Source organism: Chironomus tepperi, unplaced genomic scaffold, assembly GCF_022539635.2.
Source record: "Chironomus tepperi strain 1889 unplaced genomic scaffold, CSIRO-AGI_Ctep_v1 contig_364, whole genome shotgun sequence".
NCBI classification, from domain to species: Eukaryota; Metazoa; Arthropoda; class Insecta; order Diptera; family Chironomidae; genus Chironomus; species Chironomus tepperi.
The window spans coordinates 1326763-1398851 of NW_027226486.1; the positions used below are offsets into that span (position 1 = coordinate 1326763).

General features: G+C 33.2%; 4 protein-coding genes across 4 annotated transcripts; 2 read left to right on the forward strand and 2 right to left on the reverse strand.

The window, feature by feature from the left end:
• The first annotated feature begins 17338 nt into the window (after positions 1-17338).
• inaF-D lies at positions 17339-20050 on the forward strand. Its single transcript, XM_070646543.1, has 3 exons — positions 17339-17912; positions 18458-18857; positions 18933-20050. Exons 1-3 carry the CDS (start codon positions 17681-17683, stop codon positions 18946-18948), a joined length of 648 nt encoding a protein of 215 aa, XP_070502644.1. The 5' UTR covers positions 17339-17680; the 3' UTR covers positions 18949-20050.
• Positions 20051-20452: 402 nt separating this feature from the next.
• Positions 20453-23210, reverse strand: LOC139095331 (U3 small nucleolar RNA-associated protein 25 homolog). Its single transcript, XM_070646662.1, has 3 exons — positions 23073-23210; positions 22826-22996; positions 20453-22763 (listed from the first exon to the last, which is right to left on the reverse strand). The coding sequence occupies exons 2-3, from the start codon at positions 22992-22994 to the stop codon at positions 20464-20466; spliced, it is 2469 nt and encodes an 822-aa protein (XP_070502763.1). The 5' UTR covers positions 22995-22996; positions 23073-23210; the 3' UTR covers positions 20453-20463.
• Positions 23211-24335: 1125 nt separating this feature from the next.
• Positions 24336-39059, forward strand: LOC139095417 (uncharacterized). Its single transcript, XM_070646763.1, has 5 exons — positions 24336-24860; positions 29806-29959; positions 31113-31321; positions 35392-35784; positions 38842-39059. The coding sequence occupies exons 1-5, from the start codon at positions 24791-24793 to the stop codon at positions 38949-38951; spliced, it is 936 nt and encodes a 311-aa protein (XP_070502864.1). The 5' UTR covers positions 24336-24790; the 3' UTR covers positions 38952-39059.
• Positions 39060-47143: 8084 nt separating this feature from the next.
• On the reverse strand, positions 47144-48646 carry LOC139095337 (lactosylceramide 4-alpha-galactosyltransferase-like). Its single transcript, XM_070646671.1, has 2 exons — positions 48323-48646; positions 47144-48005 (listed from the first exon to the last, which is right to left on the reverse strand). The coding sequence occupies exons 1-2, from the start codon at positions 48621-48623 to the stop codon at positions 47227-47229; spliced, it is 1080 nt and encodes a 359-aa protein (XP_070502772.1). The 5' UTR covers positions 48624-48646; the 3' UTR covers positions 47144-47226.
• Positions 48647-72089: the final 23443 nt, after the last annotated feature.

Below are 72089 nucleotides of genomic sequence, written 5' to 3' on the forward strand. Positions count from 1 at the left end.
ACAAAAACCGAAGAAATAGGAGAAGGGGAAGGAATGGAAATAACAACAGGTCAAAGCCAAAGACCAATAACAATCATCAACAGAACTCAACGCAGGTTGTGGAAATTATGGACCTAGACTTCAATTCACTAACCTTGGAAACAAACAAGGTCGATCCTGAACCTTCATCCAGTGGTAATACAAAGGAACAAATTTCACCAGCCCAAGGCACAATCGATGAAATGAGCACAGAGACAGATTTATCAAATTGCATGTTCTTCATCAACTCATTCATCGAAATCATCACCAAAAAACCAGAGTACCTAAAAGAGGAACAGGTACAACAAGCCATCGGCCAAGAAGTTGCCAAAATCTACATGAGTCAACATGGATTGTAGTCACCAAAGAATCAACGTAATTTACTGGAATGCTAACAGCCTTGCAGATAAGATGTTAGCATTTCTCGACTACCTCAGCATGCAAAACGTTGATGTTGCGTGCATATCGGAAACATTCCTAAAACCAAACTCCAAAGTAGACTCGCATCCTGACTACGTAATTCATCGATTTGATCGCATTGATAGACCAAAAGGTGGTGTTGCGATCATTGTCAAAAGAAATCTAAAACATCAGCTTCAACCAAGTTACAACACAAAGCTAATAGAATGCATCGGAATAAAAGTCTTCATCAACGAATCAATAAGCTGCCATATCCTCTCCGTCTATCTTCCAGGAGGAAGCAAAGGAAGGAAATAGACGATCATCTAAGAGATGACATCAACAAAATAACAAACATCAGAGGAAACTACTACATCTGCGGAGACTTCAATGCAAAACATCGAGAGTGGAATTGCAACGTAGCAAACAAAGCCGGGACAATACTACAGGATATGTCCGGGGAGTTCATGATCTACTACCCCGATTCACCAACGTATTATCCAGAAGATCCGACGAAATCTGTATCAACAATCGACCTGATGCTCTCAAATTCCAGTCTGAACACTACAGAACTAAAATGCACAGAGGCAATGAGTGACCATTGCGCTGTGTATTTTCAAATCAGGACATCCAAAGTTGACAGAACAGACAACACAGTTTACAGATATGACTACAGAAATGCCAACTGGAAAAAATTCAAATCGTATATAACTCGTCGCATCGAAGACAGCACTCTGGAAAACCCATGCAACACAGTAGAGGAGATAGAACATCATATCAAAGTATTCTCAGAACTCATCATGGATTCAAGAAACAAAACTGTGAAGAAGAGAAAGATCAACTTTGAATGGACAAAGCTCACACCAGAAATCAAAGACTTAATCAGGACGAAAAGAAGTCTTCGACGAAGATGGCAACGTAGCAGAGATAATCAAATCAAAACTGAATTAAACATTCTACAGAAAGTCATCAAAGACAAAATTAAGGAACTCAAAAATACAAACTGGAATAAGCGGCTTTCAGAAATCCAAGCATCAAACCAAACAGTCTGGAGGATTGCAAAGCATTGCAAGAAAGGTTCAAAATCGATGCCACCGTTGATTGATGCAGATAGAACGTTCATCACTAATAAGGAAAAAGCCAGCGTTCTCAGTGACTATTTTCGTAAAGCACACGAAAATCCACTTGAGGACAACAACCCAGTACATACCCAGGAAGTAGACAACGCAGTGAAGGAAACATTGGAAGGAGAAAATAGTGCAACAGAACTTACAAATGTAGAGGAAATCTCATACATTGTAAGAAATCTGAAAAATCCTAAAGCACCAGGATTAGACGATGTCAACAACATACTCCTCAAAAATCTTCCACCAAAAGGCTTCGAATATTTGAAGTTCATCATCAACACGTGTCTCAAACTTAACTATTTTCCGAAAGTTTGGAAAAAAGCTAAAGTAATCCCGATCCCAAAACCTGGCAAACCAGCAAACGAAGTGAGCAGCTATAGGCCAATAAGCTTGCTTAGTTCCCTAAGCAAAATATTGGAGAGAGTATTGCTGAATAGAATAAACGAGCATCTGGAGGATAACAACATCATTCCGACTCAACAGTGTGGCTTTCGCACAGGACGATCAACATCTCACCAACTCATCAAAGTAATCAAAACAGCAAAGGAAAACATAAGCAGGAAGAAATCAACAGGAATGATCTTCCTAGATGTGGAGAAAGCATTTGACAGAGTCTGGCATAACGGACTCTTGTTTAAAATGATCAAATTAGGGTTTCCACTACCACTTATAAAAACTGTAAGATCTTTCCTAAGTGAAAGAACTTTCTCAGTTTTTATTAAAGGTCAGTTCTCAGAAACCAATGAAATCAAATTCGGAGTACCACAAAGAGCAGTGCTTTCACCAACTCTCTACAACATCTACACATATGATATTGTAAGAGAAACAACCAACAATATCGCACTCTTCGCAGATGATACTGCATTGTATCATTCTGCAGAAAACTCAGCCGATATTGTAACACATCTACAACACACTGGAAGAAAAGTACAACAATACATGAACAAATGGAAAATAAATCTCAACAAACAGAAGACTCAAGCCTTATTCATCACAAATAGGTACTCCAGGCAACTTCCAAGAGACAACATCAAATTCCTCAACGAAAACATCAAATGGGAAACCGAAGCTAAATATCTGGGAATGATAATCGACAAGAGAGTGACATTAAAGCAGCATGTAGAATATGTGACCAACAGAGCTCACACTGCACTAAGACTACTTTATCCCCTCATCAGCAGGAACTCACATCTCGACGTTCGAAACAAACTTCTCATCTACAAGCTAGCCGTGAGACCCATCTTCACATACGGCTGTCCAGCATTTGAACGGATGGCAAAAACACATCTACAAAAACTACAAGTACTACAAAACAAATTCTTGAGAATTGTTCTCAACAAAACAAGATATGAAAGGATATCAGATCTACATACTGAAGCAAAAATACCCTCTATTGAGGACTACGTCGGAAAGTTGCAAGCGAACTTCAACACTCGTCTTGCGTCGCGAAACACCGAATAAACCACAACATAAATTAAAGCAAAACAATTTCAAAATAAAATCAAAAACTAAGTGATTGAATGCGATAAGTCAGAATCCTTAAAAATTTAAATACAAATAAAATGTATCCAAACTTTGTACATAATTAAGTTAAAAATTTAATGAATAAAAAGTTTATTTTTAAAAAAAAAAAAAAAAAAAAGATGAAATTTCGATATCACGACAAATGGTATTGAAAATAAAAGAGTTGCAGCTAAGCTGAGAATCATGATTTTCTCTCGGGCACAAAAACAATCATTCTCATCCTACATGCTTTCACGGTAGCTCTTAAGTTTCTGAAAAGCAGAGAAAAAATAAAATCGTGGCGACATTTCATTCTTTACAGTTACCAGCAGTAGAAGTAACAAGTCATTTTTCAACAAGTACTTTCTCAATTTTTTTTTTATTAAGATATATGTGCGGGATATTATACGGAGGATGAACAGATTGTTTTATTCACATAAATAATATCTGCATTGCATGCAATGGACCTTTTGTCATACATTACAATAATTGTAAGTGCATCGTACGTATAAAGACAATGAGACTGGTGGATATAAAGGACGTGGGAAGACGAACACTCAGTTTTTGCAATATTGTTGCTGCGACTTTATACACACATACTGACTGGAAGTTTATTTATTGTGTGTTGATTAGATACTTAGCAAATCAGACTTGATTGATTTATTGTGCATGATTTATGAGAACTAAAAGTTATCAAAATGGAGAAATTTATTGCTACTTTTATTTTGCTTCTTATGTGGTCAATCGGGTTGGTCGTGAACAATTTTTTTAACGAGTGTTAAATTTTGCGCGGAAAGATTGATTGGAACTGATGTGAATTACAGTCTAGAGATGAGGAATTAAAGATGATTTATTGATTGAATTTGAGGTTTGTTTTTTGGGTTTTGGAATTTTTGTAGGTCAATTCAGTAGATGAACAGTGTTGCAATTAGTATTGGCAATTGGTAAAGCGTAGCCGGCGAACGAGCGAGCTTTAGATGTCAATTGAGTGAGGCTATGAATCAAAGTTAATCTGTACGGCCGGCAAAGTCAAGTCAAGGCTATACAGAGATGGGCAACTTGCGTGACATGGCACCTTAGTACATCTGGCATATCCGCGCCACACTAATACATCTGTTTTACTAGACGCCTTTGAAATGTTATGAAACTAAAATCCAACATTTCCTACTAAATCCTTTCAAATCATTACCTTAACTAGTAACAGGATACACTTAGCATATTGTCTAACCAAAATTTCACCAAAAATCAAAACATTTATATCACATTTTATGTCAAAAACCATAAAATCAGCAACACGTGTATCCAAAATCTTTCAAATTTATGTTAATAATGCGAAATTCAATCCCAAGTTCCACCAATTAAGTCAAAATTTAGTCAGCAGACTTTTTATACATCTGGTTTATATTTTCTCTCTCGTGGCTGAATAAAGTCATCAAAATATTGCTTTAATAATTCTCATAAATATGATTAGCTGCTAACATTAATTCAGCATTTCAGTCAATAAGACTGCACATTTATTTTGTCATTAGTTTTTTTTGTGAAGAAAAACTTTAAATTATGGGGGATAATGTCAATGAATGATGATTATTTAGGTGAGGTATTAATGATTATAATGCAGATGTGATGCTTGGAATGTGGATCGTCACGTAGAGATTGGGACAGAATGGAGATTCAGGGTTGGAGAAAATTTGGGAATTCTTTTGGAAAATGACAGTCACTTGAAGGGTGTCCGTAGCTAGTAAAATTGACTTTTTGATCATGTCCCCTTCCTTGCTCTGCTTAGTAGATGAGCGTAAGTGTTTAAGTCTATTAAAAGCTCACTTAACCGCTTTCCCCGCTTCCAGAGATCACTAAGAGCATTACGTAATTTTTCAACCACCCCTCCTCTTCCTGGGAGTTCTATAATGCAAGTGAACTGCCCCTAAGCCTTTCCAGCAAGCCTCAACTTTGACTAAGTTAAATCCCCATCTCTGCCCAAAACCATCATCAATAACATCCAAATAACAGTAAATATTAACCTAAAATACACCAATCATAATAAATATCTACTCTATATATGCTAATACATTATAATATGATATGATCTGATTACTGATCCGCTGTTAACTTCATTAGCAGAAAATAACATTTCCTCTCACTCTCAAGTGCCTTTTCTTGTCAACAATTTCTTATCAGTACATTAATTTTCATAGAAATGAGACTCATAAAATGCAGAAGCCTGTGAATTTAATGTTATGTGATATAAAAAGACATAAAAGCTTAAATCTCATAAAATGTATAAAATAGGATTGAAGGTATGAGCAATAAATTTTTTAACAAATTTTTCACACAATCTAGTTTCTAGCGCGTTAATGCTTTGAGACGAGATGGAATAAACGAAAAAAGTCGTAAAAATTTGTTTTTCAATATTTTGTTGAATTAATGTTGAAAATATTATTTTAAAATGTAGGAAGCTAGTTTTTATCATCATTGATAAATCATCTATAGTAGTAAACTTGGCAATCGGTGAATGGTAGCCAGCAATAGAACTATATTCATGGGAACATGTTTGTAAGATCATGAATGTCAAAACCGATCTAGCGAAGTAATCAGATAGAATATCATTTTGACAATTGCATGCAAGTGTGCGCATACTGTATGCAGGTCTTACGTAAAAGTGCTAGAATATCATGTGAAGTAGTTGCAAATAGTATGCGCATACTTGCATGCAACTGTCGAAAATTCGATGAAACAATCTTTTCACAACAATCCCTTGTCCCTTCTACCTGTTCTACCTGCTTACTCTGGATACGCTTTTGCATTGCATAATTCTAGGCCAATGTTATTCAAACCTAATTTAAGCCACGGAATACAGGAGCTTGTTCAATAGTAAATCTGAGTTTGTTCTTCGGCACACCAGAGTAACGCGGCATGCAGTTTGAACAACATTGTTCTAGGCGATCGTCAGAAACTCATTTTGAACTACTAAGTAGAGCTTGGGGTCGAATCAGACTTGATATGGACCCTAATAGGTAAAAAGCATGCTTTCATGGAACAGATATGCCTGTTCCTTATTTACTTTGCTGGCTGTACAGATCAACTATGATCCGTGGCCTTCGTCGGATGACATCTAAAGCTGGTTGTACCGCTGGCTTCCACCTGCCAATTACCAATTACCAAAGACAAAAATGCCACTACGGAACCTAAAAACGGTCTTTATGCTTGTTAGGGAGTCTACAGGATTTCTGGAGTCTAGTCGACTTACATTACAGCAAAGTGATTCTATGCCTACTCATGAATCATTCAACACCATTCAAAAAATGCAACCTGTCTTAAACTAGTCAGTTATCATCAATCAACACCAATTCACCAATGAATCAATCCCACTTTAAATTTTGTAAAACTGAGCCTAAAATGTAAAGATTTTATCGTTCACATATTTAACATAATAATTAAGCTGAACGTCACACTCCCCTTATTTTATATCCATCCACTCGTCTTTATCATCATTGACTCTCTGTGTCTCAACATTCAATTTTATTTCACATATATTAATGCATTAAAAAGTCAAATTTATCGAACACACATAATCGACACGATGGCCAATTTGTGGAGCAACAAAAAAAATAAAGTCTTTTTTATGGCTCTAGATCGTAAAAAAAAAGAAAATTGTTCCTTCATCCACAACAATACAAAAATGATTGTGGATTGATAATGCATAGCGTCTCATTCAATTCATGTAATGCATCGAAAGTTCATGGGTGCCCAACGCCCCAAGCTGTGCGATTATAACGATTCATGTGCAACATTGTAAGACACACGGAATTTGCAACAATTGCTTTATGCTCCTTGCTGTTAAAAATTGTTTTATAATTGCGCAGATGAACCGATTCCCGCCTAATAACAAAAAAGGAGAGTGAACGACTTAATGTCAGCGACATAAAGTCTGGCGTCATCAATGACTTTGTTTTCCAACCAAGACTTAAGATGCATGGATTAATATAAGAATTTCAAGAATGATTCTTGAGTGTATGAAGAGGGCATTAATATTCTCATCATGACGAAGGCGTGTGGAGATGAAAGAAGTCTTTTTTTTTTGCTGTTTTGTGTAAACTGGTTCCAATTTGCACCACATAAGCTATCGTATTTTCTGCTTATGGACTTGAGGTTCATTATAATGAGAATTAATATTAATGAACCTCTTCACGATTGTCGCTTTTAAGAAAAATTCAGAGGATGGATACTTTAATGGATTAATTCAAGAACTTCTTTTTTTTTGTGATGAGATGGTTCTTGTGATTTGCTGCCGGGAAGACAGTTGCTGAGTTATTCAAGGAGTTAGAAGGTTATTGTCATTTTTTTGAAGTATTTTGGAATAATTAGTGACTTTGGGTAGCTACAAGATCAAGATCAACTTGTATTTTGATCTTTTGGAACACATTCGATTGCTTTTGTTCCTTTTCATAGCCTAAGTACAAAAGGTCTTGTGCTTGAACATAGATTTGATATGTAGTTATATTCAGCACAGCATAGCACGTCGTCATCTCAACGGTAAGACGCGAAATTGCACTGACGACACCTGGACTGCTCATTTCGACACATTTTACGATTCACCACATTGTGCTGCTCGGGAATCTAGTAAAGTCCGTCATATGAACTCGAAGACAAAACTCATCAATTGTCATTTGCTAGTCTTTCAGTCTTGATCATTCCGATCAATTCCACATTCTTGGAATTGAATATTTATGGCTTGTATATTTAATTTGCAAGCTTCTGGAATGACAATCATAGAAATATAGCCACATTGGTCTCAATATAGCCCAAATTTGGCACCATGCCTGCATTATTTAGCCTCTTAGTAATTTATGTTCTATGGAAAGCATTGAAATCTTTCTGAAAATGAATGACATCAATTCCAAAGTTTGATTGCAATTTCAATGAGGTTCCATCCCCAGAAGCTTCTTATTCTTCGTCTATATTTTTCATCATTACAATTATTAAAATCGTATCAACATTGAAGCATTTCGCATATCATTTATTTCTTCTTTGACCATGTCGTTCTGTTTCATATTCATAATAATCGGATTTACGGTAAATCCAGGGACTAGATAGATGACTCTAGTGGACAAAAATACGTTGTAACTAGTTAATGGCAGGTCAATGTCTGATTATAATGTATTTTAGTTCACTCGGATGAATATCAATGAATATCTGAGATTAAATTGTGAAAGTCCAGGGATTGGCATTTTTTAGAGCAATGGATTGATCCTAGATCTCTAACTAGTAACTGTATGTTTCAGTTAGTTTAGCAACGCTATGAAATAACCTCAATTTCGACAAGTTAGCCACTTAGTGAAACTGAGTCGGGCAAGACTTAGGTTAACACAGTCTTAATTGGTATATCAAGCTTCTATCCTTACTTACAAGCTATCAAACCCAAAGAGAGGACAGGGAACAATCCCTAGCGACACATATTTCGAATGCTCCGTGAAGATTAATAATACTAAACTGAAGCCATCACCCTGTAGATTTCAAATGGCAGACATATGTATCCAGAGAGCAAGCAGAGACCATTTCTATAAATTACTCTAGAGCACCTGGCACTCAACATCTACATGTGAATAAGATCAAGCACTTTCTTACTACTTAACATTCTCTTTCAAGTCGATGACTGGAAATGAACACAATTCCATAAATATGAACTTAAATAAAAATAATAATAATAAGGAAAAAGATGTTAATTACGATTATGTAAAGTTTCATAATCCTCTTCGCTCGTTCAGTAAACACAAATCGCTAAAAAAGTGAAAACCTCCTGCTGTGTCCAGCAGTTCTACATGATAATGATACTCAAGAAGACAGGCGAGAATAAAAATTAAAATTATTTCTCCAACAAATGAATAAAAAAAATAGCAAAAAAAATTATGATGATTGGTATCGAGTTTCATTTGATGAGAAAATGAGGCGAAAATAAGCATCCACTGCCATGCCAATTTACATGTTGAGATTTCAACATTAAATTCCACAAAAAAATGTAGAAAGAAATTTTTGGGCCTTAATTATTTTGATCACATGTCGGGTAAGGATTACTTTGTGTTGAATGTATAACACAGCTGAAACTACGAGGAGGTAAAGTTGGATTTTTGATTGGAAAAGGGCTGGTTTGTGTGCATTTAGAAAAGTGCTGAATTGATAAAATTCAAGTGCTGAATTGAATGTTTAATTTAACTTAATAAATTGCAGAATTAAGTGCAGAATTGAGCTGAGCATTGCTGAATTTAGCTCAATCTTATATTAAATCGAGCTTAATCAAATGCTGAATTAACCTGAATCATACCGATTAAAGTGTAAAATTGAACTCTTTATAGCTGATCGAGCTGAATAAATTGCTAAATTAAGCTGAGTTGTTCTGATTAAAGTCCAGAATTGAGCTGAATAAATTGCTGAATTTAGCTAAATCTAATGCTGAACCTAGCTGAGTTTAGCGCTAAATTGAGTAAAGTGCTAGATTGAGCTGAATAAGCCTTAATAAACTACTAAATAAGTTGCTGAATTGTGCTGAATAAGCTTTTAAATTGCACTAGTTAAAGTGCTAAATTAGGCTTCATTAGGGTTAGTAAAGTGCTGAATACATTATTAAATTGTGTTGAATGAGGTGACAAATTGCTCAGAAGAAAGAATAAAACTAAGCCAAATAAACTGCTGAATTATGGCATATCAAGCTGAATTTGAGCTGAACATACAAACAATAAGACAACACATAACTAACTCAAATCCATCTTTCTACAAACAAGTCCTAAATAAAGAGAAGATTTGTTTCATGCCAATTAACATTCAAAAAAAAAGCAATTGATAAGATCAGCTTAACATCGGATGAGTTGGGACGCAGCACATGTGAAATCTGAGACATTAACAAATGAAGGTGAGTGTTGATTGAATAAAATAACAAATAATAAATTTTAAATCTCCAAAATGACTTGAATGAATTATAAATTGCTGCTAAAATCGATAATTAATTGATAATTAGTGGATATCTTATGCATGACTTTTTGGCTCAAATTCTTATTTATTCTGATCTGAGGATTGAGATAATTTATTTTTGTTTGATAAATGTTTCAAAGCTTTTTGATGGCTTTAAAAAAGGGCTTATCAGACATCAATCAGGAATATTTTAATTTTTTTTAAGAATTTTTAATATTTAAATTTTGATTTAATTTAATAAAAAACCTTTAAATGTCAATAAAAATAATATAAATTCGTATATTTATGACGTATCAATGAGACGCGATTATTATCGTCGCGACTATATGTCTAATATGTTATTCATATCTTCTATATGCGCTCGCGTATTATTTTCTCATACATATTATTTTTGATGATCATATTAAAGTGAGCTTTAAAGCTAGTATTTAAGATTAAAATCTTCAACAAGTGTTGGAGCATAAAATAAGAGACAAAACTCGCATTTCCTCAAGAATTGAGATCACTGATTCACATCAAATTTATTCCAAATTCCACACTAAAATGGAAAGAAAATGTTTAAGTTGTTATTCAACGGTAACGAAAAATTCAAATTTACTGGAATGTTTTCTTCTTGGTCTATTGATTTCCATGTTGGAAAAAGGGAATTTGAAAATGTATGAAACGTTTAGGCTTACAGATGTATTGAGATGTATGTGATATTCAATATGTGAGTTTTAACTTCTCTTTTCAGAAGCTTCTCCATGTATTCTCCATTCAACTTAGTTGATGATGATTAGTTTCTAATGATCTCCTATTAATTAACAGAATTTAATAAAGCGCTGGAATAGATTTCTCTTCTTAGCTAGAGTGTGCTCTTTTTCTTTCTCTAATATTATATACCCCAGGAAGGAGAGAGAGGACGTGGTATGGGTAGAAGTATTGGAACGAGGAAAGATTCTAATGAAGATCAGGATGGTCGAGATTCAGGATGTTACGATGGTAGGGGGTCAGGAAGACAGAATTATATTGTATTTCTTGCATAATATACAAAGTAACTAATTAAAAACCTTTTAATTAGATTCAAATCAAAACGAATACAAATGTAAGGATTCATAATTACATCAAAAATAAATAAACAAGGAACTAACTACAAATATTGATATTTAAAATTACTTGTTTACCACTTTAATTAAAGGTAATCGCTTTAGCAGGAAAAACGTAAATATGTGTGGAAAAACGATAAAAAAGCAACACTTATAGGATAATAAAACAAAACCACAACCATTAATGTCTCAATTTTCTATTTTTTACTGCTTTAAAGGGATTCATTACCAATGAGTACTTAAATATAGAACGGAAAATCGAACAATTGATCTCGATAGCTTTTTTTTCTATTTTTATATTGGATTATAGTAATTAGTCCTATCATATGACATATTTCACAGTACATTGTTATGCTTGTTTTTAAAGAGAAGGAAATAATGGAAAATTGTTATGTGAAAAATCCATTTGAGTAGAAAATATTTACTATGAAAATTTCGTAATTCTCAATGGACTACTTAACTATTACAACATCTATTGCATGATTCAATGACCATTAGCTAATTTTTTGGAAAAAAAAAGTTTTTTACTGAATTCAGCAGATGTTAAGTTCGATTCGGTGGTCTTTTGCTGAATTCTGCAAAATAATAGTGTAAATTAGCGTCTTTTCGCTGAATTTACCCAAATTAAAGCACAATTCAGCGCTTTTTTTTTTGTTGAATTCAGTAGAAATGTATTTTAATTCAGCGCGAATTTAGTAAAATTCAAAGTTCCTTAAGTCACGCTGGGTTTACAAAAAGCTTTTTAAACACTATAGTCTACAATAACATCCTCTGCTCAATAACTATGACCAAAATACCGTCAACACAAGAAGATCCCAGACATTTATCTACAAAATTGTAAGTTTCCTTCTTTTTCTCAATGAACCTCATTTAAAGCACTTGAGAATATCTTTTACAAGTCGTCTACAAATGTGGTTCATTAAAAACGGAAATTTTTGATAGCTTTATGACAATATTAGTAAAATTTAGCATCAAACAAGCAACAAACTACTCTTAAATAGTCAACGTAACTTATGAATAACTGCCCAATCCCTCTGTACTCACAAAAACATATTTTCCCTTACATTTTACTTTTAATCTCCCCTTACAAATTCAATTTGCAATTCTTTTCTATCCATTCCCTCATTTACATTTTCCTCACTCTATTCTCCCCACTAAATGTTTACGTAAAATTACAAATAAAAGTGAGAGAGAGAAACCAGAAAAGCAAAAGCTTTAATTCGATTATGTGAAAAAAGTAAACTAAAATAATTGTTTGATTCTCGGGCAAAATGTCGCAATTGCATTATCAACTTAATGATGTTATAACTCTTAAACTATAATAGATAGTATAGACATGTTATATATCGTTGGAATTGACATCCAAAATGCTATCTATTGATGCTACTTTGAACCGGTTCAATCGGTTTAAACGGTTCAAAAACCGGTTCAAAGTTGAAAAACTAGGATCTTTAATAACTTTTTCAAAACTCAATAAAAGGCTTTGCTTTTAGATTCATTTTGTAGCTATTAAAAATGCTCACAACTTGTAGGAGCTAGATTTTTGATTTTAGTCTTGTGACGTTATTTATGAACCGTTAAATGTTGTAAATTTGACAGCTAATAACTAATGAGCCGTAAGTAATACAGTATTGTTGCATATCTTAAAAAATTGCATTTTAATATTACTTTTATGATATGAAGACATATTTAGGGTATATTTGGAAGTTTTGTCACAAATTGAATACATGTGATTTATAAGCACTCATAAGTTAACACTTTTATTGAAAAATGACCGAAAACCAAGTTGTTTCTAAATTTTCTTTCTTCTAACATAGAAAGCATTGAAATTGCTTTAAATTGATGTATCAAATGATTGGGGTCCATCCATCAATGATGTCAAAAAATAGTTTTTTACATTTTTTGCTCAATTTTTTGAAAGTTTTAAGAAATTCAAAAGTAGATTCATAATTAGTATTTAAAAACCTATTCAACGATGTATCATATGCTATATTTCAATGGACTTAAAATGATTATTTTCACAAACAACTTTTTGAACAGATTTCATTGTTGTTGTTGTAAAAAATTTCGAATAAATATTTTTTAATATTTGAACATTTCAAAAGCAAGAATTATAGCATATGATACATCGTTGGATAGGTTTTTAAATACTGATTATGAATCTACTTTTGAATTTCTTAAAACTTTCAAAAAATTGAGCAAAAAATGTAAAAAACTATTTTTTGACATCATTGATGGATGGACCCCAATCATTTGATACATCAATTTAAAGCAATTTTAATGCTTTCTATGTTAGAAGAAAGAAAATTTAGAAACAACTTGGTTTTCGGTCATTTTTCAATAAAAGTGTTAACTTATGAGTGCTTATAAATCACATGTATTCAATTTGTGACAAAACTTCCAAATATACCCTAAATATGTCTTCATATCATAAAAGTAATATTAAAATGCAATTTTTTAAGATATGCAACAATACTGTATTACTTACGGCTCATTAGTTATTAGCTGTCAAATTTACAACATTTAACGGTTCATAAATAACGTCACAAGACTAAAATCAAAAATCTAGCTCCTACAAGTTGTGAGCATTTTTAATAGCTACAAAATGAATCTAAAAGCAAAACCTTTTATTGAGTTTTGAAAAAGTTATTAAAGATCCTATTTTTTCAACTTTGAACCGGTTTTTGAACCGTTTAAACCGATTGAACCGGTTCAAAGTAGCATCAATAGATAGCATTTTGGATGTCAATTCCAACGATATATAACATGTCTATACTATCTATTATAGTTTAAGAGTTATAACATCATTAAGTTGATAATGCAATTGCGACATTTTGCCCGAGAATCAAACAATTATGTGAATGTAGAATATAGAAGAAAAGAAGGAACAGAAAAAAACATATAGAGTCGACGATCAATCAATTTACTCTTCAGTTGAGTCTGAAATTTTAAACGAAACAGACGAAAAAAATAAAAAAATTTTCGTCACATTTTTAATATAAAACTTTTTAAACGAACTTAAACCTTAAAAACTATAGAAATGACTGAAATGGGTAAGACATTTGGAGGACCACCAAAGGATCAGGACATTGAGGATCCAATTAAATATGGAAATGATGAAAAACCATCGAAAGTTTTACGTGCATTTACCGTTAGCATTTATTTGTTTTCGGTATCATTTGTGGCGATTTTGTTGTCGCTGTATTATATATTCTTATGGAGTAAGTGATGAGGAAATTGATGAAATATCGGAATTGGATGTTTTGAAGTGATTTTGGTGAATTTTCTGTGGATATTTGAGATTAGTGACTATAATAGTTCTCTTGGATGATGAAATTAGTCAAATTTGATGGATATCTAATAGAAAACCGTATTGCTGTCGGTACTATGGGTCAACATCCTACAGGATGCATATTTCCAGTTAATTTAAAGGTTAACTTCTATTAACTATTCAGATTTGGCTTAAATTCTTCGAAATACATCTATTGAGCCTTTATTTGGATCATTTATCAAATTATTTCCAAAAATCAAGACATAGATGATTCCAGAACCCAAATATTTGGATATCTGACGAAATACTGGCAAATTTCCTTCCTAAATCCATCAAAAACACTTTAAATTCTACTCAAAACAAGCCTAACCATTAAAAATTCTCACAAAAATAAATCTCATTCTCATCTTCCAGATCCAAACAAAGAAAACACAGCAAGACTGACGGACGATGGTGGCGAGTATTATGTATCAGAAGCTTATCACACAAACGAACGATTATAACAAGACTCAGCGAAAAAATGCGAAGGTAAACTAAATTTATTCATTGTTTGTTGACTTTTAAAGCTTCTGTATGTTCTACGTTCCTTGTAATGCGATAATAGACAGTCAATATAGAATTACTTGATATGTGCACATCACATGTGGGTTTGGAGGGTAATGAAGCATTGAGGCCGTGAATTATTGGAAATTTAGAATAAAAGTTTAAATGGTGGAAATTGTAATAGATTTGGTACAGTGAAATATGGAAATTTATAATAATCTGAGTGGTGGAAGGGTTCAAATCCTGAATATTAAAATACTAAAAAATTTGGTCTGAAAATTTTTTTTTTTTGTCCAAAAATGAGCAAAAATTTAAATTTTTTAAACATTTTTGTTCAAGCAATAACAAAACTTTCCATCCGTTTTACGAGAATATTGAATTACAGCTCCACATGCATCATCATGAATAGATTTTTTTGCGCCAAATTCCTCATATGACTTAGAGATGAAAAAGAAAATCGCACAAAACACAAAAGAAAAGTATTTTTTAATGTGAATAATAAAATTTTGTAATTATTTCAAGTGTGAGGTGATGATGATTAATTGGGAAAAGGAATGAATGAAAAGCAAAAATCACACGCGAGAAGAAAAATCATCGGAAAAATATTTTTAAAGGTGAAATTTACGATTCTAAATTGAATTTGACTTTTTTATTTTACTGACCTGCATTAAAGTGTAAATGAAAGCAGAAATGTGTGCATCGGGGGATTTATTTGTTTACTTTAGTCAGCAATATGAGCTTATAGATTATTAATTAAATTATTGAGTATTGCAATAAATGGAATATATAAATTCAGAAGACGATGAAAAGTGATGATGGACTGATGATTTTATTAATAGTGTCGGAAATGGATGTCCAGATGCATTAATATCGAGTTGAGAGTTTATAGTGCATTTAAAATACTTGGGTGCCGTTCACTAACTATGTAACGGGAAAATTGAACTTTTGGACATGCTTTACCTTCCCCTTCTCCTCGATTCGTCACAAAACCTTTGTCCCTCAGAAATAAGCGAATGATTCCTTGCTGGGACCATATTCCTTTATGTACCTTCAGTTAGATTTGAATATTGTCTATCTGACTCTGTTGCTGGCTTTGCCACCTTGTTGCTACTCAATCTGCACATATTCTCAGTTTCACACCTTAACCTGACATTCTTTCATCACTGTTCTGCGCCATGTAGACAAGTTGACACTTCCTTTCAATGCTTTTAAGTATCATAAGTAAGTGAGACATTATTGTACTTGGAATCTGGAATTGTCAAGCAGTAGTCAGCCATAGAGTTAGTTTTAGGTGATATTTATGGGAGGTCTTTGATGACAATTGATCTGTTCGGACAGCGAATTAATTGAGTTTGTGACACAAATTTCCAGTTCTCTCAAAACTACTTGATATGTTTTTTAAACGTGACAGACATTTCCACACATGCTGATTTTTTATAATCACTTTCCTTTAATAAGTTCATAAAAATGAAGGCTGACCGTTCCCATTAAATTTCTCTTGTTTATTTATTAAATAAACATTTTTGATGTTTGTTTTCATATTTTTAAGTGGGATGGGCTGTAAAAATCTTGTTTTGAGGCTTTTGTGTAGTTTATTTGGATATAAAGTTCATAGGAAAATCGATTTTATTCAATTTGATCACAATACTGTCAATTTAATTCTAGACTGAATTTAATCAATAGTTTACGTAATTCAGTAAATAATCAAGCCTATTATATCTCTTAAATGAATTTATTTCCCACGTGAAACCCATCCTTGCTTTTTTGTATGACATCAGCTATTACATCGACTGTGTCTATGTCTAAAGTCCTTACGGAATTCATAACTTCTGTGGTAACTTCTAATGCGAACAATCGATTTAGGCTGATTTGTAAAACAATGCTAATAACTCTACATTTCCTGCCTTTTAACAAGATTTATTCAATATGAGTGAAATTGTCAGAATATAAACATTAAATTGTGCGGAAATCGATGTAATAAGTCGTGAATATTACGATTGTCAAACAAGTCTGTCATAGACTGTGAGTTATGAGAGCACATGAATGTCCTGTTTTGCAAGAAGAAGTATATAAAGGTTCTAAAGAGTGAGACTATGACTTCTTAGTCAAATATGAGAATTCGAAGAATTTACTTGAAGTTTCGATCTCGGATTCCAAAATTGGTTGAAGCCGTTATAATTTAAGACACTCAAATCTAACAATTTTCACGATTTCCCCCCAAAAACTTCCCATTCCAGCCTAAATAAGAACAACACTCAACAGGTTAATCAATTTCTAATCCTCATTTCACCAAATTCTTCCAATAATCCATCCAATCAACAACAAAACACACAACGAACGAGAAAAACATTTTCAAAAAAATTTCCACACAAGAGAAAAACGAGTAAAGATAAACAATTTCCAGCCTTCCAATTTTTCCCATCCACGAAGTGAAAGAAAAAAGAAAAAAATTTTTCTCGATATTTTCCAAAACGAAGGAAAATTTTACACGGAAAAACAGAAAATAAAGCTTTTAAAAAATTAATTAAAGTGCAATTTAAATACTCGACCAGTGAATTTTAAAAATACATTCAACAAGTTTTTAATTACACAATTCAAATAGCTTAAAGCCACAAAAGTTCAATTACCAAAGAAAGAAAAATTTTCAATTTTTTACGATTCAGAAAATCGATCAAACACAATAAAAAAATCGAAGGAAAATCTCCATGGCCCAATTTTAAAGTCTTAGCTTACTTCCGCATATAAAAGAAACTACAATTTACAGGACATCCAACATGAGTTACAAAATAAATTATACAGCTGAAGAGAAAATAAAGTTGGCAAAAGATGATTCGGTCGAGAAACTGTACGAGTCTAAGAAGAACCAGAGGACAGTTAGAGTATTGACAGTTCTTGCTTACGTTCTCACTGTTTCTATGGCTGCAATCATTTTGTCGACTTATTACGTATTCTTTTGGAATCCAAAGCATATTAATTTGATTGCTGCACAATCGAAGACTAACTGCGGTAGGGTTGAATGTTTTATTATGGATTATTGTTGTTTTAGGGATTATATAGGTCATAGTCAATGATATCTGCACTCATGACTTTTTTGTCTGTTGTTCTGACTGCAAACGATCAATGAATCGACTAAATTTCTTGCAAAATTGGATGAAGTTGTAGTCGACTTCAAGTTCTAATCAAGAGACACGACAATAGTGTTTAATTGTAATTAAGAACTCCTTACGGATTGTAAATAATGATCAATATTGTGTTTATTCTTCGAAGTTCAATAACAGACTGAACTTTTGTAAGAAAAGGGGTGTTCAACTTTGTACTATAAATATTATTCAAATCTCAAATGAAAGTTATGAGTTAGTCCGTTCCTCAACAGCCAAAAGTCATACATATCGGTGACTTCCCTTCTAATTATTGATTGACCTAATAAGAATTGCATTCATAAACACCGAAACCAGAGCTTGATCCCAAATAAATATTCCAAAAACTCACTTTCCCTTCAAAAATTCTACAATCTCTACTAATAATCCTCATTATTCTTATTCTATTTTTAGAAAAAATCATCATCCCTGAACATATTGCAGTTAGGTTAATTAATAATACGGTTATATCATTGGACACATTCTACAATAATACAATGATCCATTTACATCACATTCATTCCAATGCAATTAAAAATCATGCAAGAATGCGTGACAGAGTTGAATTTAATAGATATTTAGAGACGATGACATATGAGGAAGTGGCAACAACAATGTCAATGGATGAAAATAAGAAATTGCGTCGAAAAATGAAGCAATCAAAGAAAATTGTCGATGATGAGGATTTAAATGTTGATATGGAATCGAGTGGCGATAAAGATCAACTTATGGTCACGACATTTCCGTCACCGACATTAGAACCGTCAACAGACATGAATGACACAACGATTATATTTGATCAAGATACAGATAAGTAAGCTTTAAGGCTTAAAAACTTCACGAATTGTTTACTCAAAGAATTTCTATTAAAATTTTAACCTGTGAATAGATTCGGTGGACAGTAGATTGCTTTTGGAACTAAAAATTAATGTCCAGAAAAGAACCAATTCCAAACAAGCAATTTTCACCACCAAATCCACTTCTAAATCATCAAATTATTCGGACTGTAAACAGCTTATTTCAAAAATGAGCACCAATGAATTAGAGGAACAGATATAAGTCCATTAATCACGAACACAAAGCTTTAATTTCCAGTATTTACGTTAAATAATGAAATATGAATTTTTAATTGCTCTAAAAATTTTATTTTTTGTGAAATTTAACCTACTGACTTTATGGTAATTCGTAGAATTTAATTTGGTGTTTAATTTAGATTGGTGGGGGAAGGGGAAGGGTATGCAATGAGATAAAGCAGTAAGATGAAGCTAGTCATGGCCTATTTGAAGTTAAAATGAATAAAATTCATGCATAACCTCACTTTTTGGGAATTTAGAAAGGAAAAATATGCAGTTACAATGCTTAATGCCATAGAAATATGTCAGAACCAGCCGTCACGATGTCATCAGGGCAACTGATGTTCTGCCATCATTGCGACGACATAATGACTCCCCATGGCAACTACATTGTGCTGCTCGAGTATTTAAGGCCTAGTTTGCATTATCCAACATCATACAAGCTATAACAACGCAAATCCTTTACATTGCTCTACTTCAAACCTACCAATTCAATTACATAATAGTATTAAAGTCATACTCAAAGCTCAATCGATTCAAAGGCAGTTCCTTTATATGAATATGATGAATATTAATGGTCAATACGATGATAATTGCATTAGAACATCCACAAAGTCCCTCAACTGTCAATAATGGAATTGATTTTCTGTAATGTTTTACAGCACAAGGCAACCTTTATATAAGTCATGGAATGGGATTAAATTACATGTAAAGGTATTAGAGACAATGTGTCTATAATGTATGAAATTTAATATCCAAAATAGACATTAAATGAAGCTTTTGACTCCTAATGAAGCTTTGAGCATTGACGAAAATATAAAGTTATTGAAAAAGAAACTCAAAATTATTCTAAATTAACGAAACTTATTAACAAAATTCTCACAAAAAGAATTTAAATTCCAATAAACGATCAACAATTGAATGTTGAAATTGAATTTTATGTAACAAAAATATTGAATGTTTTCTTTTAAATTTCAATTTCAGATTTGAAGGGTTAAGTTTTTAATCCAACGTTTAATCCTAGGATTAATTTTAAATTCAATGTTTTCTCCTAAGATCAACTTCAAAATCAATGTTTTCTCTCAAGATTGTCTCTAATTTCAATGTTTTTTCCCAAAATTATCTCTAATTTCAATGTTTTCATTTAAAATTATCTTAAATTTCAATGTTTTCTCTGAAGATTAACTTTACATTCAATGTTTTCATCAAGATTCACTAAAAATCCAATGTTTTACCCCAACACCTAAGCTAGAACAGACTAAAATATCACCAAATCAAATAAAACACGCTTATCTGCAGAATATCATCAATATATTCATTTCAAAACATTCAATAACATCAACATTTCTACTCATTATTCATAAACATGTGAGTATTCTTCTTCGATGCCAACATCTTGCTAACATTGTCATGTCCAACAATTGATGACAATTGAAGAATGTCATATTTTGTATATAACACAGTCACAGTCATTGAGTTCCTCACAACATCATCATTTGGATTTTGATTGATTTCCTGCATCAAATTAATCATTTCTGGATAAAAGTTTGACCACGCTGGAGGCTGATACATAATAATGTGTCTAATTCCTTTAATTCTCATTCGTCTGAAGAAATGTGCACGTTCAGAATACAAAAGGAAGTGAGCACCGCCATGATAGAACAATGTACGTGCTCGTGACATTTTATTGTCTTTTGTGTATTCACAAATTTGTGTAAAATTCACTTCCTCCTTTTTCAAGTAATTCCTAATCCGCACATAGTCAAAATAACTCGGTACATAAATCATGCAATGCGCCATAGTCGCTGACTTAAATTGAGGTAAAATTTGATTCGTAAAATACTCAAATCTTGTGTCAAATGACGATTCCAGTGACTTAACTTCAATGCGATGAAAAACTTGTGGCAGTTCCATAACAACATGACGAATTGTTCCATTCAGGACTGGATTTGCTGTCCGTACTTTTCCATGATAATTCCTACATCGATTGTTGAATAATGATCGAAATTCTGGCAAGTCATAGGACGAGAACAGCAATGTCTGTCGATAGAACTTTGACCATCCATTAAGGCACCAAGACCTGACTCTAGAAAAGTCTGTATTCTGTCTCGATTGTGGCTGTAGATGTAAATGATCGAATAAATACAGCAAATGATCCCAATTTTGTGCTAAAAATAATTCCATTTGATCCATAATTAAAAGTTCAATTGATGCCAAAAAGTCAAATTCTCGATCCTTCTCGCCAGGAGCACCAATGATGAGTCGCAGACCTAAAGGACTAGCAATAAGGATGTCAGATGCATAAAATGGCGAATAAAGCTTCATCGACTTTTTAGTCAACGAAATTCCAATTCTGAATGTATCTTCGGTATTTCCAGCAAATGTCAATTCATAGTCTTCAGGTTTTGGATTCCTTTTTGGAAAATGTAAAGTCTGCCCAGTAAATTCGTCCTCAAATCTTTTGTAATTTAAAATTCCAGCCTTTTCTTTTGGATTAAGCAAGTCAATAAGCATATTGATGACTCGATATGCTGAATCACGGAATGGCAAGACAATAAGAACTCGCGGACGTACAAAGCCTTGATCTCTAAACTCGTCTGGAATTATTGTTGCCTTTTTTGTGGCTCTAAGCTTTGACAATTTCGCGTTGTGATGCAAAACTTTTTGTCTCGTCTTCAGGACGTGATTTAAGGCATGAATACAATATGACAAACGAATTTCCTCGCCATTCTGATGCGTTCTGTGTGGATAATATAAATCCTGATAATTTGCAGCTACAGATAATAGTTCCGTTTGCAGCGGTGACAAAATTGATTTTGAATTTTCGTATTTTTCAAGATTTTCTTGATTAACGCCGAAAATATTGACAACAAGTTGCTGCTTAATGCTTGCTTCAGTCACTAAATTGTCGGGATTGCAAATTTTTGGCACTTTTCCTTCACTTGCTAGCACTTCCTCATCATCCAGTAAAGTTTGTTTCCTCTTTTTTGCAGCTGGTTCTGAAGCTTCTTTTGGAATTTCAACCATGACATTTCCTAGTGTTGGCCATGGATGATTTGTTACTTCTGTTTTTGGTGGATTTGAGGATATCGCTTCGAGCAGTTTTGGACTTAAATCAAAACTAAAATGATTAAGGAATGGAGCAATTTCTGATGACTTTTTCGACTTTATTTCGTCTTCATCCTCAGCATCCGAATCAAATTCCTCCTCAGAATCGCTTTTCACTTCACGGTCAAGGTCATTGGCTATTGAATCATCCATAAATTCTGTATTTAATGTTTTGTCTTGTTCAACATTGTCATCTGATTGTTCTTCATCGTCTGTGCCTATTTCTGATCCAATTTCCAATTCCTCTTCATCGACTTCCTCCTCCTCTAGAACTTCCTCATCACCTTCAGGCTCTAAACCATCCTCATCACTTTCTGCTTCCGATTTTTCTTCATTTTCACTTGCTGGGTCTTCAGCATCACTAGCTGGACCTTCCTCCTCCTCACTTTCAGATGATTCTGTTTCTTCTGCAGCTTCTAACTTTTTTGCTGTACCTAATGTTGACAGAAGTTCCTGAAAATGATTCACTTCTGCTTCATTTTCATCGCCACTTGAGTCATCTTGTGCTTCTATTTGCTTTTGTCGATATTTTAGTTCCACTGGAAGTTAATAAAATGGTCATTTAAATATTCTTAAACATTACTGGATGTTCATTACTTACCTAACTGCTGTCTTTTAAGATTCTCTTCTGATTCCTTGTTTTTCTCAATTTGCTTTTTTACCATCATGTATCTGTTGGGCTTTTTGTTGTAATTCTTCTTGAAATTCTTGCGGTTATTGAAGTTTTTCTTGGGATTTTTCGAACCACGGGATTTCCCTCCTTTCGCCATAGCTAAAATTAATTAAATTGTTAGGAATAAATTTGTATTTCCAACGTGCGAATGTTTTTATGATGAATTTTGACTTACTTAATTAATTTATTATCCTTCCTTTTAGCTTGAAATGTTCCTTTTTGTGAGTTATATCAGTTTTTGTTAATTACACAATTTGTCGCTGTCTAATATCGCGTAAACTTTAATTAATAATTTTTGAGCGCAGAAACTGTGTTTATATTTCACACTTAAAAATTTAAATTTGAAACGACCGTTGAGACATTTTCGTTTTAAATGAGCAACAACTAATTGAGCAACAAATATTTGAATGAAAATTGACCGTTAGGAAAATTGTAAAACATTTGTGAGTTAGAAAGTTTGTAAGAAGTTAATTCTGATTTAATAATTAAGTAATCATTGATTAAATTAGTGAAATTAATGTTATTGGAGTTTATTATTTATATGGATAAGTTCATTGATGTATCTTGGATGTCGTAGACCCCGAATCAATCTAGAAAACCATCCAAGACGATACAAATCAAAATACACGTTCAAATAATAAAGAATCAACTAACTTGTGAGTATTTTAAGACAAATATCTTATTCATTCGGTTCACGACCATTAACAGGTTTCTTGTTGCGAAATTTGGACATAAAACTGCTAGTTCTTCTCCTCCGATTAGGCTTTCCCATCCGTTGTGTTGTCTTTTCTAGCTCTACAGTCTTTCTTTCTCTTGACAGTCGAATTCTTTCACGTCTATTTAATATACTTCTGCGAATCGTACGAGTTGATCTTGCTAGGAATCTACTAATGTGCCGAAGCATCACTTTGAGTACTTTTGGGATGTTATTCACTTCAGATTTTGAGTTTGGAATTTAAATTTTAAAGAAAAGGAAAATAAAAGAAAATTTCAAAGGTAACTAAGAGTTTAAATAGCATAATATAGTCGTCAGGTGTGCCACTACTGGCCAAGTCAGAGTTACGCCGACCAGATATCTGGTTTTGGATCGGATTTTCCGGGCTTTTCAGAGCTTGTTGCCCTGAAAGCTCAATGACATCTGTTTTTGGCCATTCGGACATCATGTTGTTTAGGCTTGCCTTAATGAACATGCATTCGAAAATCCGTTAACAGGAGTTAACATCATGTCATCAACATTTATACGACTTTTCAAAATTTCCCTGGAAACTTCCTTCTTCTCTCATGGAATTTTCCACATTTTCCAATCCTTCTCAAAGGATGTTGCATGCTGCATATTTGGACCATTGGAATACCTTCTCATCTCATCTCTCCATCACTGATAAAGGACGAATCAGTCTGTAAAAAAGTCTCAATGTGTTCGGATGGATTTTCGCCACAAATGGCACAAGTATTACTTGATCTAGTTCAGTGTTTTTTGAATTTTTTATGAGCGAGAAAACAAAAAAAAAAAGTCGAAAATTTTTGTGAAAAATTAAAAATTCAAAATTTTATTAAAATTTAATTTTGTGAAATTGAAAATTGATGAAAAAAAGAGAAAGTTTGAGTTCCTAATAATTAAAGGCACAACCCTGAAGTGAATGCAAACAAATGTTTATGTCAATAATAAAAATTTTAATCAAGAAAAATGAAATGAATTAAAAGAAAAAAAGAAAGAAAAAAAATTCCGGAAGCGATGAAAATTAAGCTGGATTAAATAGACATGAAATTGCATTAACATAAATATAAATGAGCAAGGAAAGATAAATTTTTCCATTCAGAGAATAAAGCAGCTACAAAAAAAAGAGAGAGTGAGAGAGAGCAAGCACAACGTCAACATACAAAGATAACATAATTATGGAAAATTTTAATATCAAAGGAATTTTATCGTTTAAAACATGCTGTGTGATGTGCATTTTAATTTCATGTAAGTTCATGACATCAAAGAGAAAAAGTTGGGAGTTGAGGCAATGGGAGTTTATGGTTGATGGCGCATTTTTATGGAGTAAAATTCCATTTAATGTAAATATTTGTTTATTTACTTCGCTGACCTTACAGATCAATTGCTATTCATATACTCCCTTAGATGACGAATGTAGCTGGCTCTAAAGCTTGCCTACCAAATGTCAATTGTCAATTTTCAATACTCAAAACTGTCTATAAAGTTGAATAAGTGCAAAATTAGTTCAAAAATTAGCGAATAATAATTGGAATTTAGTTGGATTTAAACCAATGTCTAGAATGTAATTTTATACTTCACAAGAGAATTTTTTTGATTTTTTGTGGATTTTTGCATCTTGCTTCTATCAGGAGCTAAGGCATATTACAGAATTTGGTACCCAATCAACTACCCAATACTCCAATGAGTATTTTTTAAATTTTGAAGACTGAGTAACTTAGTTAGTGATTAATTCGTCGAAATAGCACAAATCGGTTGACAGATTCAAAATCCTGGACCAAGTCGGCTTGTCAGACTTGATTTTGTTGAATTTTGAATTTTAGAACAAGGTGTTTATCTGTCCAGTGGCCATTTACATTTGAATACCAACAAGAATTCTCGAAACACTCCTAAATGGACACCCAGACAAACCTACTCTCCATTCAGTAACACACACTCCAAAAATGAGAACATATTTTTTTATTGCTTTTGGCACATTATGGTTTGCCTTTTTTCAACATTTTTCCTTCACTGTCTGTCTGTGTATTCATTCGAATGTGAAACGAATTATATTTTATATACAGACATCCGAAGGGCCCTCAATGCACTGCATCTACTGCATCATAAGATTCTCTCTCAGCTCTCCTGCTTGGAGAACAGCATTTAATGAAAAAGTAGCAGGAATAAAAAGGATGGGATGGAGAGGAAGAAGAGACAGCACTTGACACACAATTAATGAGATTCCCTTTCTGAATTTTTATGTATACATGTGTACATACATATTTCATTAAATGAAAGAGCAAGCAGAGTAAACAGCACACGATATAATGTTGTGCTTCTCTAGTTGCCGTTTATTCACGTGTGCTGTGGCTGAACAATTTTTCAATGAATTCTTTTGTTGTTTTTACTTGAAATTGGATCCTGAATGTTATGAGTAAGAAAATATTTTGAAAGGTTCGTGGTGGAATTAAAGGTTGAATGGGTTATTTTTATCATTTTTAAGGGATGTTTTCATGGAAATTTAAAGGGAATTTATCAAATTATTTATAAGCATGTGCCTTTATAATATCATATTTTCGATTTTTTTGGGGATATTGAAGCTTCCCAAATTATTTATTAGAACTTAGTTACTTCACTGTTCGTACTCTTGGTAATACGTGACTTCATGTGATACATGACCTCTTAGATGGTACTTGAAGCTTGCTGTATCAATGGTCAATAATTGGCAATTTCCAAATCCATTGCTTTATTTTGAATAATTCCTAAAATATCCTTTACATTCCGTACAAAAGAGGCATGTTTGAAAACTTAGTAAGCAGGACTATATTTTGGAACAGAGGTGGAGTTAGAACTTTATTGGATTCGAACTATGCTTTCTCGATACTGGGACCGGGACCAGGAAATCCCAGGACAGTCTCGTCCCGATCCCGTCGAGAAAGCATCAGAGTCCGGGATTTCGAGAAATCCAGAATTCCTGTCAACTCTGTTATTTTCTAACAAGTTAATTGATAAATTAAAGCACTGTTGTAAATTTGGGTTAATTCAGTAGATTTTGTGTTTCTAAGTGGGCAGCATCAAATTACTTAATTTGTAATCGATTCCTTAACAAAATTTGGACTTGACTCCCACTTGTGAATAAACATTCAATCATGTCAATGAGAGTGGGCGTTATATAGGATCTGTAATTAAATGTTCGTGACTAAGCACTCAAAATGGTCAAATATTGGATATTTGTCAAAATATTTCTAAATGGAAGTCCATGTTTTAAGAGATCTGATTGATCGTAAGGAGGTTGCCTGGAAGATATTTGATAAAGACGGAAGTGCATTTGTTATTGAAATTCTAAAGTGGCAGAAAAGACATAGATAGCTTTAAGTAGCTTAGTTGGGAGATCAGGTATCATAATAGCTCAATATGGAATCGAGTTGATTTGAGTCCATAAAAAGTAAGAGATTGCTTCAAGCTAGCAAAGAAATTGTTTTCAATTCCAAAACTAAAAGAGTTCAGATTTTTGCAAAAGTTATGCTATGCAGTAAGTCTTACGGAACTTACTAAAAAAGCAATAATTCATAAGCTTAGTGACATAAGAGTCTTGTTTGTAGAATATTACGTTATTTTTATTAAAGTTAAAACAAACGATGCACACATAAAGCTGTTGTTCTAAGAAGGACTCTTTTGTTCTTGCTTTACTTCCGTTTATTTTTCCAAATATTCATTAATATTATTTTTGCCCTACTCTTTTCATTTCTCTTTCGTCATTTTTAAAGAGGGAAAGAAAATGTGAAGAATTCGGATATGATGTCTAAGGCTATAGGAGCAATTGCAGACTTTATAGCCAATAAAGAGCTAGATCCAGATCCTGTAAATTTTAATGAATGTCAATCTCTGTACTAGATCTTTGAGGAATAGCGACTTATTGTTCAATTCTGGCACTCGACTAAGATTCGGAACTGAAAAATACACTGTTAGTCAATTTTGATAGTTTTTGGTCAATTTTCAATAATTTTTGATCAGTTCCTCACTCTTTATGGGTTGATTTTGTGGTATTTACATATCCTTAGATTGTCATCTAAGTCTAGCATTGAATGAAGTCAGGAAAAAGTGTGTATCGAGAAATTGCACTAAAAAATTCGAAAATTGGATGCTCAGTGAGCTGAGATGGATTGAAAATGCTTTGAATTTGTCTAGATATGTCTATTACCTTACTAACTTTGCTGACAATACAGAACAATTGTGATCCATAGCCTCCCTCAGATATCACCTAAAACAGGCCCTATCACTGGTCTTTTACCTTAAAAACATTAAAATTCAGCCTTTATAATACGCATACCCTCATGAAGCAGTTCTAAAAACTCAACCATTTCATGTCCATCATTTATGAATCAACCTTTCACCAAAAAAAGAGGAGAAAAGTGAAATATAAAAGACTGCAGAGTTTTTTTTTGTGTGCTAAAATATAAAATAGAGGAAGAGAAAAATAAGTGGAACATGGGAAAATTTATGTAGATGAGCAGTGTATGCAAGAAAAGCTTTCGATTTCAGTATGCAAATTATTCAAAGTCTTTTTCTCTCCTATTTCTGCTTGCCGATGCCGGAAAAATCGTATACTTTTTGGATGAGAGGAAAAATTTCCGCTCTAAAGACTTCTTTTTATTTTTTGTGTATACTACATATTATGCTTTCTGTCTCTATGGGTGGAATAAAAGGGAGGAAAACAGAAATGGAAATAGCAAAAAAAAAGGAAATGTCCTCAAGCTATTTAAAGTAAATATTGAAGGAAGTAATTTTTAAAGTGGAGTCTTCTTCTCAATTCTTTACCCGTTAACGACTCAAGATACAATAAAATGAATTGCTTTATATTTTTGTATACAACACAATTTTTTTTTCGGGGAACCGATTGTACTGGAGGCAATTTGGTTGTTTTGATTTGATATTTCGGAACCTCGACTTTTATGTAACTTTAATATTCAATGGATAGTTTAGGAACGTGTTTTGAAGGGATTGATACAATTTTAATATAGGAAGTGTCTGGTCTAAGGCAATGCTTAGCACTATGTTTGCCTAGACAAACCTTCAGCTATTCAGATTATGGAGATCTAGAGATGCACTAGGGCGTTTTGTGGCTTTATCGTTTAACGACTTGACGTGCGTCAGTCCATAACACTCAGTAGATCTACTAATAAAGAGATCAGAGCGACTAATTTGATTAGAGATTTTAATTTGAAGCACTGTGAGCTTCGTTTCAGCTAGTCATTTGGTGATATAACTGCATGTTGGTTTCAAATAAAGGCTTTGAGCTTCTACTGATTTCTACTAAAATGATTCGAAAAAGGGCAAGTGGATGCAACCATTACGCCACTGAGCTGCTTCAACTCACTAATTTCAACTAGACAATGTGAAAACTCATTAGTTATCATGTCCGAGTGAATAGAAACATTTTATGATTAGTTAAAGGCTATTTAATGTCTAGACGAAGACTAATTCTAACAGTTTTTTGTTTACTCGAGATGATGCCATCACTGAACCATATGAGCATGCTTATTGTCTGTTGGGAAATGTTTCTCTTTACTTAAGGGTATTTTGGGAGGAAGGAAGGGATTGAATGTAGAAGAGAATGGATAGGATAGAGGGAGGAAGGTTTGGCACTAACAGTTTTAATAAGTGGACACCCTCTTTGGTTTAAAGGTTGCTGGAGTTCTATTCGTTAGTGAAATGTGGCTTGATGACATATTATAGTCCTGAACATGTATATCCATGCAGTTTGGCATTCTCTCTGAAAAATGTTCAAATTTTGCAAATTCAAATTTTTCCTATAGAACCTAATCTTTAATTAAAAATTCACAATTTAACATAATTACATTTTCCACTTAAATATCATAATTTATGATTCTTTGGAAAGCACTTAACATGGTACTTCAACCACTGAATTGGAAATAATTTTTATCTCAAAAAAGAGAAAAAAAAAATTCAAAAAATAAAACAACAACAAAAATTCATTATAATAATTTCAAAAATAACAAGTTAAATTCGCCGAAATATTTTAATTTATTCCACAAACAAAACAGTCGTTCTGTAATAAATGAGAATTAAAATTTGTGCTCAACCCCATGCCTCATCCTCCTTAAAAATTGTGATTTTTTTCTCTATTCATGTTCATTATTCAATGAATCTCTAATTTTCCATTCCACAAACCACATAAAATATTTTTTTCTAGTTCTACCAAATACGAGAACTCTTCATATAACCAACATCATCGTGCCGCCATTTGTCGACGTGCGAGATGTGGTAACGCTTTCATGTAGTTACAACATAGGAACGCAAAAGCTCAATTCAGTAAAATGGTACAAGAACGATAAAGAATTTTACAGGTGAGAGAAGGATGTGTTTTGCATATTTTTGAATGTATGGCTGATGATGATATAGCTACAAAACTCAAGCCATGGTTTTTACAACTTTGCTATTTTTGTTATCAGTTGACAGCAAATATGCATATTGCATACATATTTCAAAGTCGAGAAAAAAAATATAACAAAATATCGTACATTGCAGTGAGACAAATTGCAGACGGATTTATGTTATTATACCAACCGGTCATCAGAATATTTTCTGAAATGTATACATACTCTTTTTGTTGAATGGTTTTGGTATAATTTACATAAAATCCATTATGCAAATGTAAAATGCATTCGAACATCCACAAAATGTGGCAAAAATTATTATTTTATAAAAAGTAATTATTGGCTATAATTAATGTGGATTAAGCGCATTTTCTAATGGACAAAGAGCATGCTTTTGTGGTACAAAAATCCTATGGTACCATAAAAGCGGTTTCGTTGTCTGTTAGAGAATTTTAGAGGCATTGTCGATTTTTTAGTTTAGAATGAGACATTTCATCAATTTCTTAGGATTTTTTTGTATAGAAAGCTATAAAAGGAACTTAAACTAAGCCTTAGCAGCACATCATAGTCACTAGGGATCCGATATGACGCCGTGTTAACGGCAGAACGTGAAAATGTCCTGAAAGCTCTGTAACAGTTCTTTTTTACGATAAGAAATGAAATCCTGCATTGTGCTGCTCATATTTTACAAATTCTAATCAATTCTTAACCTATTTTAATAAACAATGCATCCTACATGCCAAAATAATCACAATAAATTCACTAACCTGGCAAAAATGCGCTAACAAAACATTAAATTTTTAAATCCATTCACAAAGTGCAATATCAATTGCAATAGAATATAGAATAATAGAAGCATTTTCTAGTCTCACTGTATTGTGTGCCTTTTTATTCATGAATTAATTTCTACAATGCATCCATTTTTTTTGTTATTTATTCCTCCTTCGTATTTTATCTTTAACAATCAACTCAACGAAATAAAAAACGGAACAAAAACATAAATAAATTCATATGTATGAAAATATACAAAAACTTAATGGCTTCGTATTGTATTTGTGCCTTTTTTTTTTGTTTGTTGATACGATGACAACTCATAAATGGTGAAAAAATAAATGAAATTCAGATATGCACCGTTGATGCCAACAAAACAGAATATGATATTTAATTTGGAAGGTGTGCACATTACTACAGATCATGTCTGTAATGAGAAATTTTGTACAATACATCTTGATAATTTAAATAATGAGTCGACTGGTGCCTATCGATGTGAAGTTAGTGGAGATGCTCCTGAATTTCAACTGTCGCATGAGACGAGCAATATGACTGTTGCGGGTGAGTAATGAAGACTTTTTTGTATATTTTTGGGGATTGTGGTGGGGGGCTGAAGTGCTGTATTTGTATCAGACAGGAATATAGTCAAAATCGACTCTATTTGACTCGATATAGTCACTTGAGCGACACTGTGTCTCCGTCTTGACCGCAAAATGTCCATCCGCTCAAAAATGTCAAGTTTGGAGCTAGACATATGCTCAACTACTCATAACCTGCTGCACTTGCGGTCAACATGACTTAAAGGTGTTCTAATCACTCCATTAAAGCTGTTTTCCGACCATTCAACCTTCAAAAATGATATCTGCCGCATTGTTCAACTCGAGAGTTTCTAATGAGTATGCAGTAGCCAGACATGCCTTACATAAATAAACCCATGAATACGGAACATGAAAAAAGCATTTTCAAGCTACCAAAAAATGATTATTTTTCAACGACGAGAACTTTTGTATTCATTATTTGATGATATTAGCATTGTTATCAGTTGAAACACTCATGCATAAATTGTATGTAAAACAATGTTGTATATCCATTATCAACAAACTCATATCATGCAGCGGTCGAGCGATTATCACAGTTATATTCAATGTGGCCGGCTTCTATTTTTATCCATGATACATTTCCGCACAAAAAATTTAATCATTCATGCAAGAATTATTTCATGGAATTGTGTTGGTGGTTACTGTAAAGGACAGAGGTGAATGGAGGAGATTGGAATTGATGACTGGGAGATGGAGGGATTTATGACTGATATTTTGCTATTCTTTGCAAATGGCTCAAGTCGGTTAACCGATCAGCGAAGAGCAGCAATGGTGTAGTGGTTTAAACATCTGAAAACCGACCTTAACGACCAGGGTTCGATCCCAGGGAATGTCTAGTCGGATTCGGGTGCTTTTTCGGTGTTTTAAGTCATACTATCTAGATTGGATTCATCAAAAATCGATCATAAATCCGATCTGCACCAAAACTGACGTGACTCTGACTTAATGCTTTATTCGGCATGGTGCCGGCTTTTGGATCGATTACTCGACTTGTGCTATGCGGCCTTGTGATCAACAGAAGCAATCAATTCAAGTATGAGCTTCCCTAACCACCTACCTCCATCCCTGCATCATCTCAACTAAAGATTCGATGAAAAAATTCATGAACTCTGATGGAAGTATGCAATTAAATTCAGTCATGACAACACGAACAACAAGAACAAAAGAAAATCTCGGAAAATTATTCAAACTGTGAGCGATAAAATTGCAAGTGCACATTTTCAATCACAGCTCGAGATAACACAAAAAAAAAATTTCTGTCATTTTCTTTCCATTCACATTGAGTTTCGCCTTAAATACTTCAATTACGACTTTCTCACATACAAGCGGACAAATTTCTTCATTCTTACTGTCGTGCTAGGAAAATGAAAGACAAAACATAATCCATGAAATTCATCTCGTCCATAATATAGCTACAGCATTGTTTTCACTTTAACATGGGGAGTGGAGATGCTGTTCAAAAAACCACTTTGGTTTAGTAATTGCCATCCAGACATCATCATCATCATTAAACATTTCCTCACAAGTACAATTCTTTTTTCTTCCTCGTATTTAGCTGAAAAGCACTTTTAATTGGGTTTTAAGTCTCTGTACAAGCCACAGTGTACGGTACACTTATAATGCCAATTGTGTAAAGGAAAAAAAAAATGTAAATTAGCAGTTTTTAAGTCTCTTTCCTTTTTAATTTAGGGGTTTAGTCGAGTGGCTTTGAGAGAATGTTGAGGAATATTTATTAATTCAGAATAAATAATTTACAGCAATTAAAAGTAATTGTAAGTGGAAGTGAAACAGATGGATTTGATGAAAATTAATTTTGAGTTGATTTTTTTGCTTCCTTTTTTCAAAGGAAAATAGTTTAGTTGTTAGTTGTATGAGCTGAGTGACATTTTGGGTATTGAGTCATATATAAGCGCATCTGCCAACTGTGACAGTGAGGCCTCTGTGGTCCAGTGGTTAGGCAACCACCCGTAAGTCCGTGGCACTCTTTTATAAGTGCGTGGATTCGATTCCCATGAGAAACCGAGTTCCTAATAGTTATACAGAGGAGTAGAGTAGGCAACCTTTTTGTGCCACAGCATACCCTTATGGTAAGCCATACCAATAACCTCCTGGTATGCCTCTTCACACAGATTGTCTACCACAGCTATAGATTACTGTCAAAGATGCTCATAATGTTCAAGACATTACAACATAATAGACTCAAACTACATAAGAACTAACAATCTTCCTTCCATAAACTTCATCACTAATATACTATACTTCCTGACAGCCTTACAAGTCGCTCCAAGCATTACCCTAAACGTGTACATTCCTCGACAACATTTAATTACTCAAATAATTTTCACTGGAAATGTAAAACCAGAAACAGCAAATATCACATAATTAACAAGCATTTCTGTTGCCATCATAAAAGGATTATTAGCAAATGCTGTTGCTTGTGCTGTTTATTTTCATAGTAATTATTTGGTCGATTACTCTCTGGTTAAATTAAATTTCTGAAATTTTTTTTTTGTGCGACATTTTGAGGCACTCAATCATGATTGTTTATGATTTGAATTATCAGAGATTTTAAGTAATGGAATCTCTTGTCAAAGATACTATCCACAAGATTTGTTTATTATGTGCCTGGGGCTGCTGTTTTAAGAGATTATTTTTTTCTTTATTTCTGAGACAATTTCACTGATTAAAATTACTTGTGATCCGATTATTTAAATTTTGTTGAAAATGCTCAGTTGGAAAGACTTAATTAAAATTAGAATAGGAATTGATGTCAAGTGAGGCGCGTGAGTTAAATGAGAAGAATTAGGATGGGGTACAGTATCCTACAGTTTATGGATCTGAATCACTTCCTTTGATGATATTAGGGTCTGGAAGCCTACAAATGAGCCTGTAGGAACTCGAAAAAGAACAAACAGAAGGCTGTCTATGCCGAGACTCGAACCCAAGTTCGTTGAATCGTTAAGTAATACTAAAGTCTCAAACAACGAACCCACTTCGCCATCGAGCCACTTTGACTGACTTGGATAAGTTCTGCTAGAGTTATCCCTCATAGATGCGTAACTCAGAGTTGGTGTCTGATTCGGTTTAGATTTCAGACACAGGCAAAGTCACGAGGGTCTGGTGCCTTACTTTTGAGATTATTAATTGACTTAAGCTACTCGAGTATTTTCACTTAAATAAGACCAAAACCAATTTTATTCCAAATTACAAATTCTTGTTGAAGTTATCCAGTTCTATAAATTCAGCCCCAACAGACCTGACCTTCAAACACAAGCAAATAATCCAATTCAAATCAAAACCTCCTATCCTAACGTCCTTTCGATAACAATTGAAATTCTCCTTTTGATTATTGAATAATAAATACTCATTATTTACACCCAAAAACCATAACCTTCATTTGTGGATGTTCTCAAACCTCAAACAATCACAAGCTGGAATATCTCCAAATGCTCTTCGCTTCACCACACACATAATTATGTGAATAATTTATGCTTTCATTATACGAAAGCTTACTCAGATAAAAATATCCATACTTATGTAAAGTATGTATGCAATCACACAACAGCAAGCACACAAAAAATAAATATGAAATGAATGAGGAGATAAGCAGTCATTCTGTTGAAGTGTTGATGATGATGATGTTGCAATAAAAAAAAAGAAATGTTTACTGTCTGAATTAATACGCATTTCGCACCTACGAATAAAATACATCATTTTTATTAACTTTAAGGGATGGTTGGATGTTATGGAGTGTTGAAATTCAGGGGTTTAGTCCATTTTGGACGTGATCCTGAGCTGCATAATGTGGGAAACTGTATTTTAAGCTGTAAAATTGGGTTTAAATCAGCCGTCATCGTGACAACAGGGCAACTCCGCATCTAACCGTTAATATGGTGACTGAGGGGTACCTCAGTGAACACGACGTCCTACTTGGGTCAGGCAGCATTAAATAACATTCCATAACATCCAAACAATCCCTCATTTCCAAAAATATCACTAAAGAATCACTTCTATTTTAAATTTATTCCTCAGCCCTTCCACAACACAATCCAAAAATCGAAGGCATCGAGCGGAACTACTACGAAGGTGACTTTCTGTTTGGTAACTGTACATCTGACTTCTCATACCCACCGCCAATAATGAGCTGGTATATCAACGATCAAAAGGCTGATTCAAATCTTCTGCAACCTTTTCAAGAATCAACTGTCGATGCTTATGGCTTCAAATTATATCAACGTAGTTTAGAAATTCGTTTTCGTATAGATAAGAGAATTAATCCGTTCATCACCGATGGTAAAGTCCATATGAGATGTGTTGCACAAATACGACAAATGCCATCACAAATACGTGAATCAGAGCACATCTTCTATGTCTCATCGTGGGATGAACTGCGCAATCAAAAGTTAATTAATTGGAAGAGTTCAGGTGAGTTTATTTGTGACTAGAAATCTTTTGTCGTCGTTCAAAACTTCTTATCTATTCATTTTTATCAATGGGGAGGAATAAGTACTTGACATTTTATGTAAATGAGATTGTTATTGCTTAAAAAAGTTTAGAAATACATTTTAAAATGGAAAATGGTAAAGTTTATTCACTAATTTTTGTGAGTTAATTTGAGGTAATCAAATGATTTTAATGGATACTGGGAATTAAGATAAGAAGAACTTACGATGGTTAAAATATGTATAATTGGAGGTAAATTGTGGCTTGGGGGTTATTGATGGGGCGAGGATTTGAACCTGCATGTGATGCTCGAGCAACTCAAATTAAGGAGGGTCGGCTTTGGAGCTTTTAAGACTCCGTTAAAGCTCTTTTATTAACTCCAAATGGAAGCAGCCTTCTTGTGACATCCAAATGACGCTATGTGGATAGCTACCCCGATGTGGACGGCATTAGGTAACCATTTGAATTCTACATAGAGGAAACTTCCAATAAGAGAGCTTTAGTAGAGCTTTAAAAGCTTCGTGGCAGAGTCTTCTTCATTTGTTCCGCCCCTGGTGATCTTAATGGATTTTTAGGAATTTTTCAACCTTCGGGATGTGTTAGGGTCAATCATAAATTGTATCCATAAAGAACATTCGTTAATGAACCATACAGTTATGATGAGTACATTGCTATTGATCGGAATCTTACTACTTCTAAGGTTTAAGAGAATAAAGCTAGAACTTCCCTACAACATTGCTCGTTAAGGACTCGAACTCACGTCCGAGAATTTTTAGCTGCATGCTCCTACCACTGAGCTATCAGATATTGTTTGGGAGCTTGGCATAAAGCACACTTAAACCTTCTTTCTCTATCCAATGCTCATTACACTGTTCTTATCGCTGTATTAGACCACAGCACATATCCAACAGTTATAAAGTCTCAATTTTACATATGTAACTTTTAACTTTCTCACCATATAGTTCAAATAGTTCAGCTTTAAAGCCACATCTAAATAAATTTCACATTTCACTTACACGATAATTAATTACTTGTATGCTGTGAGTACATGCTAAACACAGCGAGAGAGAGAAAGAGAGAGGGAGATAGAGAGTCACATTATATTATATGATGATTGTTGTTAGATAAAAGTCAAAGGACATGAAGTGTCAGATTCCATAATGAATTACATGCACAGTCATCGTAAATTCCTCTTCAACGAACTTTACACACATTCTATGTGCCTTGATATCTTTAACATTGATTACATAAACATGCATGAATGTTCATTATATTATAATTCTATAGCTAAGGTTGTTTGCGGTTCATTAACAACACGAGTATGTGTTATGATAATAAACATGATGAGTATGTAGAAGAAGTTTCCCATTTTTTTTTTATTTATTCCTATCAATCATTATGAATTTTTTGGCTGCTGCTGATGCTGACGATGATGAAAGCTTTTCATTTTTTGTGCTATAATATTGGATACAGGAAAAAAGTTTATTCGTGATTTATGTATGTATGTGGCATGTTCGAACTTTCCCAAGTCTCATCTTATCGTGTAAGAAATGAATTAGCTGTTTCTGCCACATTATTTAGTTCGAATATACACGATAAAAATACACATGATAACAAAAACTTCTCCATCTCTTTGTTAGAAATTTATTGTACATTAGACGAAGTTTCACGTTCACTTCTTGAAGTTTCATTTAATAGGATTTATGGAATGAATGAAAAAGTTTTATATGAATTTCTATGTCAGTAAATGTTTGCAGACATAAGATTTTAACTATGTCAATATTATTGTGGTGAAATGAGAATCTTGTGCAAATGGGATGAGGCTGGATGCAGGTGGTATGGACGACCATACCCACCCACAATCCCATCATATCCCATTCTCTCATGTTTTTCCGTTTTTGGGACAAAAATCTTCAATTTTCTTGACATTTTTTGAGGCAAATCAATGATTTGTATTTGTCAGGTTGTAAATTGCCTTAACAAGGTAGATCAAGCCTAAAACTTCCATTCTGCCAACCACTCCCCCACCCCTAACCCCATCCTTCCTAAAACTTTTAAAAATTCTTCAAAAACTTCAACTTTAAACCCTTTCAAAAATCCTTTTTTAATTCACAAAAAACTCAACAGAAACTTCATTGTGTAAATCTTCGACTATTTCATGTTCTGTGCCACAATCCCCTTCCGGTAGACAATATAAATAACTGTATTATGGATTCATGATACCCCCGGAATTTTGAGCCGATTTAAAAAAGTTTCAGCTTGTATTTTTTAAAGATTTTTATTATTTTTCCTCGTTTTATATCCTTTTGTAAACATTTTTTAACACACAGCATTGAAACTTTTCTAAGCACAGAAAAAAAGGAAAAAGAAACAACATTTTTGCAGATTTTTTTTTTTCATGTCGGCAAATATTTTTGTTTGTTCTTGCAATTTTCACTTGTACACGTGTGTTTATATATATTTTAAAACAATTTTGTTGGGGAATATTTGAGGATGGAGAGGCGATTTTTGATGATTTTGGGGTGGAGGATTCTTGGAATATTCGACCATGCTTTACCAAAGAGTTGACCAAGCTCTTTTGTGTTACGGCACATTTTGGCCCCAAGTCATGGCCGGAATCCTACAAGTCATCCGGTTTATGACATTTTTAATAAATCTGGACGACATAGTAGTCCAAAGCACACAGTTTGGACTTTATTTACTTACTTTTCTGGCCGGACAGATCAATTGTGATCGATGTCCTTCCTCAGATGGCCCATAATACTGATTTTGAAGAGTACTTTTAAGAACAAGATGGAGAATTCAAGATAGTTAGGAAATACCACTAATTAGACATGACTAAAGCTGCAAAGAGCCTTTCTAGACTTCTAGAGTCCGAACCTTAAATCTATAACAACTCTAACACCAAGTACATCCTCACTATTTGCAGTATAATCCACTAAAGATAATGGAAAGATATGAAGATTACAAAAAAAAATATTTTTCAATTTAAAATTCACAATAAATTTCAATTTTTTTTTCTTTCTTTTCTCCTTCCAGCACACAATTTGAAGATTACAGCATCTAAAAGCATACTGATGTACATACTCCTTCCTATCTGTTTCTTCATAGCTGATAGCAAAATGCTTCTTCAAACAATCAAAAGCTGATAAGCAAATATTGTAAGTAATAACATAGTACATGGATATCTAAATAAATTATAATGTATTATTGATAAGGTAAAAAAATGTTATGAATATAATTAAAAATTATTATTATAAAAGCAGTTCTTTTAAAGAATGTAAGCAACTTGTAAATTATAAAAAGCTATTATTGCGATTCTATGCATGTATAAAAATTTTCAAAACAAGCCCTAATCTTTTGCACATAAAAATGATACTAAGATAAACAAGAAAAATTAAATTGTTAATTATTTTATAGACACGAAAAAGGGAAAAATTATTATAAGACATAAAAAATACTTTTTAAAAGCAATTTTATTCAAATTTTTTGTAAATGAATATTAAAGTTTTTTGAATCTCGTTTCTTCTTTGTGTTTTTTTGTTAAAATTTATGTGAAAATAATTTAAAAGTTGTTTTTTTCTTCTTGTTTGGTTTGACTTTTTTTTGTGGAAATTGGTTAATGGAATTTTAGAATATTGTGGATTTTAATGAAGCTATCGTGAATGAAATTCAATGTTAATGATTGATTCACATTTAATATAAAGAATTATGAATATAGAAGCGGATAGAGGCTTAAAGACTGTGATTTTCAAGCTTACTATAAAGTAATGAGATTATAGGTTCTCAATCTGGGATAAAGATGAAATCTAGAGCATTTCAGATGGATGGATTTGAATGCAATCCTGCATCTTTTTTTTAAAGAGGTTTCTTTCAATTCTCAAACAAAATGATGCAGGAAGTTTCATTATTCCCAGTAAAAATGGGTTGAAATCTGCTTTAATACCGTTCTTAGGCCACTTTCAAGTATTGTCCTTATAGGTGGTTACATTACGGCGTCCTGTCGACTACAATGTGCTGCTTGGAATAGTTGGAATAAGAACCGAGCGGTCAAATGCAGTAAATCGATTTATTTTGTCTGAAATGGGCCATAAATACCCTGTACGGTGCCATTAGGGTAGTTATGCAATATGCTCTTAATATGGTGACATAGCGGTGCTCTAGCGGACAGATTGTGATGTTCGTGAACTGTATTAAGATTCTTTAAACGAAGAATATCCGGTGTAATCAATTTTAATGCACAATAAATGAACGGTCCCTAATCAATCCAATGGCTGTCACTTGGTTCGTCGCCGTGATGACAACATTTCAATATGTGCCGATCGGGTAAAAATCATTCTAAGAATCTAAAGCTCCACCAAAAAAAGTCAAACCAGAACAATAAAATTCATTCTAAATCCATTTTCCTTTCAATCCTTTAAGAATCTCATGTAATATCCTCCCAAAAAAACAACACAATTTTAAACGTATCTAAATGTATTAAATGATAATTCACAAAAAGGAAACAAAAAAACTTTAAAATTTTAAATTTCACACAAAAAAAAGGTGTTGACACGTTTGAAGTGGAAATGAGCAGAATTAAAGATAATGTCTTTATTTTCATCCAAAATAGCAAAAAATTAAAAGTAATTTTTAAAGGGGGCCTCTTGGAATTTATCACAAACGTATCAAGATTCAGTCCACCCATCTTGAAAAATAATAAAATTGATGAGAAAAAAAGGCAGGAAGAAGAAGAAAGAGGAAAATTAATTTTTCACGAATGGGATAGGGACAAATGGAAAGTAACAGACAAATACAGAATAAATGGTCCTCGCTCGTCTGTTTATCGAATTTCAAATGAAACGAAATGAAGACAACGATGAGTGAGTAAGATTCATAAAGAGGCACTCATTCGTACTGAAATGTGAAATAAAAACGACATTATTTATTTTTTAATACCTTTCCATTTACCGTTTCATCATCTCAGGTTCTTATAATTCTCTCTACCTTAGTATTATTTTTGTGAAATACATAACGATTGAGAATTTAATAAAATCGCAACTTTTCCATCAACAACATAAGAAAAAATGTGAAGGAGAAAATGAGTAAAGAAATAAGAAGATGAGAAACGAAAATGAAATTAAATTGTTTTGTGATATAAAAAAAAAGTAGAAAATGTTATCGTGAGTGAGATGAAATGAACGAGAAAAAATATATATTTGAGATGAGATGAAGGTTGGGATTGCGTTTGAAGGATTTTAGCGCATTTTATTTAATCTTTTCGTAAATTCGCTGTGTTGAGATTTGGATTGAGGTTGAGCTATTTGTCAGATAAGTTATAGCAATCAGATAAGATGTATCGAGAAGTTTAGCATGTGGGTTGTTTAAAGGCTACAGCAGCTTTATGTTAGAAGTAAGTTTGATGATGTTTTGTAGATTGTTTTGATGCATTGGCTTTCAAATACGTACTTACGTACTTCCTCGGTTGGGGCACACAAGGGATCATTGCTGTACATAGGGAATGTCTAAAGACAGCTCTATACTTCGAAACCTTATGCCAGTTGGGATATTAAGGACTCTATCGTCCTTTTCAACACATCCAATTCTAAGGAATTCTTCGGTCTTCAACGTGATCTCTTGCCATCCTCGAAGTCTGCAGTTGTGTCATTTGAATTAGTGCAGTTTAGTGTTTTGTCAATAATGACAGTCTCATTTCCAACTTTGCATAATTGCATAACATAAGGTCTATCAAGTCAATTCACCAATCTACAGTTTGACTGATTTCGAAACACAAAACATTAGTTGTATGACTAAAAACTGCAAATGAACGATAATCTGACTCCTAAGCTGATTATTTGGACTAAATTCTGCTAGTCCGTCTAAATTCGATTAGTCTGACTAAACAATTAGTCTTCCGTGTCTCAAATATCTCTGTAAAGCTCGTTTTAGTAGACTTACAGCTTTATCAGTGTCAAATTTGCTACCCAACAATCATTCTTAGAAAATCTCAAGTCGTACTCAGTACTTTTGCTATTCAGAGTCTAGTAAGTCGTAAAATTCTTCAAATTCTCAGAAAAATGACGTACATAAAGTTCACTAAAATGCGCACATTCCTTCAGATTCTCAGAATATCAAAAATAAACAATAGCCAAAACAATATTTACGTCTTTATCCTAGACAAAACATCCTAAATCCCACATTTTCATCAGAAAAATGCGCTCGAAAAAAAAAAATTGTTGTATATTGTGAAGAAGGAGGTCAAGTCAAATTGAAGAGGAATGAAGGGAAGAAGAATAAGAAGTTATCAAAACAACAGAAACTGAAATTCCATTTCTCATTCGCTAGAAAGATTTTTATTTCTTCATTTGATTTCGATTTCAAGATAAAATCTTTATTGTTATTGCAGTCTTATTCATCGAGAATGAATGATAAAAGAAGAAAGTATAAAGGAATGATGGAGAAAAATTCGAGTAAGTCTGTATTTTTTTTTTGTATAGAGCAAAATAAAGTTTCATTTTTTATGAATCATGTTGAACAGTTTTGTGAGAAGACGAGGCAGATTCGAGGGGTGTGGAACTGTGCTGTCTCAATTTGATGAATTTTTGATCAATATTTGAACAGTTTTGAACATTTTTGATCAATTTTGATCAATTTTGAACAATTTTTAAACATTTTTGATCAATTTTGAACATTTTTGATTAAATTTGAACAATTTTGAGCAATTTTGAACATTTTTGATCAATTTAGATCAGTTTTGATCAATTTTGAACATTTTTTGATCATTTTTGAACAGCTTTGATCAATTTTGAACATTTTTTGCTAGGAAGTGACCTGAATCCTACTGGATCTGGAAGTGACTTATTAATTTTGAACAGCTTTGATCAATTTTGAACATTTTTGATCAATTTTGAACAATTTTTAAACATTTTTGATCAATTTTGAACATTTTTGATTAAATTTGAACAATTTTGAGCAATTTTGAACATTTTTGATCAATTTAGATCAGTTTTGATCAATTTTGAACATTTTTTGATCATTTTTGAACAGCTTTGATCAATTTTGAACATTTTTTGATCAATTTTGAACAGCTTTGATCAATTTTGAACATTTTTGATCAATTTTGAACAATTTTTAAACATTTTTGATCATTTTTTGATCAATTTTGAACATTTTTGATTAAATTTGAACAATTTTGAGCAATTTTGAGCAATTTTGAACATTTTTGATCAATTTAGATCAGTTTTGATCAATTTTGAACATTTTTTGATCAATTTTGAACAGTTTTGATCATTTTTGAACATTTTAATTTAATTCTAACAATTTTGACCAGTTCCACCCCCTCGAACCAAACAAAAAAATCATTTCCCAGCAATTTTCCCATGCTTTTCACAAAAAAACAAAAAGCATGATATAAAAAGTTATTGGAATATCATTTAGAAAGATTAACAAAAGCGCTTTTTACCTGTTTATAATCAAATAAAAAGAAAGTTTTTATTGAGAAAAATTTTTCTACTTTTTATGAATGAAAAAGTAAAGAACGAAAAAGTTTTTTTTTGTTTTGTTTTCATGCTGTAGATTTGACTTTTGTTATGAATGAAAAAAATGAAATAAAAAAAAATTTGTTTAAAAAATGTTTTTTGAAATTTGTGGCCTTGAATTAATTAAAAAAGTTTTTAATGATTAAAACAAATTAAGTGGATAGAAAATATTTTGTGAGGAATTTTGGGCTGTGAAATATTTAATAGGGCATGACAAATTTGAATTAATGGATTTGATTGGGGGTATGGATTAGATATCTGTAGTGATAATTGTTTGTTATACAATTATCCGGTATTCAGGGGCAAATCAAGGAACTTTTTGAAGAGAAGGAAGGTGCTGATCCCTCAAACAACACGTCAGTCACCCCACCACCCCCCTGCAGAGAACTAGCAGGAACAAGGGCAATGTTAAGGCCATGTAGTGACGGCAAGTGTCAAAAGGGTTATAAAATGGACAGGCAGCTGTTTTTGTCTATTTTGATGCGAAAGATGACCTTGTAACTCGAGACTGTTCAGTTTTAGCTAGAATAAGAGCTCAAATTTCATTTAAATTCCCAGAATATCCAATAAACCTGTCCTTAAACATTCTTAAACCATTAAATTACAAAAGGTTCAATTTAAACCTTTCCCAATCTTCTTTAAAGAGAGTTGCTCTCTTAAATTTCAATCAAAACAATTCTTTAAAGCTGTAACCATAACATCCATAAAAGCTATGAAGTTTCCTTCTCCAATGTGCATCTGCCTCATATCACGTATTACATTCGACAGCAGCAAAACAAAAATAATAATAATAATACAGCTGCCCCAACCAATACAAATACATAATATGTACATGAAGATTATAAATTCCTCGATTCTGACTTCCGCAGTCAGCCCATTAATCCATAAATCAAATTGAAATGCTCGATTAATTTTGCACAGTTTATGTTCCTTTATACATGAAAAGCAATGAAAAGGCTTTTTATTTTAAAGTTTATAATAGTTTCATAAAATGCAAATCTAAATCCATAAAACATTCATTTTTTTATGTAGTCATGACTAATAATTTTTCAAAATGATATATTTGTTAACAAATTTATGATGATATAAAATAATAATTTAATAATCTATACAGTTTGCTAATGGAAACCTCATCTATAATGGTTATAAAATTCAATGCGCCAAATAATCATACAGCGATATTTATTTTAATTTATATACCCCCCTAGGAGGGGGGGGGGGTCCTTCCACATCAAAATCATTTATTTACCTTAAAGCTTAATTCTTTTATTTGTGTGCATTTTTGATTTGAAATTCCCTCCCCCACAATTTGAGATGCAACAACTATAAAGCATACTCGACATAATTAGTTTTTCATTCGAAAATTTGTTATTAAAAAATGAATTTTCTTTTTTTGTTGATTTTATATCGAAAAACATATCGCATCCAAAATCAATTCTACAATTTTTTTTTTGTGTACGTATGTGTGCTGTTTGCTGATAACATAAACATCATTCAATTTATTTTGTTTGTCATCATCAAAGTTATCAATTTCACTAAATTATTTGTGTGTGTACATATGTTCAGCTATAAATGACCGAGGAAGAGATGACAAAATAAAGTTCCTTGATGATTTTGTTGTTGACCTTTTGTTGTCAACAGTTTTGAGTTTAGGCGTCATTTAGATTGTTCATTATGTCCTTTCTAGGTAAAGTATTCAAATTTTATCGGGAAGGTTACTAGAGTAACTTCTTAGAAGTCAAAACCCACATCAACTCAAGAATGTACATCAATATTTCATGAAAAATATGTCTTAGGGACCGGTCACTACGTTACAGAATAAAGAACTTTTTGGGAAATGAACAATTGGATTCTCGAAATTAATAATGAAATAAGTGAACGGACCTGTAAGGTTTTCAAAGAATTGCTGGAAGTTAGGAGCTAAGTTGACAAGAGTGATACTCGGAAACTGATGATTACTTATTAAAGGTGATATTTGGTGTGATTATTGTCACTTAATGGAAGCAGATCTGTAAATTTATTTAGAATACGGAAAATGTAACATTCTAAATGCTTGGACTCGGTCATGAACAGTTGGTCTGCATTACTGTATTTGAGTAACGCAGGACTGCAGTTTTGGGTTGTATCTTAAAGGGTACAGGACTGTAACTTCAGCCTTGTTACTATGAGAATTATTAAATGTCTCTATGAATTTCCTTGCTTTCATTGCTGGCCTTACTTCCATGACCTATTCTAGAATGAGTCTATATCAAGTGAAATGCTGTATCTATCATCAGATTCCTTCCCTATCTACCCTAGTGTCCTTAGTGAACATATGTACATACAACTTCAAAAATCTAATTCATTATCAATATCCATCATGTTAATTTTCAGAATGTTACAAATTTCAATTAATTCCGAGCAACACAAAGCTTTGGACAATCCATTCTGAATCCCCAAAATCAATGAATTCTCGATAACTTCCAAATTTGTCCAAACCTTTGTGTCACCCGGTATTTAACTATTTTTAACTCAAATATCATTGCCATCATCATATTTTACCCTTCATCTGAGTTCCTTACTTATAACCAGTAAAAAGAAAAATGAGAAAATTTTTCCTCATAATGGAAATAAATCCTGTACAGATGAAATATGTAATAATAAAGACGGAACGAACAAAACATTCAATTTAATAAACTACTGTGTAATAACTATAAAAACAAAAAAATAAAGGAACGAAAAATTTATTGAAAAACTAAAAAATTGAAATGGAAAAATGAGAGAATTTTTTTGAAAATACAATTTTCCGCTCAGTTAAGTGTAATAAGATGCGAATGAGAATAAAGAGAACAAAAAATATTTCGAAAATATTTTTTTGGAGCATTTTTTTGTGGACTTTTAATTTAGTTTTTTTTATTTCAGAATAATTCATAAATGTGTTTTGTGAGAGAAGGATGAGTCAATGATTGTTGATGGCTTTTCAACTTTTGATGAAGCATTTAAACAATTTTTAGACATTAAATTGTTTGTTTTACAACTTTCAATTTGCTTTCTTGAACTTGGATTATCTTCAGAGGAAGGAGTTCATGGAATGACAGTGTGAACAACAATTTAATAACATTGGAGCTTGTCATGGCTATAACTATCTAAAAACAGTAATATGTCAAAGTTCACTGTAGGTACCTGAGCAACATCAATCTCTGAGCAAACTCCCAAAAAATTAACTTGAATTACTTTCTATCCTACCTTCTTAGGTATAATTCTAGGTAAAACCTGATTTAACTAAGTGCTTGTTCCCCAAGAGCATACTTTTTTTGTACATAAAGACCACTACGTTGTCTAAAAGCAGTGTTGATATGGATTGCTTTTGAAAAAGGCATTGCTTTTGCAAAGATTTTGCCTTTGCAAAGGCAGAAAAAATTGCCTTTTTTTGTGAAACTTTGCCTTTTCATTGGCTTTGCAAAGTTTGCCTTTTTTAAAGTCAAAGGCAAGACATCAACACTGTCTAAAAGCGGTCTCTTGCCAAATTTAGCATGATTTTGGGAGTCTGAACTCAAAAAGTTCAAAAATTCACCTTTTTTCAGTCGGGACGTCACTTTATTTGAGAGTCCGTATTGCACAAAGTCCAGTGAAGGAGCCTCCTGCCCTCTTTTGTTTTGGTGACGTCAACTCAGACTGTGTGATTCACGATACTCAAATTGTGGTTGGGTACATTGGAATGTTATATCCTGAGTCATGCATTTGCAGAGTTGAGAATCTATAGACTACAAAAGATTGACAAAGGCAATATAAAAGGCAAAACAAACTTCCTGATGTCAATCACATCAATATCAATAAAATATAAATTTAAATTGCAATAGCCTCAAGCTTAGTCTCTTAAAGTTGCTAAAGCATGAAGTACATAACTAAAAGTTACGATTTATTAAATCTAAATCTCATGATTCATCACCTTAAATACATTTGGACACTTTTCCTTGGCAATTCTATTAAATAAATTATCCTCTCCAAAGTCAATCCTCTTACGTTTAGACAAATTATTCCACAAATGTAGAGTCATTGACTCATTTATGAGCTTCATCATTTTATCTGCACGATTCTCATTGAAAATTCCTTTCCATTTTGACCATGGAATTGGATAACAAATCTTACGCGGAAGGACATGAAATCCATCACAATTTTCCATAAGAACCATCTCCTTAATCGATTCTGTTTTACAGATGTCTCTCAAGATTTTGGTTATGACAATTGGTCCATTTGTTCCCCACTCGTCTGCATTGTAATTATCTATCATGTACTTTATAAACATTTCCGTCAAGTTCCTTCCTTTATGTCTATCAAATCGCATAATACCATTTGCTACAATATCACCTTCACCATCATCACATGCAAAATTTTGTGGCATATTTTCAGCGGTCTTTAAGGAAATCACATCTGTGTCATAATATAAACCGCCATACTTCCATAATATTAATAAGCGATAAGCATCAGACATGTGAACAATAACAAATTCTGATTTCATAATTTCATCATTATTGATGAAGAATGTGCCTAGTGGAGATCCAATCGGAAAACTGTTGTGATTGATTGACACAAACTTTAAATTTGGATATTGTATTAAAGCTTGTAGTTCCGGTGTTAATCTTAGTTTTGGTCTTTTTTCACGGGTGATGTATGCTGCGTAAATGTTTAGATGAGGATTTAGAAGTGCTAAAAAAGAAGATGGAAGTTATTAATTTTGTGGAACTGCGAAATAAAACCCGACCGACACAAAGGACTTGAATTTCACTAAGCAGTTAGTCGATCCACAATCTGGTACCAGGTAAACGTGACTCTTGCATTTAAATTGACTTTAGTATCATGTAAGGTCTATACCCAGATTCTTGATCGAATAACCGACTTGTACTGACTTTTGCCGACCTTCGAGTAGGAGGATACGTTCATAAGAAGTCCAAATAGACTCTAACCTCCGTACATTTTCCAAGTAGCTTCCAAATGAAGCCTAATGTCTACCATATCATATTTACCTGCAGATTCAATAGCACACGCCTGCCTCTTCCCAATATTCATAGCCTTCCTCTGTTTATACTTAGGTTGCATCCGGAAAGTGTCGATGAAAAATATATTTTGGTCATTTTTTGGCTCAACGGAATCATCAGTAATATCAGTCAATATTAGTAAGTTCCTTTGAATATTTCTAACTGTAACTTCAGCTTCTTTGCATTTTGAGAAGTAAAATGTCACAAAAATTGAGTATGCAAGTGCAGCGAGGAAACAAAGTAGTATAATTTGCAGTTTAATATTGCAAATATTAGTGATTAATTTCATTTTTAAAATCAATGAATGAGCTCTGATTAAATATGTATTAATTTACAAATTATCATTTTGATACTAATGAGTTTCAAAATAATGTAAAAAATTGTTGTGTGTTTTTTGTTTGATCAAGTGTGTTTTAGATGATGTTGATTATCAGATGGTGATGATGAAATAATTTTAATAATGTATTACGATTCTGTGATCGTTCTCGGGTAGTTTCGATGTCGGTATCGAGAATTTGTAGAGTCTGAGACTTTGGAACTCTAAATTTCAGACATCACATGGTCAAACTATTTAAGAGCAGATGTTATGTCCCGAAAAACACAAGTCGGTTAATCAATACAAAATCTAGCACCAGGCAGGCAGGTCTCTTTCCCCTGATTCGATAAATGACTAGATAAAATTCTCATGCCGAGTTTCGAGCTCATGTTCGCTGGATCGATGTTGCAATAATTATATACCGAAGTACTCCGCCATAGACCCACTTCGAATAACTCATTAAGCATAACGACCATTTTGTGTGAACCAAAATTCATAAAAGCTACTTTATCACGACCAAAAAGCACTTATCAAACGACCAATAAAAATTTTTAAAATAGAAAATATTTGAATATCAAACACTAAACTTTATTTCCATTTAGTCTTTAGGGGACAGTTCATATATTACGTAACGCACAAAAAATCGACTATTTGGAGCCCAACCCCTCATCCTCGCGTCCACTTCGTACCAAAATCACATTGTTTAAGGCAAGTTTGATCAATAACAAAGTCTTGCTGGCCGTACAGATCAAGTGTGATCCATGGCCTCTCTCAGTCAGCTCCTGAAGCTGGCTCTATTGCTGGCTACCGCTTGCCAATTACCAATCCCAAGTGTGACACTATCTCTATCGACAGCTTCTTTCCATGAGGTCTTAGATCGACCGCGCGACTTTACCGCTTAGATAATCCCTTCCGTAATAAGTGAACGACCCCCAAGTTATAAAAGCAAAAATAAAAAAAGTCATTTGGCAATCAGAGAAATGGTATAAATCGTATTTTTATCCGTTGGATTTCTATCATGAAAATTAAAGCTCAACGCTGCCTTTTGCTCATAAAAGGTCAGTGTAAACGAAATAAATTCAATCTGATATAAAATAAATGTGTGGGGGGTAAAAAATGATAAATTTCTTTTTTACGACTCAATTTCATTTAAAAAAAAATCAGAATTTATGAATGTGAAAAAGCAAAGCAGACATGTCACAAACCTATAAAATATAGCATTATCTGCAGATGATTTTAATGCAAAAATATAATATTAAAAATGATGTTTTTCACTTTCATATTGGGTCAATTTATTTTGTCTCTTTTGCCTTCTTTCCCGCTAATGTACATATTGAAGTTTATAGCATTGAATTTTTCTGGAACTGCATTTTTTTTTGTGTATGTACTTGCTACATCATAAATCCCTTGATTAATGGATTATGAATTATTATGATAATTGTAATCTTTATTGCCAACATTTTTTTGTGCTTATAAAGGAGATGTCGGAGATTTATGAATAAAATGGGATAGTTTTTAAATTAAATGCTGCATGGAATGGATGAAAACAATTTTTGTGGTTATGCTTTGGATGGAAATGCGCTTTAAAATGGTTTATCTCCATTAAATGATTCAAAATTCGCTGTTACGGGCATTGAAAAAAGCTACGTGGACCTGTGGATCCTCAGTCCTTGTCAATCCTCAGTCTTTGTTAGTCCTCAGTCCTTGTCAGTCATCAGGTCCTTGTCAGTCCTCAGGACCTTGTCAGTCCTCAGGTCCTTGTCAGTCCTCAGGTCCTTGTCAGTCCTCAGGTCCTTGTCAGTCCTCTGGTCCTTGTCAGTCCTCAGGTCCTTGTCAGTCCTCAGGTCCTTGTCAGTCCTCAGGTCCTTGTCAGTCCTCAGGTCCTTGTCAGTCCTCAGGTCCTTGTCAGTCCTCAGTCCTCAGTACTTGTCAGTCCTCAGTCCTTGTCAATCCTCAATCCTTGTGAATCCTTGTCGTTGTCAGTTCTTGTCGAAACCTCATACTCTTTATTTTGCTTCCTTTAACAGCCTCAAAAAGCACACAGTGTACAAATGGCAGAAAATAAGGATCCAGGTCGACTTGACTCTGTCCTGTAGCTGAACTTCAACAAATCCAGCCTAGCACCATAGACACGATGGCCTAGAATCTGATTTTTGACCATTATGATACCGTGTGCCTTCTAGAAGCACCCCTCAACTCACCTAAAGCTGAAAATATCAAATTTTCTTCAAATTCCCAAATCTCCTTTCAATTCAATATTCCAAAAACTCCCCATAACTATAATCTACATCCACTATTACTGTATTACAACCAATTTCAATTACCATTAACGCCAAACGATTGCCACATTAAAGTAAACGACAAAATGATTATTACATTCCAAATAATTTATATTTACTTTTTTTCAAAAAATCTAGAGCAGCTATTACGAGAAGAGGAACTTCAACTGAGCACAAAAGTATCTCCTCGAATGAATTCCCATTATTATATGAGCACGATTAATATAAGATACTTGAAACATATTTTTTCATTTCTATTCCATTTATTAGATTTCGAAAAATCTTCAAACCTTACTTCTCATTTTCTTCTTTCTTTGTTTCCATTTCCAGATGAAATAAGCATGTAAGTAAGTTGAGAATAGAAAAGAGAAAAAAAAATGAAAATAATATGACTTGAACTCGACAAAAAGCTAAAAATTGTTATTGGTGTACGTATGTCAAGGGGTTCATAAGCTGTGTGTCGTGATAAGCAAGTGATTGAATGTGGATGCTTATCAAAGGAACTAAACGGCGGGCTATGATGTCAGAGAGCTTTAAAGGTTCTAATTCATGTCTTGCTATAAATCTAGCTTAGATCTAGCTTTATCCGTGACTATCGCAGTTTTCCACAGAGTACCGCTGACAAGCCGCTGACTATCGCTTGCTAATTATGCGTATTAACTCCCAGGTACAACAAACTGCTTTAAAATAACGTCATTGGACCAACAATTTAAATTGGCAGACGGAATCCAGCGATAGACTCAGATTAAAACAACGTGAGGGAGGGTATGGATCTCAATTGATCTGTACGGTCAGCAAAGCAAGTAAGTAAGGATCGGCGATTGTATTATCATCTGTTATGCTTATACTCACTTTAGTGTCTTGGCTTGGGTGCACATTGACCCTCTGCTACGTCTACAGAACATATGAAGTTGATTCTATCTTTCAAAACCTTCTGGCAACTCCGGGAAATTAAGGCGCAAGATTCCATTTCTTTGTATCATATTCAGGAACCCATCAACCTTTTCCATGCGGACAGCTTGACATAATACCTAGTTAAGTTTAAGACCTTTTGCTGACTAACGGCAGTTGCGTTGGAATGTTTCGTTCATTATGTCCAAAAATGCTTTTACCTTCTGTAATACATTCCAAACTCTACATTGTACCCAAACCAAAAAAAGGTCAAGCAGCACTGCTTTATAGAAACAAATAATAAGAGAGATAAAAAAATAGTTTTTGTGTTCTACGTGATTTCGGTAAATACGAGCTGATGGGAATGGATTAAGTGAGGAGCTTTAGAGAAAATTTTCAAAAAAGGATACAGAAAATAAAATTAGAAGGAGATGCTTTGCTCTTTTGCAGTTCAGCATTTATAAATTATGCACATAAAAAGGACCATTATTATGGTGTAGTTTGAGGGACGTCCATAAAAGCCTCTATTATTGAGAAATAAAAGTATGGTACGATATTATTTTGAGATTTTATAATCATGATGTAATATTCAGCATGTATCCCAGTGGTGGACAACCTTTTATTTTTCGCGGCACACCTTGATGGTAAGCCTTGAACGAAATCGTACACGGCATGCAGTTCACATTTTGATAAACTGTATGCGACACACTATTGTGCCGCGGCACTCAGGTTGCCCACCACTGATCTATCCTAGCAAGAATCCATTTCCTTTAAATTACCAGAAAAATTTTTATTTCTTCTTTCATTATTCATATTTTGGTGCTTGCTACTTCCATCCAAATCTGTCATTCATCTATCATGTTGTTTCATCCATAAAAAGACACACACAATTCTGAATCTCATCTATCGTAGAATATCATAAACTTAATAATTCTTAAAATAGAGTCATGATCGGGGCGAGAAAGGACATAAAAATAAAATTTTTAGTGTTGAAATGTCTTTAAATTATTCATTGGAAATGAGACCCTTTTGGGATTTCGAATGATTGCACATGATTATTGCAATTTGTCAATGGTTTATACTGAGTTGTTGGGTATGGGGATAGTTGTGATAGTTTGGGAGTCTGAAATGTCGATGTGAGACACTAAAAATTAGGTTTTGATGTTCGAATCCTACGAATTGTATCAAAGCTCAGCTTGACTTAAGATGAGTCCGGTATTAGGCAGATTGAAGCTGTCTTGAGAAGATTTTGACCTACATGACATGAGCGCCTTCAGTTTGACCCAATGAAACTGAACTGGAACTCCTTGCTCAGATTCTATATTATAAACACCTAATCAGAGGTCAAAGTCGGTGTTAGTCGATTAAGAACAAGTTCTGAAATGCTTTAGTCGGCTTTAGCCAAAAATTGAGGGCTATAAGGGGGAATGGGGTTGTAATGTGATGCCACGTGAAGCTATGTGAAGCTGAAATGCTGAAGTTGGGCGCTAAGGGCGGTCCCGATACTCTTATTAATTATAGCAATGACTTCGACAGTCGTTTGTTCACTAAACATATGCTTGATTCAGCCATCTTTACTGACAGCATCTAGCACTGACAGCATGATTTGGTATGGGACGGATGCTATTTACATAACTATTTACTACAGTGTCCTTATTTACTACTTCATCCAACTTACTTTCTTCCTTTAAAAAAAGCACATCTTCTCCAAAAGTACAACAAAAAAATGCACGACTGACAATTACTTTTTGTGCAAAACTTAGTAAAATGTAAGATGAGATTATGCAATTCTCTCTTATAAATAAAGGCAGACTATTTGCTATTATTGCAAAATAAAATGTTTAACGAACCGTAAATTGTGGCAAATATTTGATGCTTTTTTATTATTTTCATTTCTATCACGTCTCTTTTTTTTGTCGGTGTACAATCTTTTTATTGCTTTTTCTGTTGTTTTTTGCTTTCTTATGCAGGACCAAAAACTAGCACTTATGTAAGAAGTTTGTGCTGAAAATGCTTTTATTTTGTTTTGGGGGATTTTGTAAGGAATTTATGATTTTTTTTGGGAAAGTTTTCATGAATTTTTAATTTTTTTAGAGCTGGATATCAGGTTCATGTAATCTTTGGATACAGGTATGATAGTAGAATAATAAAAATCATGTAATAAATCTGTGGGGTCGTTCATAAATGATGTGTAGGTAATTAATTTATCCAAATGGTTGTCAAATGCAACCAGAAGCGTTTTTTGGAGCTGGATGAGAAGTTTGAAATTTTGGGGGGTTTTTGGGATTTGGGAGGGGATGACCCTTATATCTTTCATCGCTTGGGTCAGTGGTGGACAGCCAATCTGCCGTGATATAGAGCTGTACCCCCATAAATGCTTGTAATTGCTATGGATCGATCTGTTTCGTTTCAGGCTTGTTGCTCATCACTAGCCTGAGTAGACAGCTAATCCCCAATATTAAACATCATTTAAGAATAACCCCTTCAAAATTTTAACAGCTTCAGCATCCTCATTTCCATAATGATAGGATGAAAATTATTAATTATTAATGAATATTCACAAAAATGAAATGAAATAAGATGAATACTTTCCATAATCAAACAGATTACATTTTAAAATATAAAATTTTTAAGACTTTGTTCCTTGAAAGGAGATGAAAAAGAAAATTTAATCAAATTTTAAGAGCTCATTTTATGCTTTTAATGCAAATATTTTTACAGCCTAAGCTAATAAAACAACACCAATTTCTAAGAAAATTCAACAAAATTTTTGAGTTTCGGAAGCTTTGTGCAGCTTTAACTGATTTTTTGTGATTTTTTAATTTTTTTACAAATAAATTATGCAAATTTGAAGGGGGAGAGGATAATATGCTCAAGCTTGTCAGCACGTGGCTCACCCATGAAATCTTGTCGCGACACTGTAAAGGCTTAGTCAACAATTTTTGGAACAACTTCAATCACTAAAGCTGAGCTAATCAGGTTCTAAAGCTGAGCTTCAGGTTCTAAAGCTGAACTTCAGGTACTAAAGCTGAGCTTCAATATCTAAAACTGAGCTTCAGTTGCTAAAGCTGAACTTCAGGTACTAAAGCTGAACTTCAGGTTCTAAAGCTGAGCTTCAGGTTCTAAAGCTGAACTTCAGGTACTAAAGCTGAGCTTCAATATCTAAAGCTGAGCTTCAGGTACTAAAGCTGAACTTCAGGTACTAAAGCTGAGCTTCAATATCTAAAACTGAGCTTCAGTTGCTAAAGCTGAGCTTCAGGTACTAAAGCTGAGCTTCAGGTACTAAAGCTGAGCTTCAGGTACTAAAGCTGAGCTTCAATAGCTAAAGCTGAGCTTCAGTTACTAAAGCTAAACTTCCAAATCTTGAATCCACAAATCTTAAAATACTCATTTTCAACCTTAACCTCTAGTAATCTTCCCAAATACATAACAATCATCAACGTACACCCAAAATAAATACAAAATAGGAACAAACAAACAAAATAAGGCACAGAAAAAAAGAAGTAGAATATTTTACTAGCTAATTAAACTTTAAGTTTATGTAATAAATTAAATTTTATTCTGTATTCTATCTTATCGTATCACAAACCCGTATCATGTTAACAAGAGAGCATGGAAAATAACAATAATTCATTCGAAGTTGATGAAGAAAATAGGAAAGGAAGCAAAGGAACTGTGACGCTAAGACGTGAATAAACTTTAATAATATTTTTATAGAGTAAAATTTTCTGACATCAAACTTTTACTTCTTAATACTTTATTTACTATGTAAGTGAGTAATTAATGTTGCTATAAGATCACAACAATCATGGCTGCTCCTTTTTTTGTGAGTAATTGCATATTAATAAGACTTATCTATTTACACGTCGTACTTTTCACCTCACTTTGATGCCATAAAAAAGTTTACTTTTTGTTCCTTTTAATGAGGCATCATAAATTTTGACGGGAACATTTTCGACATGACTTGCTAGACTTTTTAAGTATTCTCACGAAATTTAGCTGTGATTTAGATAAGAAATCTTAATTAATCTTGTGAAATTTGTGAATTTTCGTGTAGATTTATTGATTTTTTTGGAGTATTAAGATGAAGCAAATTAAAAATCGCGTGCGACACAAATGAAAAAGGTTCCAACAAGGAGCTTTTAGGTTTCTACAATGAAGCTCTACCCATCTCATTCCAAAAGTTGGAAACCCATTCAAGACAGCACCGATCTCGAGAAAATTCTCCAAATTTCTAAATTGTCAATTATGAGAACCAGAACATGCTCTGAGAACTTCAAACCCAGCCACAAAACCTTTAATTTCATTAAATTTCCACCAAAAATATTCCATCCATCCAAAAAAAAATCATTTCAACAAAAGTGGCGATAACAATTTCCACAGAAAATTTCTCATTCACTTTATGTAAGTAAAAAGCCATTCAGGTTGTAAATTGATGTAAAAATCAACGTACCTTGTAATTAAAATGTACTTCTTCATACTGTAAATATGCACATCAGTCCATGAAAAAATCCATTTTTGCTGTTGTCAAATAAAAAAAAAAAAATATTCACTGAAAAAATGTCAACTGATATTACAGCAAATATTACATTTGATGTTGTTTCAGATGTTTGCGACACACAAAAAAAAAGTCGTTTTTTGTCGACGTTTTTATTTGACATAAAATATCTGTTATATTGCGATATTGCCGTAAGTTAATCAGAATTGCAAATAAAATATGCACTGAATGATTTTCATTCAACTTTTATGTTGATGCTTACATGACAGTTTTCAACTCATTTTTTTATTATATACATATTGTTAGTTACAGTCGGCATGATGTTGGGTATTGTGATGTTTTAGAAGGTTTATGGAGTAGACATTTAGGCATGTGATTGTGTCTAGTTGGGATTGTTATTTGATTATTTGAAGTTTTTCGATTAATTTTGACCATTTATACAACATTCCAGCATTTATAAGGACTTAAGTCAAAGTACCTGCTCATCTACAGCCTGGGGCATGTCCAGGTGGAGAGGCTTTAGGGGCCAACCCCCATTCTACCCTTTTTTTAGAAAAAAATCTCAATTAATTCAAAAATTCCACTATTTTCCCACTCAAACTACATCTGCTTGCCTCAACAACATTGCTGCATACCATAATATCCAATACAATTCCTCAGATGGGAATTGAAAAAGAGTTGAAAGCAATTTTCAATTCAACCGCAAACGCTGAGTTAAGTCGAAAAAAATTGGTTTAATTAAAATTAAATAAAGTCAAATGTTTTTCGAAGCGAAAAGTTTCTCCAAATAATTTTTTTTTTTGGTTTGTGAGCTTATAAAAGTTGTGGTTTGGGTTTCTGTATGTTTGGATTGTCTTGGGTTGTTGGGTCTGTGAAGGAGATTGCCGTTTTTGTAATTTGCATTGAAATATCAAAACACAATGAAATCGGCCGAGCGACACAAATAAAGAAAATTTTACAGCCAAATGGGCGTGTCGTTGGAGTTTCTCGAGTCGCTAGAGTTACACGGATCGCTCGAGTCACTCGGATCGCTCGAGTCACTCGGATCGCTCGAGTCGCTTGGATAGCTCGATTCACTCCGATCGCTCGAGTCTTTTAGATTGCTCAAATCACTGGGATCAGTTGAGTCATTCGGATCGCTCAAGTCAATCAGATCGCTCGAGTCACTCAGATCGCTCGAGTAACTCGGATCGCTCGACTCGGCTACCTGAGATAAAGCGCTTTAACAGCCACTCATACTTGTTCCATACAACATTGTTGCTGCCACAATTGTTGTTATTTTTAAACATTATTTCATGCTGAAAAACAAGGCACAAAGGAGCAAAGTGAAAAAGGGAGAGAAAGTTGCAACGTGTTGACAAAAATAAAAAGTGGAAACTAATCGCAGATAAAGTTTTTAATGAAAAGTTCATGAACAAGCACAATTAAAGAACGAAATAAAAGTGAACGGAAAGCAAATTAAATGCATCATTGGGATTGTTCATTTTGTATATCGTCAACAAGGAGACATGAAAAGTTTTTTCTGAAATGAAGAAATCAAGTGAAAAGAAATTGCAATTAAGCAATGCCATGCAAAAATGTCCGTCATTAACAGGAACAATTTTGTTAACATCACATCAACCGTTGTGTATTTTTGGCTTTATGGTCCACTGAAAAATTCATATCAAAAGCCATAAAGATACGAATGTGAAAATTGTCACACGATTTCACAATAATTCCATGATTAATTGCCCTATGGTGACTCCCAATTTTTCATTTTTCAATCTCCTCCTGACTTTTTTTTTTTATCATATTAATATTTAATATTATATGAATTGTTGTACTGGCCACTGGTGACCCCCGGATGTTATTTATCATTTACATTCGTCTCACCTCACATATCTCACTCTATCTACCATACTGATAACTGAGCCTCAACTCATTAATTTAATGTATACCAATTATCGTCATTTATTAAAGCACACGTATGTGTGAAAATTATTTCAATTTACTAAATTTATAATTAGACACAGCGTAATATTGGTGATAATAGCTAATAAGTACAATTGTCATACTTTATTCCCATAATTACTGATGAATTTGAGTGAAAATTAAATCGTGCATTCAATTATGATTGTTTACTAATTGCAATAATACTATTGTAGTGTTTAATAAGGGCTTTGTGGAATTCCTTTGATGAATATTTAATAATTTTGATGGTGATTTTGGATGGAAATGGGTTCATATTTTGGATGGAAATATTTTTAAAAACTTGAACAAATTTATGGATTATTTTATGTTCAGGAAGGATTCTCTGTCCGGAACCATACTAATTCTAAGGTTCTGGAGAAGAAATCGCATTTCTCGACAAAATAAACCCGATTAAGTCTCGAAACCACTAAAAACGAGCTTAATAAGTGACCAACACCACAAATTCCTACACTATCGACTCCAGAACCGTCTTCTGGTTTTCACTGTTGATCCAACCGAAATACTAGAATTTCGAATAATGGATACCAAGTGGGATTCGAACCCACGTCTTACGATCGCATCCTCCTATCGATTTCCGATCACATGTTCTTACCACTGAGCTAGCGGAGATTACTCGACTATATCACAAAGTGCCATACATAAACTATACATTTCCTCTATCCCCCATTACAACTGCACTTCCTCCAATCATATCCTCTTGATAACTACGCATTTCCTTACAAATCCACTTCAAAAGATTTTCATTTAAATTGAAAAAACCTTTTAAATTTTTCTTTAAAATCATCTCTCAAATGTAACATTGCATAATACAGAATAAAAAGATATTCAAGTTCCGCTTTTATCATAATGAAAAACAAGCGGAAAACGCTTTCAATCATGAAATCTTCAACTCAACAATATTTCCATTGTTCCATAACAATTACTTATGGTAAAATGTACTTCAGTTTTTTTTTCGTGGAAATGTTCGGGATGTAAGTAACGTTTAGAATAGATTCTTAAGACATTTTGAATTCTAGCTAACTGTAAAACTTTGAAACAAGATCATGAACCAAAATTGGAACTCTGTAACAAAATTTTAAGCCAGGGCCCTAATAAGCGTTACATAAATTCCGAATGTTCCCTTATAGAAAAATGAGATTTATGCAGGTACATGTAGGATTGATGCACAATGATTAATCATTCGTTTAGTGATGCATTTATATACTTTATAGAGTTTTTCAAATAAGGAGATTTGTAAAATTGATTTTAAAATTACAAACAGTAAGTCAGACTCTTGGTGATTGTGCAGACAGAAGCTAGCAATAGAGCCAGCTTTAGGAGCCATCTGAGGGAGGCCATGAATAGCATTTGATCTGTATGAACAGGGAAGTAAGTAAGTTAAACTATTACTTGATGTAAAACAGATTGGAGATCGTAGTGCTTTCCCGTGATCGACGGACGCTACTGTTTATTCTCTGACTTGATGCTGAATTCGATTTAAATCTGGTACCATGCATGAGTCACGTCAGCCTGGAACACTATTTTGGATCATTTAATTGACTTGTGCTGTCGAGCTTGAATATCAGTTTACTGGTATGAAACAGGATACAGGATAGTGATCAAGATAAGTCGGAATAGTCTTATTTTCAAGACATTGTTGAAGTCAAGCCATTCGCAAGTGTGCAAAACTGAATAGTCTCAATTTTATTAATTTTGATCATTCTTGGGATGATTTTTGGTCCTATTTGATCATTTTTGGACAATTTGTGAGCACTTTGATCAATTATGTACCCTATACCATCAGAAATTCGTCCTGAACATCGCATCTTATGTTTGTTATCAGCACCACATCCAGCTCTTAAATATGCGCTCCATAATCCCACCCCTAAGTCCTTCCATACTTGATATACCTCTTGTTATCTATCAAGAAATACAGCGGCATGTGAGCCCTCAAGTATTTTATTCTATCGTAATAGCAAATAAATTATATTGTTATGAAAGCAGCTTTACGAAAAGCTTACATCAACATAAAGAGAAAGAAAGCAACTCCATATTGAAAGGAATGCCCTGAAGGATGCAAATTTAATTGATTCCATAAAGTAAGTACTTGTTTTCATTTTTTTATTTATTTCTCCTTAACTTTTATTCAGTTATGCAAAGTAGAACATATTTTTGCATCATTTTTATTAACGTAAGTAGCATGATGATGATGAAAAATGTTGAATGTGAGATTCTGAATGGGAGGATGAATGTAGGTGCAGCCTTGCAGATCGTTTGATGTTAAAAGATTAGCTCTTTGAAATTGACATTTAAGTTATTAAATGGAATTGCTTATTTTTTGTAATTTTATGATTTGTTGAATATTTTGTGGTTTTGATTTTTTGGTTTTTTTGTTAACATTTTTAAATTTATTGTTTTAAATTTTGAATTTTTTAAAAATCTCAATTTTTATTTTTTTTTTGATTTTTGAATTTTTTTAATTTAAAGTTTTATCAATTTTGAACTTTTTGAATTTTTGAATTTCTGCATTTTTAAATTAATAATTTCTAAAAAAATATTAAATTTTTACGTTTCAAATTTATGAATTTAAAAATGTAATTTATATATTTTCAAATTTTTTTTAAATTTTTCAATTTTATTTAACTTTCTAATATGTAAAATTTTAAATTTTTGAATTTTTTCGAAATTTTTTTAATTAAACTTTTGAAGTTTCAAAATTTTAAATTTTTGCTTTAAAATTTCTGAATCTTTGAATTTGAAATTTTATCAAATTCTTTAACTTAAAATTTGAATTTTTGAATTTTTGAACTTTTAAATTTTTAAATTTTTCTTAAATGAAATTAGGAAATTAATAATTTTAACTAATCCTTTCTATTTAATTTTTTATTGAAATTTTTACATTATTTATATTCATATTTTTTTAATTTTTTTTATCATTTATAAAAGCTTTAAATTTTTAAAACAAATTGTTTGAAATTTCAAATTTTAAATTTTTTTAAATTGTTAATAATTTGAAAAGTGTCCAAAATGATCGACTTTATCTCACAAAATCAGGCTTCAAACACAACAAAATAATTTCTTAACTTACCATTATCATCATCATCATCATCATCATAGTCGAGAGTAATATAATGAACGCACTTAAAAGGCATGTACAAGCACTTTAGCTCTCGAGCCACATGATGGAAAAAAATATATAAAATATTTGTTATCATTCAATATTAAACATCCCCGGTATCCTCCGCATCAAGTTGTACATCGATATGTATATTACCTGTGTACAATCAAGAGTAGCTTGTTGACATTCATAAGTATGTATAATATACATTTAATATGATGATGATGAAAATGCGGAATTTTCTTATAAATTTTCCGCTCATAATTTTCGTGATTTACATTCAGCTACTCTCATTTTTAATGATGTTTATATGCTTATGAAATTTATTGAATTTTTAATTTGGATCTTACAAATATTTTAACATTTATTTAGCATTTTATTAAAAATTAAACAATTTTAAATATATTCAAATTTAAATTGCACACAATAAACACGATTAATCCATAAAATATCTAAAAATTCCCACCAATAAACTACACAAAATATTTAATTTGACCCGAAAAATATTAGCATAAAATACTCAGAACTTAATAAGCCATAAAATAGTGCATTATTATATCGGAAACAATTCGTGTCGGTTATTCGACTTATTTAAATTGCCTAAATACTTTATTTACGCATGTAGCAATAAATTCCTGTTTTTTTTTGAGAGAACCGCAAACATATAATACGCAAAGTCACTATTTTTGTGGATTTTCTTGAGCATGGGGGTGAAGTTGTTATAAATTGATTGGAAAATATGAAAATCTGTGCTTAAATTCATTTGTAATGGGTTAAAGGAGGAGTATTTTGGGATATTAAGTTATGTATGGATCAATCAGAAAAGCCAGGACAATTTTGCTGAATTTTGAATGAGTTTGTGAGGAAAAGTGGTCCTTAATTGCCCTTAACAGCCCTTTTCGTGCAATTTCGAGCCTTTTTCCTCACAAATTATTTCAAAATTTGTCCTAAATTGCCGCAAGGACAATGTCATGCTCCATGTGTCAAGAATTGGACATCAGAACACTCTGATGCACTCACTCACTTAGTTCACTGACCATACAGACCAATTGTGATTCAAGTGCTACTCCAAGTATACCAAGTGCAATACTGTTTCTATCAACAGCTTAGATGTAGGCTACATCATGTAGCACTTTGCACTCAACTAACAAAGCATAGACAATATACTACTTCAAAGGACAATGTATGTATTGCAATTGCAGTATATTGATGAACAATTGCTTTTGATGCTGCAATTTGTTACACATTTTATAGTTCTTTACACGATGGTGGACTTCATTAAGGGTTTTTTAAGATGGGATTGAGATCGAGATTGAGATTGAGATCGGGATTGACTTGAGTAATATTGATCTTGATTTCTTCTTGATCTCAGGACTTAGTAGGAGTCGAGACATCGGATACCATTAAATTTGGTTCAGATACTCGGAATTTGACAGAATTTAACTGCTTTTTATTAAAGTTTAATGCACAATTTTGAGTATCCCTTTTATTTATCGAGCCAGTAGAATTAAAGGGTTGATGGATTTGATCTTGCACTTTTTAGGCTTCTACGCATATCTTTACTATGCATATCATAATGATCTAGTCTGACTTAATTGTATTTTCAAATCACGTGACATATTGATGCTCAGTGATGTATTAATGCTAAACCGTCAAGTGTACATACGAGGGTATTGTGGATTGTGTAACGAAATAATCCGACACAATGAAATACCCCAAATAGAACTAGACATTCACTTATCGAAAGATAGAGCTGTCTCCTGACGTTCTTTAAACGTGGCAAAGGGTCCCCGTGCGCCTCAGCCAATGAAGTAAGTAAGTCTATATTGCGAGCATACTCATGAGCAGCATACCTGGTAAATCTACACTTTAGGGTGGGCCAATAAATTAATTTTAATATGTACAAAAATCACTCAATACCCCACAAGGATTAGAAAGTCCTCACCAAGAGTTTGGATACTTTAAGTGAACAACCAACAAATTAAGGCTCCCAATTATTTAAGCAAGTATCCTGAAGATCACTATAAATTCTCCAACAATATTCAATACTTTTCCCCACCCAAAGCTCATTCAAAAATTCAGTATAAAATCTTTATTGATTAACAATTAAATGGAAAAACTTCCATTAGTTTATTTCTTTTTCATTGAGCAAATGACTTGTATAATCATAAGATAAATGTTCATAAGCTTATTGAAGTTTGAAAAATGAACACACATTCGATGTACATATACGGTATGGTATATCGGATCTGGCATGTGAGATTGCCAGGAAAGAACTAAACGAAAATTGCTCCTCAAAAACTATAAAATGGAATTATGAAATTATCCGATGAACTGTAAAAGTTATTAATATGATGACTTATTTATCAAGCCAAAAAAATTTTATATTCTCTTGTGCCTCAATGTTATTATGCCAATATGGAATAGTTATGTTCATTTTCTACCCAAAAAACTATCCTTTCTAGACGATTCCAACAGATATATTTTAAAAAACACAGAATGAATTTTGCACTAATAAATATCATCCTTATGAACGGCATCGACAGCAAACTACATTTTCATATTTTTCATTCCAGCAAATGGCATTGTGCCAAATCACGTATGTTTTCATATTTTCCCCTTTACATACATTTCTCGGCCTTATTTTCTTTACTATTCAGATTCATTTCGATATTCCTTTTTTATTGCATTATTCGCATTTGGTCCCTTTTTTTGGTAGACTCATTCTACTTACCATGGAACTTACACACAATTCTGGAAAGGGGGTTGTTCACTCATTATGGTACGGGAATGAATGGATTTTTAGAACAGCTTCTCTTTCCTCCCCTTTTCTTCACATCCTCCCTCTTCCTCCACATCCTCCGCATCCCCCACACTCTTACATCCCGCACATCCTTACACCCGTCACACCTTCTCTCTTTCTCAGCATCCCCCACACCCACCACACCCCCACAACCCCCACAACTCCCACAACCCCTACAGCACTCACAACCCTCAAACTCCGTACAGTCCTTAAACCCCGCACAATTCTCAAACCCAGCACAGCCCTCACATTTCCTTCACTCCACACTCCCCCTTCCCCATACCCTCCATTCCCCAAAACACCGAACGTAACTTGTGTACAACCCCTTCTTCATGTAGTGTGTACTATCCTATGATTTACAGCAATTGCCGAGACAAAATAAAGTCTATAAAAATTGTGAAAAGGCTCAATTTTCTAATAATTGAGATGTGTGTAGCATACATGACCTCCTTTAGTTGCTTGTCGGAAGGCCAATTATCAGCTATTTTTTCTGTTGTTTTTTGTGCTGATATTGCTTCGGAGAAATTTTATTATTTATTTTATTGACACTAGTTTTCGATGGAAATGGAAATGTTGTTATTTTTGAGATTGTGTCTGTTCAGGGGTGAAGAATGTGATAATATCGTGAATAATTTATCAAATTGTGATGCGGAACTACGCACTAGGATGTATCGCGGCTGATGTGTTGCCGGCTATTTAGGGCTTGCCAACTAGACATTACCAAGCTATCTTACTTCCTTTTATGACACAATTGCATCTTGGACATTTAATTATATGCTAGATTTACGCCGACCTGGTGAAGGATTTTTTGGGGTGTTCGGACACTTGTTTATCCAATCTGAAACAAGTCGAATATGATTGATTTAGAGAGCTGTAATTTCAGTGACTCAAACTATGACGGACCGACTTTAGACGGAACTCTTCTTATTTATGACAACTAAGTCAATGATGTCAGAATCTGAATAGTCTGTAAAAGTCTGAAAATTACAACTTAATCCAGCTAATAAACTTGTCATTTGAAGCAATTTCTGACAATTTATATAAAGTAACCCTGATTTATAGTCACAAAATCATAAATTTCCTCACTTTTGTTTTCTTCCTTTATTCTTTTCTAATGCTTAACTTTTTGGACAGAAAGAAAATTTATTACATAATTTTTACTGCCACTACTTGTTTTTCTTTCCATTTTTTCGCATAAAAATCGAGCAGCACAAAAAAAAATAAGCCAAAAGTTTTTCCTTTTTACTGTAAATATTCAACAAGTTTTTTGCTCCTTCCCTTTTTTTCCACTCATGCTGGTGTGTATGTGTGTAGATATGACGAAAAAAAAATATAAGTTTATAACTATAGTCGAAAGTTGCTTTTTGATGATGGACCATAAATGGCGTCATATGTTCTCGTCGACTTGAAATGCGAAAATAATTTGCTCAAGATTTTTTTCAGTGTAAGTTGTAAGTGGAAGTGGAAAGGAACGATGTGAATGGGGTATGCGGAAATTACAAGGATCAAATTTACAACATGATGTATGGAATGGTCAAATGATGAACTGAATGATATAAAAAATTTAGTTAATGTTTTCCTCATGAAATCAAATTAAAATGTTTTTTAGGGTGGATGGACTGTGTTCTGGATGTGATTCTTAAATTTTAATGGGTTTTTTAGATGGAAATGGCTTTAAAATTGACTAAAGATGTTGGAATCTGTCTAAAATTAGCTTGGAAAATTCTTAAAGACTGTTTTCTGATTGACACGAACTATTCAGTGGCTGCAATGTTGAATTCAAGTGGCAATTTCCATGTTAAGTGTCATAAAAGACACCATCTTGATGACATGTGGTTCCTATTTGGCTACCGTGTACAAATTGTGTAGATCGATTACCGATTTTAGTGCAAATCATGACGATACGTTGTATGTGCATGCTTCATGGAGTTTCGATGATTTTTGGTCAGATGACAGTCATCTAACTTAGTCAAGATGTCACAATGAATGAATCTAAATTCGATCTAAATTCGTGTGGATAGGCTAAATCCTCAATATCTTTAACTCAGTCTTTCATAAATCCATAAATTCTCCTTCTTCTAAACTAAAATGAACTCTTTCTTGAATCTTAAACAAGTCTTCATCAAGCTATAGATGAAATAGTCATACCCATCTTTATTCATCTCCAAAAGCATAATCACTCCATCCTCCATGGAACTAAAAAGGTAAAAAAAGAATTTTTTTGAATGATAAAATTAAAAATTGTCAGCACATTAATAATAGTGAGATAGATAAGTAAATGTACGACGAGAAAGTTTTTCATCCTCGTTTTTCATTCCTGCCTTCTTTTTATTTCTGTATAATAAATTAAAGCTAGAGAAATAAAGTTAACAGTGTTATTTAAAAGGATTTAGTAATCAGATTGAAACTTTGTGTTGATATTCATCATATTAAGGAGCATCAAGAAGAATGACACAAACTCGTGCTGTGCTGTGTGTATTTTTGCAAGTTTCTCCTTTTTTTTGGGATGAACAAGAAAATTTTTGAAGAAAACTTTTTGGTTTTGGTACAAAAAAAAGGATTTTGCTCTGTGCTGTGTCAAGAGAAACTTCTCGTGAGAAATTTTGTTCTGTAGATCTTGTCAGATTTCTACTTTATAAAATGTCGACACTTGTAAAATATTCGCTGCTCGTAAATTATAATGAATAGTCTTAATATCATGTGAATTATATGACATGAGATGTATATTTTTCGCATATGATAAAAGTTTGGTATCATAAATCTGTGATTATTTGAGATGTAATCGTGAATATAATTTTGTGGTTTCTATGAAGACACATGACGTGGAAATGTGATGAGTTAGGTTCGTTTTCGCTGTTTTTAGGAGGGTATCTGATGAGCTCAAATCGGTTAATCGATCAAAAATCCGTTGGCAGGCTGAACTTAGTGTTAATCAGAATCGACCAAATTTCGTCAAATCCAGAGATGGATTTAATGTCTAACTTACAGAGCTCGAAGTCGACTCGGATTTTGTATGGACTCAAGTCGACTCAACTCGAGTTCTGCTATCTTTGTCTGACAAATTCGATTGAAATCCGGAAATTCCAGAGTCACGGAAGCTTGATACCAAGCAGTATACGTCATTTAATTGATATAAAATCGGGCATTAAGCTGTCGCGACTCTAACCAGCCATCTTCTGGTTCAAACAGCACAAATCAGATAGTCGATCTTAATTCCAGACCTTGAACGAGGTAACTTTGAATTGATGTCGGATTTGAAAATGTAAGAATAGGACATTGGACCGACATATGAAAAAGCTTTTTTTCTTGGAAAAAAAGCTCTATTTTACCAAAAGTTGGCAGGACACCATTTTGAAGTCCGACTCCATTGAAGGCCTAATTTCACTAGAATCGGAATTTGAGGTCTGATTGGAGTGTGACTCTTAAAGTCCTGTTTCTGTCAATGCTAATTTTCCACATTACTGTCACTTCTGAATCACATTTCATTCCTGACACCTTAAAATTGCTTTATTTATTGTCTAATTTACAGCATTATAATAAACTATCACAAAATTCTCATAAACTAAAATCCCAAAAATATTTTTGCATGATAATGTCTTATTGTGTCAGAAATCTCAAAAATTCCTTTACATCATCAAGATAATAATAAACATTTCAAGTGTTTTGAAACATTATCATGCCATATCCTCATCCAAAAACTATCTCAATGAACATTAATGAAGTTTCACAACATAATTTTCCCAAGCATCAAGAAATGGAAGTAAGATTAATGAGGAAAAATGTAAAACTTTTTAGTAAATGAAAAACTTTTGGCGCCTCAAGACACAATTTTTCATATTTTTTTTATAAAGGAATTCCACCAAATCATTCAAATCGAAGCTTTTTATTGTTGTCTATTTTTAAAAAAATTTGGTATGAATTTTTGAATTATGTAGTGTCTAGATGCTGATTTAAGCAAGAGGTTGGGCATGTACTTGCTAGTCCTGCATTCTGTGACTGTCTTACTGGTCCCTAATTGTGGAAAATTTCATTACTTGCTGCCAATATGTCCAAGAAACAGTAATAACAATTCCTTCAGGGCAGCTGTGTGACATTTTGTCGTATTGTCGTCAACTTGATGACGTAGAAGTATCCTAGCGACTGTACGGAGTCTCCCAAGATGTTCTCAAATATCCCAAATTGGAAAAAGACTTCGAAGAATTGAGTCAGTTTCAGACATTTCCTAGGAGATACATGATGGACTGTGACGTTGTGAATAACATTGATATTTCGATTTTCAGACACATGACGGTTACTTCACGTTGTCAAGCTTTCATGCCCGAGGTGAAGGATATGATATGAAAGCTCCACCACGGAGCTGTTAAAACTCTTCCAAAGCTCTTTTATTAATGCCAAATGAAAGCTACTTCCGTGTTAGTAACAGACCTTTGGCTAAGCTTTAAATGCTCCATGGCGAAGCTTTCTTCAATTTTGTCGTTCTGGATGATTATCATGGTATACTGCTCGGTCAACCAATTACGTTATTGATATTTTTTGAAATCTTCAAAATAAAGTCGGCAGTTCCTCAAGCTCTTAGCTTCATCTAGTAGCATATCGCATATCGCATCACTGAAACCCTTCTACATCAGGTCCATAATCATCATTATCATAACGGGTCCCACACAAACTATAGTAAACGAAAATGATGATCTTAAAAAATCAAACTAATGAATATTGGAAGTATGATTACCATAAATCTTAGTGTACACATCTCAAGGAAAATAGATAGCAATTTCTCATCCATTATCATCGATAACACGCGAATGAATGTGCAAAAAAAAAAATACATATTTAAGTGATAAAGCATCTCAATGTTAAGTGCTTTTTCCTATTGTGTTAAGAAATATTTTTTGTGTATTCATGGATGATATCAATCTCAAAACTTCTGAAACTCATTTCCTTCATTTCACATTCATTTCACTTGATGACGATGAAGGATGTGAAGATGTCTATTGAAATATGAGTGCGTATGGAAATGAATATTATGTAATGAAGGATAGAAAACAGGATTTTTAGTTCTTAAATTACTTTATTAATGATTGAGTATCTTTAACAGGCAAAGAGACTGTTTTCATGGTATAGAATGGTAGTTCATGTCTATTAAGGTACCTAAAAGTAGTCTCTTTGTCTGGTTTGAGCATAATATTAGTGTTGTACTAGATAATTAAAATACTGAATTTATTATGACATAATCAACAATACAATACCAAGTGCTTTACTTCTTGTCGAAGCATATTCACCTAGAATCATGACAACTTTGAATTATCAACTTGATTATTGATACACGTGAGAAAATGCGTTTAATTTGTTTGTAACTATATCAATTGCAGCTAGTTGAAGTGACAGTCTCCCGATCGGCACATATTAAGAAGTAACTGCCATGTATACATCTATAGATAAGAAGACAGATACTTAGAGTCATCCAGAGCGACACTAAGCAGCAAACCGCAATTTTCGCCGTAAAACTTGGTCGAAATGCGCCATCACAAGATTTAAAGACATGCAGCAGGATAAATAACAAATAAGGAAGTAAAATTTAGAAGAACGATGCATTTATGCCATAAAGCATATTGTACTTTTCCGACAAGGCACAGCCGATTCGCAAATTTGATTGTGTTCGATTTCCATCGCTGTATTAACAGAAAGACGCAAAGTTGCTCTGACGCCATCTTGACAAGGTATTTTGATTGATTCTAAGTATACTGCCGACTTTTGGCAATGATGTCGTAGTAGCTATATGTCAAAATGTGCTGATCGGACCTAAAAGAGAATTAATAATTACACTTCCTTATTCGCAATTTGTCCTGCTGTATGTCTTTAAAACGCACTTTTATTTTAGTTCCTTGCAAAACTTCACAGTGAATACGTCTAATTTCCTTAAGATGCAGCAGGTTTTGAGCAAAATTGGAAATAATTTTCAAGATTTCCGTACAACTTCAAAGCATAAGTCTGAAAATGCGGATCCAAAATACATCCCATTTCAAGTCTTTTTCTGCTATGAAAAGTCCACAAATTTCTTGGGATTTACATTCTTTGAGGACAATAGAACTAAATTGACTAAATGGCAGAAATGCAATGGAATCTTTTTCGAAATTATGATACTTGTGTTTTTGATATTGGAATCAATTTCCTTTATATTGTCACTGCAAAGTCGAAATATTTCTATTATGGTGGAAAATACATTGATTATTGGAATCCTGGTCGTCGTGGTCTTCAAGATAGTCATTGTATTTTTTAAGAATGTGACAAAGATTCTGGAAGTGCTGAGCAAGTTAAGCGAGTATTATCCTCATTCCGGTGTTGATCAGCTGCGATATAATGTCAGCAATTACTTAAAGACATCAAGTTTGCTTGAAAAATTTTATTTCGGGATGTTAAGCTACTGCGTCATTCATTTTAGCTTGATGCCATATCTGCATCAACTTTACGGCATTATAAAGTCAGAGGATATAGAATGGGAACACATATTTATCCTTAATTTGCCTGTTAATATCCTACAACCATTTGTGTATGAGTTGCTGACCATCATAGAAGTTTTAGTGATTGTTGGTGCTGCAACATTCATCCTTAGTACAGATTTACTATTTACAAATATGGTTAATGTGGTTACAATGGAATTTGACATTTTGAGTGAGAAAATTATTGAAATTAATTCAATTGACGATGAGGAAGAAGCTATCAAGGAACTTGGAAATTATGCGAATGTTCATCAGGAGCTGATTGAAATATCTGAAAAAATAAATGAAATATTTTCGCTGTTGCACTTTATTAATGCTTTTGGATCGATTGCATGCCTGTGTATTGGATGTTTTCTTTCTGTGGTAATGTAGATAATTATAGATTACAGGCAAAGAGAATGCTTTCATGGTCCAAAAACACCACTTTGGTGCCTAAAAGCGGTCTCTTGGCCTGTTTCGGAATATGATTAGATGCATAAATTAATTGATTATTTACAGTCAGGAATACGTCTCTATTATGTCGCTAAATTCTTCATATTTCCAATTTGTTTGCCGGTCCAAATTTTTATTCAATGCTACATGTCACAGGTGTTGATTGAGTAAGTGTCTCTAGAATTTATTGGAAGAATCTAGCTAGTCACCGATCGGCACATATTAAAATGTTGCTGTTTTGGTCGCGAGACTTAGAAGTGGGTGCTATTTGGTTTTAAAGACATTACCGCCATGGCGGCAACATTTCAATGTGTGCCGATCAAGTCAGACGCATTTATTGGGAAGTAGGAATAGGGATTACGCTTATTTGACCTCATGGTCTAATGATTGGGATCCTAATAATTGGAAAAATACTTAATTGATTCCTTTTCCCAATCTAGCTCATCAGCAGCCGTTGCTACTGCAGCTTATAACGTTCAATGGTATTCAAGAAGTAGAAAGTTTCAACATCTTGTAATTCCCATCATGTTAAGAGCCCAAAAGCCACAAGCAATAAGTGCTTGGAAGTTTTTTGAGATGTCATTAGAAATCTTTCAATGGGTAAGTTAGGATGTTAAGTCGAGTGACACAAATGAAGAAGGGTCTGTCAAATGGTTCGTCCATACTTACTTATTCCTTCCTTGGGGAAGGCGCACGAGGCCCGCTGCCGCATTTCGAGCTGGTCGTTAGCTTGATCAGTTGTTAATTCCCAGCACATTTGCATCGTTCCTGGCATAGAAATCCCATGAGCTTTTGGGTTCGTCCATACTTACTTACTTACTTCCCTGGTTGTACAGATCAAATGTGATCCAAGGCTTCTAAGCTCTTGAGTTCGTCCATATGACTGTCAAATTTCGGCCACTTCCATTTGGTGTTAATGATAGAGGTTCAGCAGAATCTGTAGAGTTCCGTGGGAGATTCTTCTTCATTTG

Excerpts from the sequence above, each read along its gene's own strand:
- inaF-D (XM_070646543.1), top strand. The coding sequence starts at position 17,681 with ATGAGTTACAAAATAAATTATACAGCTGAAGAGAAAATAAAGTTGGCA. Across the intron at positions 17,913-18,457 it reads ACAATCGAAGACTAACTGCG|AAAAAATCATCATCCCTGAA; the intron begins GTAGGGTTGAAT and ends TTCTATTTTTAG.
- LOC139095331 (XM_070646662.1), bottom strand. The coding sequence starts at position 22,994 with ATGGCGAAAGGAGGGAAATCCCGTGGTTCGAAAAATCCCAAGAAAAAC. Across the intron at positions 22,764-22,825 it reads TCTTAAAAGACAGCAGTTAG|TGGAACTAAAATATCGACAA; the intron begins GTAAGTAATGAA and ends ATTAACTTCCAG.
- LOC139095337 (XM_070646671.1), bottom strand. The coding sequence starts at position 48,623 with ATGAAATTAATCACTAATATTTGCAATATTAAACTGCAAATTATACTA. Across the intron at positions 48,006-48,322 it reads GTGTGCTATTGAATCTGCAG|CACTTCTAAATCCTCATCTA; the intron begins GTAAATATGATA and ends CTTCTTTTTTAG.
- LOC139095417 (XM_070646763.1), top strand. The coding sequence starts at position 24,791 with ATGGAAAATTTTAATATCAAAGGAATTTTATCGTTTAAAACATGCTGT. Across the intron at positions 24,861-29,805 it reads GATGTGCATTTTAATTTCAT|TTCTACCAAATACGAGAACT; the intron begins GTAAGTTCATGA and ends ATTTTTTTCTAG. Across the intron at positions 35,785-38,841 it reads AATTAATTGGAAGAGTTCAG|CACACAATTTGAAGATTACA; the intron begins GTGAGTTTATTT and ends TTCTCCTTCCAG.